General features: G+C 44.5%; 1 protein-coding gene and 1 pseudogene across 18 annotated transcripts; both read right to left on the bottom strand.

Annotated features, from left to right (window-relative positions):
- Positions 1 to 599: 599 nt before the first annotated feature.
- On the bottom strand, positions 600 to 54,746 carry CCDC125 (coiled-coil domain containing 125). 18 transcript variants are annotated; one of them, XR_012413714.1, is made up of 14 exons: positions 54,704 to 54,746; positions 41,701 to 41,817; positions 41,473 to 41,581; positions 35,048 to 35,106; positions 32,183 to 32,269; positions 29,016 to 29,093; positions 27,881 to 27,966; positions 24,344 to 24,426; positions 19,594 to 19,709; positions 15,144 to 15,181; positions 14,952 to 15,059; positions 12,314 to 12,488; positions 4,959 to 5,089; positions 600 to 1,061 (listed from the first exon to the last, which is right to left on the bottom strand). XR_012413714.1 is itself a non-coding variant. In XM_045393810.3 (13 exons), exons 3-13 carry the CDS (start codon positions 41,501 to 41,503, stop codon positions 2,616 to 2,618), a joined length of 1,260 nt encoding a protein of 419 aa, XP_045249745.2. In that variant the 5' UTR covers positions 41,504 to 41,581; positions 41,701 to 41,817; positions 54,704 to 54,746; the 3' UTR covers positions 600 to 2,615. The 18 variants fall into 18 exon arrangements, 15 of the variants coding, with proteins under 15 accessions (XP_045249745.2, XP_045249744.2, XP_073849668.1 ...); XR_012413713.1 differs by having other exon boundaries at positions 41,473 to 41,817; XM_045393810.3 differs by lacking the exon at positions 15,144 to 15,181 and having other exon boundaries at positions 600 to 2,921.
- On the bottom strand, positions 34,296 to 34,963 carry LOC102124464 (cofilin-1 pseudogene; annotated as a pseudogene).
- Positions 54,747 to 68,803: the final 14,057 nt, after the last annotated feature.

The raw sequence follows: 68,803 nt of genomic DNA on the forward strand, positions 1-68,803 counted from the left end.
ATTAGGGAATTACAATCCAAAATGAGACTTGGGTGGGGACACAGCCAAACTATATCAGGTAGTCAAGGAAATGACCATGTTCTCATGACTGTACAGCCAACACAATAAACCTCAGCATTCACATTGTAATTGAACTCATTCAAGCAAGCTATCTTCAGTAGGGACTCTCCCTTCTAGGTAGCATGCACATTTTGATTTTACCTGTCCTCAAACTGATCCTTTTCACATTTATAATAAAAAACACACCTCTAGGTGGAAATTTAAGATGCTAATGAGACATGTGATGTATGAACAAGCGTGAACAGCTACTGCGCCTGTGCAGAGGACTACCCAGGATATGATTACTAGCAACACCTCTTCTCACCTTATGAATAACAATGCAAAACTCCCATAAAGGGAGTTTCTCCAGCAGTAATCAATGCTGTCTCACCCTTATGAGCAGCTGGCCCTGAATTCTCTCTCAGGTGTACTGTCTATTCTGCACCTAACTTTCAAAATATTCCTTTCTCTTGCAATAAATTATGCCACATCTCGTTTGCTGTCTTTTGTTTAAATTGTTTTAAACCAAGAAGACAAGAGAACTGAGGTACCACAACAGCTGTCAACCCATGCATTTTGCTTTATTCATTTGCTGTATCGTATGGATCGCTCCATTTTGTAGAGTATTCCATTGTATGGATGTACAGTAGTTTAGATGAACATTTTTATATTGATGGCCTTTTTTTTTTTTTTTTGGAGATGGGTCTCACTCTGTCACTCAGGCTGGAGTGCAGTGGCACGATCACAGCTCACTGCAGCCTCAAGCTCCTGGGCTCATGCCATCATTCTCCTGCCTCAGCCCCCTGAGTAGCTGGGACAACAGGTGCATGCCACCATGCCTTGCTGAGTTTTTGTATAGATGGGGTTTCACCATGTTGCCCAGGCTGGTCTTGAACTCTGGACTGGTCTGGACTCATGAGATTCAGACCCGATCTGTGAGCCACTGCCTCCAGCCTTGATAGCCATTTGTTTTCATATGCAGAGCAGCAATTAGTAGCCATTTAAGATATCTGTGCACCAGCCTGCAAGAAATACAAATGTACAGGGTAAAATCCTAGCTGGATCAAATACGAGCTTTGTAAATTTTTTAAAACTTTTTTATTGAGTTGTGGTAGTTTATGCCTGTAATCTAATCCTAGCATTTTGAAAGGCTGAGGCAGGAGGATCCCTTGAGGCCAGGAGTTTGGGGCCAGCCTGAGCAACACAGTGGGACCCTGTCTACACACAAACCCCAACTGCACACACCCCAACTCACCACAAACGAAAAAACTCCTAGAAATCACCTTGGCTCAGGCAGCTTAAGATTCCTGTGACCCCATTTTCTGGATCATCACAACCATCTCACAGGATGCAATGAAAAGAGCTGTTAAGTACTTTGTAGACTTGGCTACAAATCTGCAGATTTGGCTGCAAAATGTTACTACCCTGACAAGCCATGAAGGCAGCCGGCAATGACTCAATATACTCTGCCACCATCATAACTGTCTTATTGAAGTTAAGGAAATTGCTATTTCTAAACTTTATATGGTAAATGAAAATTACCGAAAAAGGCAAATAAGATAAATGTATTCCAAAAATTAACATTCAGTCACTCCTAGGTATTGTTACTTCTTAGAGCATTAAGATACATTGTTATATTGTTGATTTAGCCAATCAAGATCCCTATAGTCAATCAAAATACGTAAATAATTTTTTGTTTTTCCCAAAAATCATTTTTTGTTATAGGATGTTGGCAAACACTGTAATTTTTTTTGTTTTCTTTGAGACAGAGTTTCATTCTTGTTGCCCAGGCTGGAGTGCAATGGCGCGATCTCGGCTCACCATACCCTACCACTCCCAGGTTCAAGTGATTATCTTGCCTCAGCCTCCAGAGTAGCTAGGATTACAGGCATGCGCCACTACGCCCAGCTAATTTTTTGTATTTTTAGTAGACATGGGGTTTCTCCATGTTGGTCAGGCTGGTCTCGAACTCCAACCACAGGTGACTCACCTGCCTCAGCCTCCCAAAGTGCTGAGATTACAAGCATGAGCCACCTCACCCGGCCTGTAATGTAATTTGTAAATAAAATAAATACAGTAATGTAATTTATAAATAAAATGTCAACACAGAATACTAATTTCTTGTAGAAAATAGGCTGGGTGCAGTGACTCACGCCTGTAATCTCAGCACTTTGGGAGGCCAAGGCAGGTGGATCACTTGAGGTCAGGAGTTTGAAACCAGTCTGGCCAACATGGTAAAACCCCGTGTCTACTAAAAATACAAAAATTAGCTGGGCGTGGTGGCACATGCCTGTAATCCCAGTTACTCCAGAGGCTAAGGCAGGAGAATTGCTTGAATCGGGATGCAGAAGTTGCAATGAACCGAGTCACGCCACTGCACTCCAGCCTGGGCGACAGAGCGAGACTCCATCTCAAAAGAAGAAAAAGAAAATGTAGAAAATATTTAAGCGACCTCCTAAAATTTAGAAATGCCTAGGAAACATACAACTTCTCAAGATGCAGCAAAATTTACAAAATCATTTTTCAAAGTCTCTTGATATAAACAACTCTCAGTTCCAATTTCAACTGGCTTGTCTTTAAAATATGATATTTGATGGCAAAGAATGGGATCTTTTAAGAGTTCTATAGTTTGGATCTATTTGAGAGTGCTGGATTGAACAAATGCAGCCCACAGAATTTGAAATGTGGACACTTGAATGTACAGGATCACCCAAGACAGAGAATTCTGAAGTCTTATGCCGGGGGTTGTTGAAAGGGAAATTCTCTTTTGTAGGATTTTTTTCTTTATTCTCTTTTGAGGCAGTGTCCTTGTCTTCCAGTGCCCGAGCAAGCATGTAACTAACTTTTCTTTGATGAGCCAAAGCTTCTTCTTTATCATTCAGCTGCATGCACAGAAATTAAACATGTATAAGTTAGTCAATAAATCACAGACTATATTCAGAGAAAGGAGTATTGTACTATCTTATCAAAATGTTCAACCCTAATATTCATATTGATCTGTCCATCAGTATGAATAAATTAGGTATCACCTGATCCCCAAACATTATACTACATGTTATTCACGATTTTTTTTTTTTAAGACAGAGTCTGGCTCTGTTGCCCAGGCTGGATGCAGTGGTGCCATCTTGGCTCACTGCAGCCTCTGCCTCCCAGGCTCAAGTGATTCTTGGACCTCAGCCTCCCGAGTACAGTAGCTGGGACTACAGGCGTGCACCACCACACCTGGCTAATTTTTGTATTTTTAGTAGAGATGGAGTCAGGCTGGTCTTGAACTCCTGGCCTCAAGTGATCCACCCGCCTCGGCCTCCCAAAGTGCTGGGATTACAGATGTGTGCTACCATGCCAGGCCGACGATTTTTTTTTTTTTTTTTTTTTTTTGAGATGGAATCTGACTCTGTCACCCAGGTTGGAGTGCAGTAGCGCGATCTTGGCTCACTGCAAGCTCCGCCCTCCCAGGTTCACACCATTCTCCTGTCTCAGCCTCCCAAGTAGCTGGGACTACAGGTGCCAGCCACCACACCTGGCCAATTTTTTGTATTTTTAATACAGACGGGGTTTCACCGTGTTAGCCAGGATGGTCTCAATCTCCTGACCTCACGATCCACCCGCCTCGGCTTCCCAAAGTGCTGGGATTACAGGCGTGAGCCACCGCGCCCAGTGCCAACGATTATTTTTTAAAAGAACAGAAGACAGCATTGAAAATTTTGCAAGTCATCTGGAAATGAAGGGATAATATAGATCTATATGAAGCATGTACATATAGATAGATATCAACATATAAAAAATATATCAGCGTGTATATTTATAAAAGAATGTTGAAGTTATTTGTATATAAAATTGCTTTCATATATTTGTATGGAAATAAAGAACAGTCTAGAGATAAGTATGTTCATATAACCTGAGTCTCAGTTCTTAGTCGAGTCATCTGTGGAATGTGGGTAGCAGGAATGATTTCAGGACGGATTGTGGTGATGATTAAAGGATATAATGTGTGAGGAAATACCTTGAACACTTTAAAAATACCTCAATAAACAGGCACTCTTGTCACAAACTGTATATATATAAATGCAGACGGCCAAGCTAGCTGGAGTTAACCACAGGAACCCCCTGTTTTCCGAGATGGAGCCTTTAAACCTGCACAGAATATGGATGATGGGAAAAGAGGAGCTGAAGGAGATAAAGATCATGAAGGTGGAGTCTGGTATTCCAACTGGGAAAAGGGCATAGAAGGCAAGTGCAGGTCGAGAGAGAAAGAGTTGAATGAACAGGAAGCAAATAGATTAGCTTAACCCAGGGGTGTCCCATCTTTTGGCTTCCCTGGGCCACACTGGAATAAGATGAATTGTCTTGGGCCACACACAAAATACGCTAACACTGGCCGGGCGCAGCGGGTCACGCCTGTAATCCCAGCACTTTGGCACGCCAACACGGGCAGATCACTTGAGGTCAGGAGTTCAAGACCAGCCTGGCCAACATGGTGAAACTCTGTCTCTACTAAAAAAACACATACAAAATTAACCAGGTATGGTGGTGGGCACCTGCAGTCCCAGATACTCGGGAGGCTGAGGCAGGAAAATCACTTGAACCCAGGAGGTAGAGGTTGCAATGAGCCAAGATTGCGCCACTGCACTCCAGCCTGGGTGACAGAGCGAGACTCTGTCTCAAACAAACAAACAAAAAACAAACATACAAAACAAAACAAAACAAAAAAATACACTAACACTAATGAGAGCTGATGAACTCAAAAAAAAAAAAAAAAAAAAATCTCAAAAAGATCTCATGATGTTTTAAGAAAGTTTACGAATTTGTGTTGAGTCACATTCAAAGCTGTCCTGGGCTGCATGCAGCCCACAGACCGTGGGATGGACAAGCTTGGCTTAATCATAACTTGCAAAATAAAAGCAAGCAAAGACACTAACCAAATCTATGAGCATCTTAAGGACCTCTTGAGGACTGTCCTGGTCTTCCATCCTCGTAGAACTGTTTTCTGAAGGGAGCATACCCAGGAGTCTCTGCCCAAAGGTCTTCTTAATCCTTGGTGATGGAAATCCTAAAATTGAACATGAAAATCCAGCTGAGACATTAAAATATCTTCACTGATATACTTCCAGCAAAAGAGGTAACTTGACCTCCAGGACAAGTGAGTCCAGGAGCACACAGTGGAATGTAGTGGGCAGAGCACGGCCTTCAGAGGCAGGAGCAATGCAGGTGAGAGGCAGCAAGACTGCCGCCCTGCCATGCGGCACAGCCGCCCCTCAGCGCCAGCTGACGCAGAGGCCACACAAGAACGCAGTCCATGTCACTGGATCATCACAGTCTTCAAGAGCAGCCAGAAATGCAGATCTGTCATGACATCTTCCAATTCTAAATGTCAGCCACTAGTCTTACTGTTTGAATACACTAAGCAGACCTAACAAAACATGTCTGCAGGCCACAGGGGTCTCTGAGCCATGCAAACTCTGCTTCTGAACCGCAAAGACCTGGACTTGAATCCTCATTTAGCCACTTACTAACTGTATGACCTGGGGTGAGTTTTCTCAGCTTGATTTCCTCATCTCTAAAATGAGAATAGTATTACTTTCTCCTCAGGGAACTGTGCCATTAAATAATAAATCACAGGGGCTGGGGAAGGGGAAGTGAGGAGTTACCGTTTCATGGGACAGGGTCTCTGTAAAGAAAGATGAAAATGCTCTGGAGCTGGATGGTGATGAAGGTAACATTACAATGTGAATGTACTTAATGCCACTTAAAAACAGTTCAAATAGTAAACTTCAGATATATCTTACCACCACCAAAACAAAACAAAACAAAAATACCACAATTGTCAAAGGCCCTGCCCAGGTATTAGCATAATAGTTAATATTTCACGTGCTGACATCACTGATGTCCTTCTTCATCCATTGAAGGGAAGTAATTTGCAGAAGGCACAAAATCTCAGATTGTACAAGGAAAATTTCAAGAATGTTTTTGGAATATTCTCCAAAAGTGGTTTACTGGGAAACTGAGAGCAGATGAGGGGAGATCCCCTTCCCACCAATCCTGACAGACCACAGTGACGAGGGTGGCCCTGACCCCTTCCATGAGGAGCTGTGGCAAACAGAAGTCAGAGAAACTGACACTTTGGTGAGTGGATGAATCTGTGTCCCTATTTTCAGTCTAAAAAAAGCAATAGCTCAGTGTGATGGCTCAAGCTGGCAGTCTGGAGGACTGCTTAAGCCCAGGAATTTAAGACCAAAAAAAAAAAACCCCAAAAGTGAAAAATGAAGAAAGAAAGAAGTATGCTTATAAACTGCTTCTGAAAACTTGTCTAAACTGCCATATCAAAAAGAAAGTTGATATTAAAAGTGTTACTAAACATAAAAATAATCTGTGTTACCCCGCACCTCTTCAGATTACTGAAATATACCAATAAAATGAATTAAAGTCTTGTCACTGAGAAACTGAGAAGGAACTACCGAAACTTGTATAGATTTATAAAAGCTGTGAGAGATTAATCATTTTTTTTTTTTTTTTTTTTTTTTTTTTGAGATGGAGTTTTGCTCTTGTCGCCCAGGTTGGAGTGCAATGGCGCGATCTTGGCTCACTACAACCTCTGCCTCCTGGGTTCAAACGTTTCTCCTGCCTCAGCCTCCCAAGTAGCTGGGATTACAGGCTTGTGCCACCACATCCAGCTAATTTTGTATTTTAGTAGAGACAGGGTTTCTTCATGTTGGTCAGGCTGGTCTCAAACTCCCGACCTCAGATGATCCGCCCGCCTCGGCCTCCCAAAGTGCTGGGATTACAGGTGTGAGCCACCGCACCCGGCCATCAATTTTTTTTTGAGACAGGGTCTTACTCCATCACCCAGGCTGGACTGCAGTGGTGGGATCATGACTCTGCAGCCTCAGCCTCCCAGGCTCAAGCGGTCCTCCCACTTCAGCCTCCCTAGTAGCTGGGACCATAGGTATATACCACCACGCTTGGCTAATTTTTTTTTTTTTTTTTAAATACAGACAGGGTCTCCCTATGTTGCCCAGGCTGGTCTCAAACTCCTGAGCTCAAGCAATCCTCCTGCCTCAGGCTCCCAAAGCACTGGGATTACAGGCATGAGCCACGATGCCTGGCCTAAATCAATTATTTAAAATTCTGCCTTCAGTCTCTCTCAATGCCTTACTGGAACTCAAATATTGGTAGCAATTCCCCTCTGAATTGTATTTTTTGTGGGAATCTTCCTCAGGTTTGTCAATAGCTAAGTGTGATATTGTAATATAAGAAATATATATTTGGTCTTTGCCCTCAGTTTCTGACATAGAACTCCTAAAATCCTAGTAGATAGGGGTGTTAGGTGAATTTTTTCTCATAGTTGGTCTTTGACCCCAGTTCCTAACACACAATTCCTAAGAGTGTAATTTCCTGAGTGCTAGGAGCATCTGACACGGAGCCCCTAAATCCCTTGGTATTTCCTGGGTAATAGGAGCATCTTTTGTTCTATGAGGCTCTTGGTGGGCTCCTGGATAGCCTCAGGATGGGGGCTGGTTGTCAGGGGAACCAATCTTGTGATTAGAAAGCTGGAACTTTCAGGCCAGACGTGGTGGCTCACGCCTGTAATCCCATCACTTTGGGAGGCCTAGGCGGGTGGATCACAAGGTTAGGAGATCGAGACCATCCTGGCTAACATGGTGAAAACCCGTCTCTACTAAAAATACAAAAAATTAGCTGGGCGTGGTGGCGGGTGCCTGTAGTCCCAGCTATTCAGGAGACTGAGGCAGGAGAACGGCATAAACCCGGGAGGCGGAGCTTGCAGTGAGCCGAGATCGCGCCACTGCACTCCAGCCTGGGCGACAGAGCGAGACTCCATCTCAAAAAAAAAAAAAGAAAAAGAAAGAAAGCTGGAACTTTCAGCCCCAGCCCCCAAACTCCAGGGAAGAGAGAGGGGCTGAAGGTTGAGTCGATCACCAACGGCCAATGATGTACCATGTCCCTGTAATGAAGCCTCCACAGAAACCCAAAAGGGTCTGGGGAGCTTCCAGAGAGCTGAGCATGTGAGGCTCCTGAGGGGTGGTGCGCCAGAGACAGCATCCCTTCCCACGTGCCTTGCCCTGTCCATATCTTCATCCGGCTGTTCATCTTCATCCTTCGTAAGATCATTTATAATAAACTGGTAAACGGAAGTGGTTCCCGGAGCGCTGTGAGGAGTCCTAGCAAATCAGTGGAGCCTGAAGAGGGTGACATGGGAGTCCCAGCGTACATACAGCCAGTCAGTCAGGAGAGGCGGAGACAACCCCGTGCTTTTGACTGGCATTTGGAGTGCAGGCCACCTTGTGGGACTGAGCCTTTAACCTACGGGATCTGACTCTAACTCCAGGTGGACAGTGGGAGAATTGAGGGAAATGATAGGATACCCAACTGGTGTGTGGGGAACCCCCACCCTCAACATCTGGTGTCAGAAGCACTGAGCTGAGTGGTGAGTGCTGTGTGAACAGGAAGACACTTTGGTTTCTCCTGTCTCTTACACTGAGAAAATCAGGAATTATGGAACATCAAAGGAACATATTCTCAAGTGCTGAAATGAGTATGAATCTAGCTCCTGAGAAAAATGCAGCTTTGTCTATGCTGCACTATCCTAATGGCCAAGCTCCATGCAGGGTGGCAGGCCTTGCATGCTGGTGACAGGGCCTGACTGGCTTTCATAAGACTAAGATTACTTTAACCCTGACTTTCCCCTTTGTCTCTTCTTGTTCTTTTTCTTTTTTTTTTTTTTTTTTTGAGAGGGAGTCTCACTCTGTCACCCAGGCTGGAGTGCGGTGGCGCAATCTTGGCTCACTGCAAGCTCCGCCTCCCGGGTTCACACCATTCTCCTGCCTCAGCCTCCTGAGTAACTGGGACTACAGGCGCGCACCACCACAGCCGGCTAATATTTTGTATTATTTAGTAGAGACGGGGCTTCAACGTGTTAGTCAGGATGGTCTCCATCTCCTGACCTCATGATCCGCCCTTCTCGGCCTCCCAAAGTGCTCGGATTACAGGCGTGAGCCACCGCGCCCGGCCTGTCTCTTCTTTTTCCCGTCACTTTTCTTTCCACTTCTATCAAAACAAACAAATATTTACAATCTGACTTTCTAAGAAGATCTGCCCTCAATTAGCACAAAACACCAGGGCTGTCCTCAAAGAGGAGTTTACAATCCACCTGCTCTCAAGGGCTTGAGAGGAGGTGTCTGAGGAAGATCATCTACACATAGATGTGGTCCATATTCTTAGTATTTTCCACTGATTCCTAAAAGGCTAAATACATGGACCATGTTAGCTTTTTCCCTGGCAAAATCACCTACTCTGGGTTGAACATTAAAGTTGCACCATCGAGATTATTATAGAAAATGACCATATTATCTAAATACATTATTTTGTATTTATTATAAGACACTGTTGGGCAGGTGCAATGGATCACATCTATAATCCCAGCATTTTGGGTGGCCGAGGAGGGAGGACCGCTTGAACCCAGGAGTTTGAGACCAGCCTGGGTAACATAGTGAGACCTCATCTCTACAAACAAATACAACATTTAGCCTGGCATGGTGGCACGTGCCTATAGTCCCAGCTGCTAGGGAGGCTGGGGTGGGAGGATTGCTTGAGCCCATGAGGTAGAGGCTGCAGTGAGTCATGATCACACCACTGCACTCCAGCCTGGGCAACAGGGCAATATCCTGTCTAAAACAAAAAAGAAAAAAGCTAAAACATTGTTGACAATTTAGCCATTATATTTTCTCAAAAGTTTCACGTCAGAAAACATTTTTAGAAATTAATTTCAGGATAATATGAATGACTTTCTCAGAATGAGTGTTATAAAACATTATATTCTCCTGTTTTGCCCTGGCTTCCATCTAATGAACACTCCAAACATGTAGCTTCTATGATCTGCTTTTCCCTACTCTGTAGTTCTGATTTACTGCTTCTATTTCTATCATCCCTCTGCATCACTTCTTACCCTTTCCAGCAAAGAAAAGGAGGAAAGCTTAGTTAACGAAACTAAAATTCGTAACAGCTGACTCCTACATGATTAGTAATATATACTGTTTGAAAACAAATATTTCAAACAAAATGGCTATCTACTATAAAGGTTTCATTTTATGATGATGATTATTATTTTTTGAGATACAGTCTCTCGCTCTGTCACCCAGGCTGGAGTACAGTGGGGCGATCTTGGCTCACTGCAACCTCTGTCTCCCAGGTTCAAGTGATTCTCCTGCCTCAGCTTCCCGAGTAGCTGGGATTACAGGTGAGTGCCATCATGCCCAGCTAATTTTTGTATTATTTATTTATTTATTTATTTTGAGACAGAGTCTCACTCTGTCGCCCAGGCTGGAGTGAAGTGGCGTGATCTTGGCTCACTGCAAGCTCTGCCTCCCGGGTTCACACCATTCTCCTGCCTCAGCCTCCCGTGTAGCTGGGGCTAAAGGTGTCTGCCACCATGCCCGGCTAATTTTTTGTACTTTTAGTAGAGACAGAGTTTCACCATGTTAGTCAGGATGGTCTCTATCTCCTGGCCTCGTGATCCACATGCCTCGGCCTCCCAAGTGCTGGGATTACAGGTGTAAGCCACCGTGCCTGGCCTAATGTTTGTATTTTTAGTAGAGATGGGGTTTCTCTATGTTGGCCAGGCTGGTCTCGAACTCCTGACCTCAGGTAATCTGCCCGTCTCAGTCTGCCAAAGTGCTGGGATTACAGGTGTGAGCCACCGTGCATGGCCAGGTTTCTTTTTTTATTTTTTATTTTTTTGAGACAGTTTTGCTCCTTACCCCAGGCTGGAGTGCAATAGTACAATCTTGGCTCACCACAACCTCCACTTGCCAGGTTCAAGCGATTCTCCTGCCTCAGCCTCCCAAGTAGCTGGGACTACAGGCACCTGCCACCACACCCAGCTAATTTTTGTATTTTTAGTAGAGGCAGGGTTTCACCATGTTGGCTGGGCTAGTCTCAAACTCCTGACCTCAAATGATCCACCCACTTCAGCCTCCCAAAGTGCTGGTGTGAGCCACTGCGCCCGGCCAGGTTTCATTTTAAATATTTTCTATGATGGTGTTCCCTTAAGATCATTTTAAATATTACGATATGTGTATTAGTCTTTCTAAATTCATCTGAATATAAGAGATATTAGAATTAGAATTATAGATCTGACAGATAAGAAAATATTTAGAAATACAGTCATCCTAGAAGTTTTCTACAAAACATTTAAAATTCTTATAAACTTCACTTGACTCTTTCTCAACTGATAAATGGTTTCAAATTATAATTTGAATTTTAAATTGAAGCAATATGAATTCTACAGAATACTGATAAATAAAAATTGATATCAACTAAGAGAAACTAAGATTTCTAAAAAATAACAGCTACTTTGTTTATACTGGAAGATCTACTTCATTTCTCTCATGCTATTTTAATATATTTTTTAATACATGGATATAATAATACTCAATTGATCATTAACTTTTTTTTTTGAGATGGAGTCTCATCGTGCCAGTGCAGTGGCACAATCTCAGCTCACTGCAACCTCTGCCTCCTGGGTTCAAGTGATTCTCCTGCCTCAGCCTCCTAAGCAGCTGGCATTATAGGCGTGTGATACCACACCCGGCTAATTTTTGTGTTGTTAGTAGAAATGGAGTTTTGTCATGTTGGCCAGGCTGTTCTTGAACTCCTGACCTCAGGTGATCCACCCTCCTCGGCCTCTCAAAGTGCTGGGATTACAGACGTGAGCTACCGCACCCGGCCTGGCCATAAACTTTTGATGGGCTCATGAACCAAAACCTAAACCTAAATTTCTGCTTCATTTTTTCTAAGAATATTTTACTAATTTGTCCAACCTAAGGTTTTTCCTGTACTCCTCAATTTCCTTCTCAGAAGCATACATTTCAATAAAGTTTAATTAGATAAATCCATTTAATGTCATGTTTCAATGACATTTTTCACATTACTTCCTTCTTGGCAGTCTCCCTTTAATCACCGAGCACTTTTATTTTAAAGTTTTTGCACTAAACATGGTCTTATTTAAATGAAACAGAAGAGTACTAGAAAAGGGATATTCCTGTTATGTTATGGTTTGTGGATTCCAGTAGTTCATCTGCACATGTAATATCCAATGACTCCTTTTTTCCATAGTTGCTAAATATTTAAGTAAACCATAACCATATGTGAAGTTTCAATTATATTTGCCCACACTGGATTAAGTGTGCTTTATCAACTTGTATTATAAACAAAACAACTAAAATTACACCTACTTATTGCCATTATAATTCATAGTTACCATCCTCTTTAAGGTGCTTCCAATTCATCCATTTTGTTGCTTTTTTACACATTTTAGCCATTTGTGTCAATTGTAGTGCCTGGTCATTTTTTCTCATTAATTGTTGCTCAAATGCAATTCTGAAAGAATCTGCCATCATGTAAGCTTCTTCTTTACTCTTCTGCAAAAGTTCCAACTGGTTTTGAAAGAAAGTTTGGGAGGTGTTAGAGGCAAAACCAGAGCAATTCTTGCTGAATCAAATTAACACATGCAATCTCCCCGCCTAGCACTGGTCTATTGCCTGTATTTGATCTAGTTTATCTGCTTACACTAATTAATACTTGCTACTTCTGCAGCAGCAATTTACTCTGATCCAGATTATCAGCAGTTTCCCTTGTGATGCCTGTCAACTGCCTGGTAATCTAACCCCTGGACCTCACTACCCCACGCAGACCCTGTGTGTGTGTCCTGCTCAAGTCCTTGGAGAAAGGGCCCAGCATGAAAGATAGGAGGATGCCAAAGGCTGCATTTCAACTCAGCTTTGGCCATTCCAGACCACACCACTGAAAATAATGATGAATACCACCTTTCAAATACTTCTCATAGATGACCTTGACTTTGATCAATGTAATCCCATGTTTTTCTTTTTCTTTTCTTCTACTTTCTCCTTCTCCTTCTTCTTCTTTTTTTCTTTTTAACGGAGACTTGCTCTGTCACCCAGGCTGGAGTACAGTGTCACGATCTCAGCTCACTGCAACCTCCGCCTCCTGGGTTCAAGCAATTCTCCTGCCTCAGTCTCCCGAGGAGCTGGGACTACAGGCACATGTTGCCATGCCTGGCTAATTTTTTGTATTTTAGTAGAGATGGGGTTTCACTGTGTTGCCCAGGCTGGTCTCGAACTCCTGAGCTCAGGCAATCCGCCTGCCTCAGCCTCCCAAAGTGCTGGGTTTACAGGCATAAGCCACCACGCCCGGCCTTTTTTTGTTTTTGTTTTTGAGACAGGCTCTCTCACTCTGTCACCCAGGCTAGAGTGCACTGGTGTGAACATAGCTCACTGTAACTGTGACGTCTTAGGCTCAAGTGATTCTCCCACCTCGGCCTCCCAAAGTGCTGGGATTACAGGCGTAACCCATTGTCCCCTCATGTTTTTCTTAATGAATGGCTACTGTCCAACTGTTGGCTTTCCTATATACTTTAAAGACTTTATTTTGGCTGGGCACGGTGGCTCATACCTGTAATCCCAGCACTTTGGGAGGCCGAGGCGGGCGGATCATGAGGTCAGGAGTTCAAGACCAGCCTGGCCAACACAGTGAAAGCCCGTCTCTACTAAAAATACAAAAATTAGCCGGGAGTGGTGGCAGGCGCCTGTAATCCCAGCTACTCAGGAGCCTGAGGCAGAGAATCACCTGAACCCAGGAGGCGGAGGTTGCAGTGAGCCGAGATTGCACCACTACATTCCAGCCTGGGCGAGAGAGTGAGACTCCGTCTCAAAAAAAACAAAAAAAACAAAAAAACCACGTTAATTTTTAAAAATTTAATTGTGTCCTATTTTATTCTATTTTAAGTTCTAGGATACAGGTGCAGGATGCAGGTTTGTTACCTAGGTAAACGCGTGCCATGGTGGTTTGCCACGCCTAAGGACTTTAAATTCCATACCTTCAATAAAGGTAAAACATTTTAGAATTATGGTCTATGTACTACTGTATTTATACGTAAAGATCAAATATAATGGCAGCTATCATTTGAATTAATGTCTGGCATGTTCCTGGTGCTGTGCTAAACATGTTATGTCTACTTCCTCACAAAAACCATCCAAGGTAGTTATTACCCTCTACTTAACATAGTAGGAAAACTGAGACCTACCCTGTCCAAAGCCACACAGCTACTAAATGGTGGAGCAAAGATGCAAACCTAGGTCTGGCTGGTACAAAGGTTCCTTTCACTGTGCCTTGCTGCTGCTGTTCAAATACACTCCATGCTTATCTCTCCATTAATCAGTGTTGCTGATCCTAGTGATTTTAAGCATAAATGTACATTTTCCTTCTATTATATAGTAATTTTAGGGCCATGTACAGATGAGAACAATATAAATTTTAGGAATATTAATTATACACTTAGGCAAACGACTTTAGGCTTCAAATATCATGCCAAGTACTTTTTTTTTTTTTTTTTTTGGAGAAGGAGTTTCGCTCTTGTTGCCTAGGCTGGAGTGCAGTGGTGTAATCTCGGCTCACTGCAACCTTTGCCTCCCCAGTTCAAGGGATTCTCCTGCCTCAGACTCCCAAGTAGCTGGGATTACAGGTGCCTGCCAACACACCTGGCTAATTTTTTGTGTTTTTAGTAGAGACATGGTTTCACCATGTTGGCCAGGCTGGTCTTAAACTCCTGACCTCAGGTGATCTGCCTGCCTTAGCCTCCCAAAGTGCTGGGATTACAGGCGTGAGCCCCTGCACCCTGTCCCAAGTACTATTAATATTTGTATTTTGGAACCAGGTAAACAAAATCCAGTTGATAAGCTGATGCTATCACATAAAAACTAAGCATAAGTTCCATAGTCAATAACTACTAAAATGAAGTTAATTATTGCAAACATGTCCATTTATGCTGCTATTAACAGAGAAACAAAACTAAAGCTTTTGCTGTTGCGATAATGCAATACCTCTTGTTTGAGCTGAAGAAGCAGTTTCCGAGTGGACGCTGCCATTCTGGCACAAGAACAGGGGCTCCCTCCGGGCCCATGACAAAGGCAGGCTCCGAGGACTGCAAGCTTTGAATTGAAAAACATTGCTCCTGTTACTAAGTGTTGCACTGTTTTAGCTGCACACAAACACAGGGGCATTTATGCACATACCCATGCACACTACTACTCAGGCATCTGATCCAAAAAAACTGGAAAGAAAAAAAAAATAGAAGAAAGCTGAGACTGGGATCTTAGAATACAAATGGAAATTAACTACAAACAACGAAAAGAATGTCATGATTTAGAACACAGAAGGGAATTTCACTTTCCTTCATCTCACTCTTAAAACCTTTAATCCTGGCACCACTCTCCTATAGGTCTGAGTCCTTGGCAGGAGTTTAGCCTAACAATATGGTTAACACTAACATCCACAGCACACCTTTCCTGTGACAGTGGCCCTGATGCCCGGCATTCACTACTGCCAATTTCCTCTAAGGAGAGTCATTTACTCAGAAATGCCACGGGAATTTAAATATATCAATGAGAAAAACAGTCATCCCTCCACTCCTAAAAAAATTTTTTTAAATATGATTCATTCCCGTGTAAAAGAATAGAACTTTAGCACCATCCAAACTTATGCCAAGGATGAAGTTAAGTCCTGGAGACTGAGTCAGGCAGCATGTTTGAAATTCTGCTTCTAGATTAGAGAGTAACCCTCTTCCTTGTTGCTCTCGTTCTGTAAATGAGGAGGAGAGATCAGAGACCAGACCTTTCTGCTTCCATCACTGACCTCTGTTATAGATTAGCTGTCTTATTTTCCTATACCTAACTCAGACTAGATGACTTCCAAAAGAACCCCAGGGCTGTTACATTTTCAGTGTGGAATGTTAAATATACCTTCCCCAAAAGAAAACAATCACCTCAACTAATAAGATCTCTGTAACTATGCACTAAACCATAGCATCAAAGGATGTTGGAATTCTGTTAAACTTCCCTAAACATTGTCCATATAAGCCAGCCCAAACTTCTACACTTTAGAACACCGGCTGGTTTTTTTTTTTTTTTTTTTTTTTGAGACAGAGTCTCGCTCTGTCACCCAGGCTGGAGTGCAGTGGCACAATCTCAGCTCACTGCAAGCTCCACCTCCCGGGTTCACACCATTGTCCTGCCTCAGCCTCCCGAGTAGCTGGGACTACAGGCGCCCACCACCATGCCCGGCGAATTTTTTTAGTAGAGACGGGGTTTCACCTTGTTAGCCAGGATGGTCTCGATCTCCCAACCTCGTGATCTGCCTACCTTGGCCTCCCAAAGTGCTGGGATTACAGGCGTGAGCCACCACGCCCGGCCTAAAACACTGACTTCTTTGGAATCTGTGCCTCCCTGGGTGATCCATCCTCAACTTTTGTGCTTGAATAAACTCTTTAAACTAGATTCTGGCCAGGCGTGGTGGCTCATGCCTGTAATCCCAGCACTTTGGCAAGCCAAGGCAGGTGGATGACCTGAGGTCAGGAGTTCGACACCAGCCTGACCAACATGGTGAAACCCCATCTCTACTGAAAATATAAAAATTAGCCAGGCGTGGTGGCTCATGCCTGTAATCCCAGCTACTTGGGAGGCTGAGGCAGGAGAATCGCTTGAACTCATGAAGCAGAGGTTGCAGTGAGCTGAAACCGTGCACTGCACTCCACCCTGGGCAACAAGAGTGAAACTCTGTCACAAAAATAAATAAATAATAGATTCTGATCCCTTTGATTATTTTTGGTTGACACTTGGTTGACCACTGTAGTTTGAAGAAAAGTAGTATAATAATTTTACTTTTTAAAACTCCACTTTAAAAGCTAACCACAAGTGGGCCAGGCATGGTGGCTCATGCCTGTAATCCCTGCACTTTGGGAGGCTGAGGCGGGTGTATCACCTGAGTTCAGGAGTTCGAGACCAGCCTGATCAACATGGTGAAACCCCACCTCTACTAAAAAATATAAAAATTAGCTGGGCATGGTGGTGGGTGCCTGTAATCCCAGCTACTTGGAAGGCTGAGGCAGGAGAATCGCTTGAACCCGGGAGGTGGAGGTTGCAGTGAGCTGAGATTGTACCATTGTACTCCAGCCTGGGCAACAGAGCAAGACTCCGTCTCAAACAGAAAGCTAACCACAAATACTTTCCCAACATATTCCAGTATGTACCAATTTCACAGGGGCATCATACAACATAGTGCACCATATATTTTATTTTATTCTTATTTATTTATTTTTGAGACGGAATCTCGCTCTGTCACCTAGGCTGGAGTGCAGTGGTGCAATCTCAGCTCCCTGCACCTTCTGCCTCCCAAGTTCAAGCTGAGATTATAGGCATGTGCCAACATACCCAGCTAATTTTTTTGTTGTTGTTATATTTTTAGTAGAGATGGGGTTTCACCATGGTGGTCAGGCTGGTCTCGAATCCCTGACCTCAAATGATCCACCTGCCTCAGCCTCCCAAAATGCTGGGATTATAGGTATGAGCCACTGCAGCCAGCCTGTGCCACATTTATTTACTTATTTATTTATTTTTTTGAGAGGGAGTTTTGCTCTTGTTGCCCAGGCTGGAGTGCAATGGCGTGATCACGGCTCACCGCAACCTCAGTCTCCCAGGTTCAAGCAATTCTCCTGCCTCAGCCTCCCAAGTAGCTGGGGTTAAAGGCATGCGCCACCACGCCAAGCTAATTTTGTATTTTTAGTGAAGACGGGGTTTCTCCATGTTGGTCAGGCTGGTCTCAAACTCCTGACCTCAGGTGATCTGCCTGCCTCTGCCTCCCAAAGTGCTGGGATTACAGACACGAGCCACCGCGCCCGGCCCATATATTTTAAAGTTTCATATGGGCTAGGTGTGGTGGCTCACACCTGTAATCCCAGCACTTTGGGAGGCAGAGGCAGGCAGATAGCTTGAGCCCAGGAGTTTGAGACCAGCCTGGGCAACATGAGACCTTGTCTCTACAAAAAAAAGGAAAAAAAATTAGCTGGGTGTAATAGTGGTGTGCACCCATAGTCCCAGCTATTTGGGAGGCTGAGGTCAGAGGATCACCTGAGCCCAGGAGGTCTAAGCTGCAGAGAGCCATGATTGTGCCACTGTACTCCAGCCTGAGCTACAGAGTGAGGCCCTGTCTCAAAAACAAAACAAAACCAAAAAAAAAAAAAAATTAAAGTTTTGTGTGGAATTTACTATAAAATTGTTATCTAAGCATCTTCCTGTTGCTGTACATTTCACATGGATGAGCTGACATAAAATATAATCCTATTTTAGAGGCTTTTCAGAGAGTAAAATTCCACTGCCTCCCTTAGTGTAAAGGCCATTTCAGAACATTCTTTCTCACATCAGCGATAACCGTGAGGCACGGGGTGAGCTTTCAGTTGAGCTGAATGTACAAATGGTGGATCTGTGGCAGAAAGGTCTTTTCCCTTTTCATTTTCCTACTCCTGATAACCGCCCATGCCTAAGTTGCCAAAAGCAAGCAAGACCTGGGAAGGGCCAATATAAATCATGACAGGTTTCGGCCAGGACCCCTGACTCCCAGTGCTACTTCTTACCTCAGTGCTCCCTCATCAGCTGGGTCAGGGCCCTTGTTCCTGCCCGGCTGGAGGTAAGGCTGGCCCACAGTCTACTCAAGAGTATCATAAAACACCCTGTCCCTAAACTTTCTTTAAGCTGTTTCTTGTATTTTTTTTTTTTTTTTTCTTTTTGCTATTACACTAGTTTTCCACCCATGGCAGCAGAACAGGGTGTTCAAAAGCGCAGACTCTAAGCTCAGTCTACAGGCTGCAAATCCCAGCTCCACGACACACTAGCTGTGCGGCACCAGGCAAATTACTTAACCCCTCAATGCCTCTGTTACCTCATTTGTGAAGTGGGGATTATAACAGTACCCACTTTATGGGGTAGTTGTGTGGACTAAATATATCAATGTATGTAAAGCACTTAGAACATCATCTAAACTTGTTCAGGACTTTGCAGGTATTTGCTATTACCAATTTTTCCTAAGTTCTACAATAAGTGCATGGCTGCCCCCTCTCACTCTACTGCTCCATTATTTTTGTATGAGTCCCAGGCCCCTTCTGACCTCATTAGCCAAACTCCCACATTGCCAGCCATTGGCATTGCACCAGCAGATTTTTGTTCTGAACCTGGCTTTACCACAGATTGACCTTGCCACCTCAGGAAAGTAACTGAACTAATTTGAGCCTTAGTTTCCTCTTCTCTAAAATGGGGATAACACCTGCTTTGCAGCCCTCACAAGACTCCGATGAAGATCAGATACAACAATGTGTACGAAAGCACTCAAATGGTAAGCCCCGACCCAGGTGTGAGACATTACCAACACAGCTTCTGCTAGGACCGTAAAGATAAGAAATAAATGGGGCAGAAGTGGCCAGCACATGCCCTCATGTCCAAGAATGTCCTGTATGAAGGGCATGGAACCAGCAAGACTGGAAGAGCCGACCTGGGCAAACCCAGGGGCCTCTCTCACTCTCATCCTCAAATTGCTAAGTATGTGCTATCCTAGAACGTGTACACAAAGGCGATGGGGCAAAGAAAAGGGAAGTAGAAAATGTCCCTTGTGTCCAGCTTTTCCACATGCTTTACCTACCTCAAGACCTGAAGCCTCTGCAAAGCCACTTTTATCACAGCACATGTTTTCCTGAGCCATCTTCTGCTGTTTGATATCAAGCATGGCAAGGGCCTCCAAATACTGTTGATTCAAAACTAGGAAGGGCCATATGAGAAAATATTCATTATGAAGCCTAACTCCAGCCTTATCCAATCTAGTTACCCCAACATCACATATTCATTTCGTACAAGCAGTACACTACCCACAAGATCTGGCTCCATTCAGAAAACCTATCTGATAGAATAGTGAGTATCATGTAAGATCATATATATATGTAATACTAGATGAGATGATGTCATTTCCATGTATGGAAAAGCATCTTAACTTTGCAACTGAAGTCGGATTCCTATTTCCTCTTGGAAACTTTGAAGGATTTTCCAAAAGGGAATGTGTAAAAGCAAATTATTCAGAGACTTTATGGTTAGTGAGAAAACTGGATGGTGAGATCTCATATATTGTATTCCTGTCAGACATACCAGCTATCCAAGCTCTATCAGGTTTTTGTTTTAGGAGTTTTCACAAGAAGATCTCAAAGCAAACATTTAGAACAAGAGGGGTCCTGCTGTCTACTGGGGAGCAGAAAACAGTCTTTTCCCCGTCACTGCAGGGTGGAGTGTAGGACAGAAGGGGAGGACTTGTGATTGTGAGCAGCTTCTGTCCTGAACTTATCTAACACAGGAGGCATCCTTATCAGCTGGAGTCCCTGGTGCTGAGAAGCACCAGCTGTGTGTGCAGATTTCAGCTGGAGGCATTTATACGACTCAGCTAAGACACAGCATAAAGTGCTGCTCTCAGCCCCAGGACCTAATTTAGAGCTTTTTTTGTCCTTTTCTTCTTTTTTTCCTTTCTTTTCTTTGTTTAAGAGACAGGGTCTTGCTCTGTCACCCAGGCTGGAGTGCAGTGGTCCAATCATAGCTCACTGCAACTTCAAACTCCTGGGCTCCAGGGATCCTCTCACCTTCACCTCCCAAGTAGCCAGGAAGTTGCAGTGAGGCGAGATTGCACCACTGCACTCCAGCCTGGGCGACAGAGCAAGACTCCCTCTCCAAAAAAAGCCAGGTGCATGCTACCATGCCTGGCTAATTTTTGTTTATTTTTTGTAGAGGAGAAGTCTCGTTATGTTGCCCAAGTTGGTCTAGGACTCCTGGCCTCAAGCAATCCTCTCCCCTTGGCCTCCCATAGCACTGGCATTACAGGCATGAGCAACAGTACCTGGCTTGTGTTTTGTCCTCTTCAAGCCACCTCTTTAATTTCTTTTTTTTTTTTTTTTGTTGAGACAGAGTCTCGCTCTGTCGCCCGGGCTGGAGTGCAGTGGCCGGATCTCAGCTCACTGCAAGCTCCGCCTCCCCGGGTTCACGCCATTCTCCTGCCTCAGCCTCCCGAGTAGCTGGGACTACAGGCGCCCGCCACCTCGCCCGGCTAATTTTCTTGTATTTTTAGTAGAGACGGGGTTTCACCGTGTTAACCAGGATGGTCTCAATCTCCTGACCTCGTGATCCGCCCGTCTCGGCCTCCCAAAGTGCTGGGATTACAGGCTTGAGCCACCGCGCCCGGCCAACCTCTTTAATTTCTGCTAAGAAGAAAGAACTAGCCTCTTCTCTAAGTTTTTAGGGCTGGGTGCAGGGGCTCACATCTGTGATCCCAGCACTTTTGGAGGCAAAGGTGGGAGGATTGCTTGAGCCCAGGAGTTGAGCCCTCACAAAGTGAGGCACCCCCATCTCTACAAAATTTTTTTTTTAATGTTGCACTTTGGGAGGCCGAGGCAGGCGGATCACCTGAGGTCAGGAGTTCAAGACCAGCCTGGTCAACATGGTGAAACCCCGTCTCTACAAAAAGACAAAAATATTAGCTGGGCATGATGGCAGGTGCCTATAATCCCAGCTACGTGGGAGGCCAAGGTGGAAGAATCACTTGAACCCGGGAGGAGGTTGCAGTGAGGTGAGATTGCACCACTGCACTCCAGCCTGGGTGACAAGAGTGCGACTCCATCTAAAAAAAAAAATATATATATATATATAAAATCTGGGCATGGTGGTGGGTGTCTGCAATCCCAGCTACTCAGGAAGTGGAGGCAGGAGAATCACTTGAACCTGGGAGGCGGAGGTCATAGTGAGCTAAGATTGTGCCACTGCACTCCAGTCTGGGTGACAGAGTGAGATTCTGTCTCAAAATAATAATAATAATAATAATATACTTTTTAATTAGCTGGACATGGTGGAACACGCCTGTAGTACCAGCAACTTGGGAGGCTGAGGTGGGAGGATCTCTTGAGCCCAGAAAGTGGAGGTTGCAGTGAACTGAGATTGTGTTACTGTGCTCCAAACTGGGCAACAGAGCAAGACCCTGTGTGAAAATAAATAAATAAATAAATAAATAAATAAATAAAATATGTAAAAAGTTAACATCATGTCAGACACAGTGACTCACGCCTGTAATCCCAGCACTTTGGGAGGCCAAGATGGGTGGATCATTTGAGGTCAGGAGTTTGAGACCAGCCTGGCCAACATGGTGAAACCCTGCCTCTACTAAATATACAAAAATTAGCCAGGCATGGTGGTGGGCACCTGTAGTCGCAGCTACTCGGGAGGCTGAGGCAGGAGGATCGCTTGAACTGGGAGGTGGAGGTTGCAGTAAGCTGAGATGGCACCACTGCACTCCAGCCTGGGCAACAGAGTGAGATTCCGTCTCAAAAAATAAAAGGCTAGGTGCGGTGGCTCACGCCTGTAATCCCAGCACTTTGGGAGGCCGAGGCAGGCAGATCACGAGGTCAGGAAATTGAGACCGTCCTGGCCAAAATGGTGAAACCCCCATCTCTACTAAAAATACAAAAATTAGCTGGGCATGGTGGCGTGCACCTGTAATCCCAGCTATTCAGGAGGCTGAGTCAGAAGAATTGCTTGAACCCAGGAGGCGGAGGTTGCAGTGAGCCAAGATTGAGCCACTGCACTCCAGCCTGGCGACAGAGTGAGACTCCATCTCAAAAAAAAAAAAAAAAAAAAGGTAACATCAACTATCTTAGTATCCTTGCATCACTTTCATCATAAGGTAGACCATTATATAAGAGATATATAACATACAAATTATACACACACACATATATATATATATATCATTTCTACTTAGGTTCTTCAAATATCAGGTGCTCTATCATTTTGCTTCAAGTGAAAACTAAATAAAAAGGAGAAAATGGTGAGAAATTGCTTAATGGGTATGAGATTTTACTTTGGAGTACTGGAACTGTCTGGAACTAGACAGAGGTGGTGGTTAGGCAACTTTGTGAATGCCACTGAATTGCTGATTTATTTTCTCGAGACAGAGTTTCGCTCTGTCACCCAAGCTGCAGTGCAGTGGCACAATCACTGCTCACTGCAGCCTCAACCTCCTGGGCTCCAGCAATCCTCCCACTTCAGCCTCCCAAGTAGCTGGGACTACAGGCCAGTGCCACCACATCTGGCTAATTTTGGTTTTTCTGTTGTTATTTGTTCAGTTTTTTTGTTTGTTTGTTTGTTTTTGAGACGGAGTCTCGCTCTGTCGCCCAGGCTGGAGTGCAGTGGTACAATCTCAGCTCACTGCAAGCTCCGCCTCCCGGGTTCCAGCAATTCTCCTGCCTCAGCCCCCCGAGTAGCTGGGACTACAGGTGCCCGCCACCATGCCCGGCTAATTTTTTATATTTTTAGCAGAGATGGGGTTTCACTGTGTTAGCTAGGATGGTCTCGATCTCCTGACCTCGTGATCCGTCCACCTCAGCCTCCCAAAGTACTGGGATTACAGGTGTGAGCCACGACACCCGGCCTGTTTGTTTAATAGAAACAAGATTTTGCAGGCCGGGCGCGGTGGCTCATGCCTGTAATCCCAACACTTTGGGAGGCTGAGGTGGGCGGATCACGAGGTCAGGAGATCGAGACCATCCTGTCTAACCCGGTGAAACGCCGTCTCTGCTAAAAATATAAAAAATTAGCCAGGCATGGTGGTGGGCGCCTGTAGTCCCAGCTACTTGGGAAGCTGAGGCAGGGGAATGGCGCGAACCTGGGAGGCGGAGGTTGCAGTGAGCCATGATTGCGCCACTGCACTCCAGCCTGGGCGACAGAGTGAGACTCTGTCTCAAAAAAAAAAAAAAAAAAAGAAACAAGGTTTTGCTATGTTGCCCAGGCTGGTCTCAAATTCCTAAGTTCAAGGTATCCTCCTGCCTTGGCCTCACAAAGTTCTGGGATTACAGGCATGAGTCACTGTGCCTGGCAAGAATTGTTCACTTTTTTTTTTTTTTTTTAATAGATGGAGTCTGACTCTGTTGTCCAGGCTGGAGTGCAGAGGCACAATCTTGGGTCACTGCAACCTCCACCTCCAGAGTAAAAACGATTTGCCTGCCTCAGCCTAATGAGTAGTTGGGACTACAGGTGTGCACCACCATGCCTGGCTAATTTTTGTATTTTTGGTAGAAATTGAGTTTCATCATGTTGGCCAGGCTGGTCTTGAACTCCTGACCTCAGATGATCTGCCCGCTTTGGCCTCCCAAAGTGCCAGGATTACAAGTGTGAGCTACTGCACCCAGCCAGGAATTGTTCACTTTTAAATAGTTTTATGTTGTGTGAATTTCACCTTGATAAATGTTCTTAAATTTAAAAAACCTAAATGATACATTTATTCCATTATGCTTAATGTATATTATTTCAAAATACTAGCATGTTATCTTTATTGATACATGTGCTCTTAATACAAAAATCATCATTACCTGCATTGTCAGACTTTAGCATTTTAATTTCTTCTGTTTTCACTTTCAAATTCTCTTTGAGGACTGCATTTTCACAGTTTAGCCTGGAAAAAAGTAGCCTTCAAATAACTAAAACATTAAAACTTCCTTGCTGAGTGAGAATATTTTTATTGCCATAATTGGAACACAAAAATCTAAATATAGTTTTTCCTACTTCAAAATAGTCTGGAATTTACATGTATCACAAAAATAAAAACAATTTAAAGGAATGTGGTTTTTTTTTTTTTTTTTTTGAGATGGAGTCTCACTCGTGTCATCCAGGCCGGAGTGCAGTGGCGCAATCTCAGCTCACTGCAACCTCCACCTCTTGGGTTCAAGTGATTCTCCTGCCTCAGCCTCCCAAATAGATGGGATTATAGGTGTCTGCCACCACACTCAGCTAATTTTTGTATTTTTAGTAGAGACGGGGTTTCACCATGTTGGCCAGGCTGGTCTCAAACTCCTGACTTCAAGTGATCAGCCTGCCTCAGCCTCCCAAAGGGCTGGGATTACAGTTGTGAGCCATAATGCCGAGCCAAGATTTTAAACATACTCCTTTTTTTCTTTTTGAGACAGAGTCTCGCTCTTTTACCTAGGCTGGAGTGCAGTCGTGTGATTTCGGCTCACTGCAACCTCCGCCTCCCAGGTTCAAGTGATTCTCCTGCCTCAGCCTCCTGAGTAACTAGGATTAGAGGCACCTGCCACACCTGGCTAATTTTCATATTTTAGTAGAAAAGTGGTTTCACCACGTTGGCCGGGCTGATCTCAAACTCCTGATTTCAAGTGATCCGCCTGCCTCGGCCTCCCAAAGTGCTGGGATTACAGGCATGAGCCACCGCGCCCAGCCTAAACATACTCTTAACCCTTCTTAGTTGAGACATAATCAGAACCAGAAATATTTCTAAGCCATCCATTTTGCATACTCATTCTCTTTACTTAATAACCATTTGAGTATCAACTATATGCTTAGGTCACCTTCAGAAACGTATATACATAGGTCTTCATGTAAACTATGGACTTCGGGTAATAATGATGTATCAACATTGGTTATAAATAATGTACCATTCTGGTGGGGGATGTTGTTAGTGGGGGAGACTGTGTACATGAGAGATCCCTGTACCTTCTGCTCAATTTTGCTGTGAATCTATAACTGCTCTAAACAACAACAACAACAACAAAGTATTTCATGAGAAAAAAAGATCCATAGATACATAGGGTACACCGATGTTCATAGCAGCATCATGCAAAATAGCCAAAAGGTAGAGTTAACTCAAGTGTCCATCAGGAATGAATGGATAAACAAAATGGCATACACACCTAACATGGAATATTATTCAGTCTTTTTTTTTTGGATACAAGGTCTCGCTCTGTCACCCAGGCTAGAGTGCAGTGGCCCAGCCTCAGGTCCCTGTAGCCTCCACCTCCTGGGTTCAAGCAATTCTCCTGCCTCAGTCTCCTGAGTAGCTGGGATTACAGGTGCGTGCCACCATGCCCAGCTAATTTTTGTATTTTTGGTAGAGACAGGGTTTCACCACATTGGCCAGGTTGGTCTAGAACTCCTGGCCTCCAGTAATCCGCCTGCCTCAGCCTCCCAAAGTGCTGGGATTATATAGAGAGCCAAAAGCCGGAGGATCGTGACAACTAGGCTATATGATCAAACAGCAAACTGTTCATCATGAATGCAGGATGTGGGCAAACTTAAACTGCAACTGTCACCAGAAGGTTTGCTGAGGGCAGTCACTCTCTGGTGCCATGTTCCTTGAGGTTATCTACTGGAACATCTGGAGACTACTGTTCAAAGAATGCAGTTGTGCAAGCCTGCACCGAGTCAAGCAGCTGACTGACAACCACCTCCTCCCTATCTCCTTTTTTTTTTTTTTTTTTTTTTTTGAGACGGAGTCTCACGCTGTTGCCCAGGCTGGAGTGCAGTGGCGCGATCTCGGCTCACTGCAAGCTCCGCCTCCTGGGTTCACGCCATTCTCCTGCCTCAGCCTCCTGAGTAGCTAGGACTACAGGCGCCCGCCACCGCGCCCGGCTAATTTTTTGTATTTTTAGTAGAGACGGGGTTTCACTGTGGTCTCCATCTCCTGACCTTGTGATCCGCCCGCCTCGGCCTCCCAAAGTGCTGGGATTACAGGCTTGAGCCACCGCGCCCGGCCTTTTTTTTTTTTTTTTTTTTGAGACGGAGTCTCGCTCTGTCGCCCGGGCTGGAGTGCAGTGGCGCGATCTCGGCTCACTGCAAGCTCCGCCTCCCGGGTTCCCGCCATTCTCCTGCCTCAGCCTCCCGAGTAGCTGGGACTACAGGCGCCCGCCACCTCGCCCGGCTAATTTTTTTGTATTTTTTTTAGTAGAGACGGGGTTTCACCCTGTTAGCCAGGATGGTCTCGATCTCCTGACCTCGTGATCCACCCGTCTCGGCCTCCCAAAGTGCTGGGATTACAGGCTTGAGCCTATCTCCTTTACTCAATAAATATGAATAGCGCTAAAAGCTCAGGGCCCTTGTTCACTAGAGCAAGGAGCCCCCTGACCCCTTCTTCCAAATATACTCTTTTGTCTTTATTTTTATTCCCACATTCGTCCCCCTTTGTTCAGTCCAACAGGGATTGGGGCCACGATAGGATTACAGTTGTGAGCCAAGACGCCCAACTGAAATGACTGACTTTAGAGTAAGTGTATAATTTAAAGTTATTAAATAAACTCATACAAATAAAAGAGTTTTTCCAAAGAAATTTTTTCTCTCTTTGGAGCTGATTGTCAGAACATAAAAATTTACTATCTTAACCATCTTATTTTTCATCTTTTTTTTTTTTTTTTAACAAGATGAGGATCTTACTGTGTCATCTAGGCTAGTTTTGAACTCCTGAACCAAAGCAGTCCTCCCACTTCATTCTCCCTAAGTGCTGAAATTACAAGTGTGAGCCATCATGCCCAGCCCCTCAAAAGATTTTTTTTGAAAACAACAAATAGTTCCAATTCCAAAATAATTCTTACACTGTATTTTAAGATAGAGTTTATACTATTTTGGTTTTTGTTTTTGTTTTATTTTTGAGACACGGACTCACTCTGTCATCCAGGCTGAAGTGCAGTGGCGCGATCATGGCTCATTGCAGCCTCCGACTCCCAGGCCCAAGTGATCTTCACACCTCAGCTTTCCATGTAGTTGGGGCTACAGGTGCAAGCCACCACACCCAGCTACTTTTTGTATTTTTGTGGAGATAGGGTTTCAACATGTTGCCCAGGCTGGTCTCAAACTCCTGGACTCAAGTGATCCTCCTGCCTCAGATTCCCAAAGTGCTGGGATTATATGTGTGAGCCACTACACCCAGCCTATGCTTTTTTTTTTTTTTTTTTTCTTGAAGGAAAATTAACTCTAACAGAAAAATATGTGACTAGTTAGTGGCTAAGCAATAAAAATTTTACAATCTTTTGCACTCGGCTCAAAGAAGAAAGCATAAATTACTTTTGAATTACATACATTTTAAAGGTTGTCAAAGAAAAATAATGGAGTAATATACAAACCTGTCATATTTGTGGATCCAAGATTCTTCTATATTTTTAAATCTATTATGATCAAATTCTATTTCCCACTGCAACGCATTTATTTCCTATGGAAAGAAAATAGTACCTTCATGGCAAATTACTACAAATAAATCGTTTCAGGACATTGTGAATACCTGAAGTAAATCATATAATCAGTTCTCAGAAATGGTTTAAAGAGAAAAATTAAGTATTGCTCAAAAAGTATCTCTGACATTTGTAAACACATATAACATGCCTCTTTAGCACTCAAAACAACTCTGCCAAAACTCACTTAATATAGAAAAAATTTCAAATTGTTTGGCTTCAAAATTTGCTGGACTGCTACACCTAGATTTCTCAGTGCCCACCTCCGCTGCATGTAGAGACCTCAAGCAAAATCCACTTCTGGAAATCTTAGGTCAATGGCCCCATCAAAGGAGAACACACCAAGCACAGGAGACATGACCATCTAGGATGATTTCTAACTATCTTTATAGTGAAGATGAGATGGTCAGAAAGACGTATGTTCTGCCAGGCAAGGATAAGGATTAAAAAAAAAATTTTTTAAGAAGAAAAATGGGCCGGGCGTGGTGGCTCACGCCTGTAATCCCAGCACTTTGGGAGGCCGAGGCGGGCGGATCACGAGGTCAGATCGAGACCATTCCGGCTAACGTGGTGAAATCCCGTCTCTACTAAAAACACAAAAAATTAGCTGGGTGTGGTGGTGGGCGCCTGTATTCCCAGCTACTCCAGAGGCTGAGGCAAGAGAATGGCATGAACCTGGGAGGCAGAGCTTGCAGCGAGTAGAGATCGCACCACTGCACTCCAGCCTGGGCGACAGAGTGAGACTCCATCTCAAAAAAAAAAAAAAAAAAAAGCAGAAGAAGAAAAATGAGAAGTACCTATTTGGCAGGCCTCCTACTACCTTAACATAGGGAAATAAAAATAACCTGAATTCATTGTGCACATGACAGTCTGTTTTAGATTGCAAACTCCAAAAGGGAAGACCATCAGAACTGAAGCACACCTAGCAGAGGGTATGCACAAATGACAGATCCATTAGTATGGTGAGTTTAGGAAAACTATATTTAAAGTTTATTGAATTCAATAAGTCTACACTAAAAGCACCAAATACCTTCTTCAAGGATCTGTTTTGTTCCATAGTTTTTTGAAGCACTGCCTGCGTATGACTTGTGGCTTTGCCAAGTATTGCCTAAGAAAAATAAAACTAGCATCAGTATAAATTAAATTTGTAATTACTCCTCTGTACATCATGAAGTTCTCTTTTATTTTAAGGCAATGGAAAATTAAGATGAATTGAGATAAGAATTTCACAGTGACCACCTTTTATGGAGAGTCTGATAGTTCAAAAGTCGGGAGATCTTGGTTTGGCTCTTTTCCAATGAATGTGGGAATGAATGAATGAATTCCACACAAAGAAAGTGTTCAGAATAGTACTATTCATCAGTCATAAAGTGGAAACCACCTGATATGGTTTGGCTCTGTGTCCCCACTCAAATCTCATCTTGAATTGTACTCCAATAATGCCCACATACTGTGGGAGGGACCCAGTGGGAGATAATTTGAATCAAGGGGGCAGTTTTACCCATACTGTTCTCATGGTAGTGAATAAGTCTCATCAGATCTGATGATTTTCTCAGGGGTTCCACTTTTGCATCTCTCTCATTTTCTCTTGCTGCTGCCAAGTATGAAGTGCCTTTCGCCTCCCGCCATGATTCTGAGGCCTCCCCAGCCATGTGGAACTGTAAGTCCAATTAAACCTCTTTTTCTTCCCAGTCTTGGGTATGTCTTTATCAGGAGCATAAAAATGGACTAATACAGTAATTTGGCACCAGTAGAGTGGGGCATTGCTGAAAAGATACCCAAAAACGTGGAAGCTACTTTGGAACTGGGTAACAGGCAGAGATTGGGACAGTTTGGAGGGCTCAGAAGAAGACAGGAAAATGTGGGAAAGATTGGAAGTTTCTAGATATTTGTTGAGTGTCTTTGACAAAAACACTGATAATGATATGGACAATGAAATCCAGGCTGAGGTGGTCTCAGATGGAGATGAAGAACTTGTTGAGAACTGGAGCAAAGGTGACTCTTGTTATGTTTTAGCAAAGAGATTTGTGGCATTTTGCCCCTGCCCTAGAGATTTGTGGAACTTGAGAGAGATGATTTAGAGTATCTGGTGGAAGAAATTTCTAAGCAGCAAAGCATTCAAGAGGTGGCTTGGGTACTGTTAAAGGTATTACGTTTTAAAAGGGAAGCAGAGCATAAAAGTTTGGAAAATTTGCAGCCTGACAATGCAATAGAAAAGAAAATCCCATTTTCTAAGGATAAATTTAAGCTAGCTGCAAATATTTGCATAAGTAATAAGGAGCCAAATGTTAATCCCCAAGATAATGGGGAAAATGTCTCCAGGGCATGTCAGAGACCTTTGCAGCAGCCTCTCCCATCACAGAGCCAGAAGTCTTGGAGGAAAAAATGATTTCATGGGCAGGGCCCAGGGTCCCCGTGCTGTGTGCAGTCTAAGGACTTGGTACCCTATGTCCCAGCCACTCCAGCGGTGGCTGAAAGCAGCCAACGTACAGCACAGTCTGTGAATATAGGGGGTGCAAGCCGCAAGCCTTGGCAGCTTCCACGTGATGTTGAGCCTGTGGGTACACAGAAGTAAAGAATCGGGGCTTGGGAACCTCCACTACATTTCAGAAGATGTATGGAAATGCCTGGATGTCCAGGCAGAAGTTTCCTGCAGGGATGGGGCTCTCATGGAGAACCTCTGCTAGGGTACTGCAGAAGGGAAATGTGGGGTTGGAGCCCCCACACCGAGGCCCTATTGCAGCACTGCCTAGTGGAGCTATGAGAAGAGGGCCACCGTCCTCCAGACCCCAGAATGGTAGATCCACCCATGGCTTACACTGTGCACCTGGAAAAGCCACAGACACTCAATGCCAGCCCGTGAAAGCAGCCAGGAGGGAGGCTGTACCCTGCTAAGCCACAGGGGTGGAGCTGCCCAAGGCCATGGGAACCCACCTGTTGAATCAATGTGACCTGGATGTGAGGCCTAGAGTCAAAGGAGATCATTTTGGAGCTTTAAAATTTGACTGCCTCACTGGATTTTGGACTTGCATGGGCCCTGTAACCCCTTTGTTTTGGCCAATTTCTCCCATTTGGAATGGCTATATACCTACATCCCCATTGTATCTAGGAAGTAAATAGCTTGCTTTTGATTTTACCAGCTCATAGGCAGAAGGGACTTGCATTGTCTCAGATGAGACTTTGGACTGTGGACTTTTGGGTTAATGCTGAAATGATTTAAGACTTTGGGGGACTGTTGGGAAGGCATCATTGGTTTTGAAATGTGAGGACATGAGACTTGGAGGAGCCAGAGTAGAATTATATGGTTTGGCTCTGTGTCCTTACCCAAATCTCATCTTGAATTATACTCCCATAATTCCCACGTGTTGTGGGAAGGACCCAGTGGGAGATAATTTGGATCATGGGGGTGGTTTCCCCCATACTGTTCTCATGGTAGTAAATAAGTTTCATGAGATCTGATGGTTTTATCAGGGGTTTCCACTTTTGCATCTTCCTCATTTTCTTTTGCCACTGCCACGTAGGAAGTGCCTTTCACCTCCCGTCACGATTCTGAGGCCTTCACAGCCATGCGGAACTGTAAGTCCAATTAAACCTTTTTTCCCCCCAGTCTTGGGTATGTCTTTATCAGCAGCATGAAAATGGACTAATACACCACCCAAATGTCCATCAACTGGTGAATGCATAAGCAAAACATGGTGCATCTACACAATGGAGTATTACTTGGCAATAAAAAGGAAGAAAGTACTGATACATGCTACAACATGTATGAACCTCTAAAACATGCTAACTAAAAGAATCCCAGTGCAAAAGAATCCAGTCACATATCTTATGATTCTATTTATATTAAATAGAAAAGGCAAATGTACAAACAGAAAGTAGATTACTGGGGATAGGGGTGGGAATGAGGAATGACTGCTGATGGGCACCAAGTCCCTTTTTTGGTGTTGGAAATACTCTAAAATTAGATTATAGTGATGGTGGTACAACTCTTATATCTTATATCTAGTAAAAATGAATTGTAGTGTATATTTACATGTGAATTTCGTGATATATAAATTATAAAGTTCTTAAAAATATACATACCTAAAAAAACCTTCAACTATATCAAGTCCTTCTGTTTTGGTTTTAAAACTTAAAACCATATCAACATTATTATTGGAATGTGTAAGTGGTGAAAGTTTAAAAACAACTTCTTACCATGCTTTGAAGAATTTTCAATGCTTCCTCTTTACCTCTGAGTTGTCTTTGAGATGCCTCAAGTTCAGTTTTTAAAATTTCTACCTCCTGAGGACAGAAAGAAAATTAGTCTTCCTATCTGCAAGATATGCAAACCTAAAATTATCAGTTTGGCTAGTCTACATTTACCCTTGGCTCAAAGCACTTACAAATGAGGCTGAAAATTCTTCTAGACTTAGTGAGTGAACCAGACATACTAAAATTGAAAGCCTCGGCCAGGTGAGGTGGCTCACACCTGTAATCCCTGCATTTTGGGAGTCCAAGGTGGGTGGATCACCTCAGGTCAGGAGTTCATGGCCAGCCTGGCTAACATGGTGAAACCCCATCTCTACTAAACATACAAAAAATTTGCCGGGCATGGTGGCGCACGCCTGTAATTCCAGCTACTCTGGAGGCTCAGACAGGAGAATCGCTTGAACCCAGGAGGCGGAGGTTGCAGTGAGCCAAGACTAAGTCACTGCACTCCAGTCTGAGTGACAGAGTGAGACTCTGTCTCAATTTAAAAAAAAAATAGTTGGGCATGGTGGCTCACACCTGTAAACCCAGCTACTCCAGAGGCTCAGGAATGAGAACTGCTTGAACCAGGGAGGTTTTTGAGACAGAGTCTCACTCGGTTGCCCAGGCTGGAGCGCAGTGGCATGATCTCGACTCACTGCAACCTCCACCTCCCAGGCTCAAGTGATTCTCCTGCCTCAGCCTCCCAAGTAGCTGGGATTGCAGGCATGCACCACTACTGCCTGGATAATTTTTGTATTTTTAGTAGAGACAGGGGTTTCACTATATTGGCCAGGCTGGTCTCGAACTCCTGACCTCAAATGATCCACTGGCCTTGGCCTCCCAAAGTGCTGGGATTACAGGCGTGAGACACTGCCCCCAGCCCCAGTTGGCTTTCATGTTGTTTACATACTGAGGCTGCAGTTCCTTATGTAGGGACTCAAGGTAAGGAGGCAGCTGCCGGCCCCAATCCAATGACTAGTGTCCTTATAAATTGAGGGAAATTTGGACCCAGATTCATAGGGAGAAGTCCATGTGACAGGCAGAGGCTGGATTTCTGCAGCTACCAGCCAAGGAACACCAACGACTGCAGCAAGCATCGGAAGCTAGGAAGAGGCAAAGGACTCTCCTCTAAAGCCTTCAGAGGGAGAACGGCCTGCTGAAACTTTGGTTTCAAACTTCAGCCTCCAGAACTGAGAGCAAATAGATTTCTGTTGTTTTAAGCCACCGGTCTGTGGTACTTTGTCTCGGCAGCCGAATACAGTAGCTTTCACAGGAAGAGTCCCAAACACACACTAAGGTGGGCTTCCTATTTCCCAAAGGACAGGCACCCCTCGCAGAAACTGCAATTCCCACCAAGGCAGTGGGCTCCTCAGGCCGCTGGAGACTCTGGGCTTCTGACTTTAATGAGGTGAAATTAAGTCAGATTGTTTGAAGCCACACATACGGGGAAAGCAGGTGGAAGGAAGTGATCTTACTTTCTCAAGGAGGAGATAAGAGAAGTGGGGTGGAAAGGAGAACTGGTGGTCATGTTTACATAAGTAGCTTCTTTAAGAGATGAGGTGGATAAGAAACAGAGGAGGCCAGTTGAAAAGGATGAGCTCTCGAGTGTGGTTCAGCAAGAATATCTGGAAAGCCAAAATTTGCCTTCCCCACAGATTTAGTACCATTTAAACAAAGTATCTATCAATGGACTTTATTCACTTGAGAATTTTTTTTTTTTTTAATCAAAAGTCTCTTACTGGTCCTGCTTGCATGAGTAGCAGTGAGCAGGGGAAAAGGGAGAGGAACCAGCCAGCACAGGGAGGGGTCATCTCCACAACATTCCATTTATACACAGAACTAAACAGACAAGCACAGAGTCATTATTGCGGTTACGAGTCAGCAGCAAGGGAAGTGGGAGGAACAGGTGGGGAGTGGGGGTGTTGTTAAAAAAAATACAGGCCCCCCCCAACAACTGGGGTGCCTGGAGGGAACTTGGTCTGCTTCAACCCAAGAGGAATCAGAAGCTCAAAAGCAGTTTGGGAAGGCCAGAACCATCAGGGATGCAGGGAGAAGGAAAATCCAGGCAGTGGGGGGTCTGTTTGGCAACTGGGGTGAAGGGACTGCCCTTCCCCTGCTGGGATGCCCCCAGCCCCTCCTATCTGGCAGGAAGGGGGCAGCCTGCAACCCCCGAGGACAGGTGTGGGGCTGCCAGATGCTCCAGGCAGGGGGCCAGAAAGGGCTCACAAAGGCTTGCCTTCCAGGCAGATGACCACACTGCCCCCAGCTTCTCTGCCAGGGTGCAGTGGTCCTTGACCTCCTCATAGTATTTTGCTTGTAATTCTTGCTTGATCCCTGTCAGCTTCTTGTTGATGGCGTCCTTGGAGCTGGTATTGATCATTTTGCTCTTAAGGGGCACAGGCTCAGGGGCCCAGAAGATAAACACCAGGTCCTCCTTCTTGCTCTCCTTGGTCCCAGAGGTTGCGTCACAGAGGGCGTAGCAGCAATCCATCCTTATCTGGCAGCATCTTGACAAAGGTGGCATAAGGGTCGTCGACAGTCTGGCCCACATCGCCCACCAGGATCTCCTTGCCCTCCTCCAGGATGATGTTCTTCTTGTCCTCACTCAGGCCGAAGAGCACCGCCTTCTTACGCTTCTTCACCTCCTCTGGCATTGAAGACTTACACACCTTCATGTCGTTGAACACCTTGATGACACTATCAGAGACAGCCACACCAGAGGCCATGTTTCCGGAAGCGAAAAGGAGAGGGCACACAGAGCCGCAGAAGACGAGAGCACTGCAGCCACTGCTGGGACCCAACTAAACCGAGAATTTTTGTAGTACCTACCTCTAAAGTTTCATGAAGACATTGCCTTAATTCTTCATTTGACAATTCTGAATTCGAATCTATTTGCGGGGGAGAAAAGAATCTATTAGGGGGAAATTTTTGAATTTTTTAACTAATTAAACATAGGACATTTGTTTACAAATTACCCAATACAGGCATCCCCTAAATTGCAAAGAGAAGAAAATTATAATAGACCACCAGGTGCGGTGGCTCACGCCTGAAATCCCAGCAATTTGGGAGGCCTAGGCGGGCAGATCACTTGATGTCATGAGTTCAAGGCCAGCTTGGTCAACATAGTGAAACCCCATCTGTACTAAAAATACAAAAATTAGCTTGGCATGGTGGTGCCTGCCTGTAGTCCCAGCTACTTGAGAGGCTGAGACAGGAGAATCGCTTGAACCCAGGAGGCGGAGGTTGCAGTGAGCGGAGATTGTGACACTGTATTCCAGCCTGGGCAACACAGTGACTCTGTTTCAAAAAAAATTTTTTAACAGACCATACTATGGTAAAAATATGAGTGTAAAGCATTTCACAAATGAAAAGACACATACTGTACTTTGGAATACAAAAAATTTTTACATAGATCCTAAGGATCGCTTGAGGCCAGGAGTTAGAAACAAGCCTAGGCAACAAGACCTCCATCTCTACGAAATGTAAAATAAAAAATTAGCTAGACATGGTGATGTGCTGGTAGTCCCAGCTACGTGGGAAACTGAGGTGGGAGGATCACTTGAGTCCAGGAGTTCGAGGCTGCAGTGAGCTATGACTGTACCACTATCCTCCAGCTTGAGCAACAGAGCAAGACCATCTAAAAAAACAAACCGGGACTCTCAAATAAAGCAGATGTTAATGTGTTGGTTAATTACTACATTCAAATAAAAATATAGAAAAACATGAATATTGGTGAGTAAAATAAATAGATTTTGTTGTTTAGGCTTAAGCTTGAATGATGTAGTGGTATAAATATATAAGAAATAACTTTGGCTGGGCGCAGTGGCTCACGCCTATAATCCCAGCACTTTGGGAGGCCGAGGCGGGTGGATCACTTGAGGTAAGGAGTTCAAGACCAGCCTGGCCAATATGGTGAAACCCCATCTCTATTAAAAATATAAAAATTAGCTGGGCGTGGTGGTGCCTGCCTGTAGTCCCAGCTACTCAAGAGAGCAAGGCAGAAGAATTGCTTGAACCCGGGAGGCAGAGGTTGCAGTGAGCCGAGTTCTCACCATTAGACTCCACCTGAGCGACAGGAGAAAAAAAATTTTTATTTTTTTTCTCAAAAAAATAAAAATAATAAAAATAATAACCTGAAGGCTGGGCACGGTGGCTCACACCTGTAATCCCAGCACTTTGGGAGGCTGAGGCAGGCAGATCACCTGAGGTCAGGACTTCAAGACTAGCCTGTCTATGTGGTGAAACCCTGTCTCTACTAAAAATACAAAGTTAGTCAGGCATGGTGGTGCACACCTGTAGTCCCAGCTATTTGGGAGGCTGAAGCAGGAGAATCCTGCTTGAACCCGGGAGAGGGGGGTTACAGTGTGCCGTGATTGCGCCACTGTACTCCAACCTAGGCAACAGAGCAAGATTCTGTCTCAAAAACAAAACAAAAGGCCGGGTGCGGTGGCTCACACCTGTAATCCTAGCACTTTGGGAGGCTGAGAAGGGTGGATCATCTGAGGTCAGGAGTTCAAGACCAGCCTGGCCTACATGGTGAAACCCCATCTCTACTAACAAATATAAAAATTAGCTGGGAATGGTGGCAGGCGCTTCTAATCCCAGCTACTCAGGAAGCTGAGGCATGAGAATCGCTTGAACCCGGGAGTCAGAGGTTGCAGTGCACTGAGATCGCACCATTGCACTCCAGCCTGGGCAACAAGAGCAAAACTCCGTCTCAAAAAAAAAAAGAAACCTAGATTTTATTTCTTTCCAAAAAGAATGACTAGAAGAGTCCTGTAACTTCAATTATTTCCTCCTTAATGTGATCAATTGAGAAGTTAAACTGAGCTTCCTAAGAGCTTCATTTTCCTTTCTGCCTCAATGGCAGTAAAAAAAAAAAAAAAAAAAAAAAAAAAAAAAAAAAAAAAAAAAATTAAAGTGGTAAATTATAAGCAAGAGAGTATAGGAAGTAAAAAAAAATTTTTTGAGAAGAATGTTTACTTTGAAAAAATATTTCTCAAAACAACTTTCTTTGCTATTGTGAAATTTCATTAACATGACAGTATCTAAGGCAAAACCTAAATCATGTTTGTACTGTGATGGATGATACAGGCTTCCAAGGAGGGACAGAATGACGCTGGGTTGGCAGTGACAAGTTCTGTTCTATTAATACTTGTGGTAGGCAGAATATTATGTCCACATGCCAATTCCCAGAAGCTGTGAACACATGGCAAAAGGAATTTGCAGATGTGATGAGATTAAGGATTTTGAGACAGGAGAGTACTCTGGATTATCCAAGTGGGTCCAGTGTACTCATAAGAGTCCTTATAAATGAAAGCGGGAGACGAGAAGGTCAATGTCAGAGTGATATGATGTGAGAAAGACTCAGCCATTGTTGACTTTGAAGATGGGGAGGGGGCCATGAGCCAAGGAATGCAGTAGCCTCTGGAGCTAGAAAAGGCAAGGGAGTAGAGTCTCCCCACCGAATCTCCAGAAGGAACACACCCTGCCAACACCCTGGCTTTAGCCCAGTGAAGTTTATTTGGGACTTTTTTTTCCACAGAGAGAGGGTCTTGCTTTATTGCTTAGGCTGCAGTGCTCCTGCATCAGCTTCTCAGGTAGCTGGGACTACAGGTGCACACTACTACACCTGGCTAATTTTTAAACATTTTTTCTGTGGAGTTGCGGTCTTTCTGTGTTGACCAGGCTGGTCTCGAGCTCCTGGCCTCAAGCAATTCTCCCACCTCAGCCTCCCAAAATGCTGGGATTATAGGCATCAGCTACCACACATAGCCTCTTTGGCACTTCTGACCTGCAGAACTGTAAAATAATAAATTTGTGTTGTTTTAAGCCATTAAATTTGTGGTATTTGGGAAATTATCTATTAGTGATAGGACCAACTTTGATACAAAGAAAAGTTCATAACCCAACAAAATGGGAACTCATACTATTACTATTTAAATCTTATTTATACCCCAGTGTTTCTTCATGTTTTTTGTTTGTTTGTTTGTTGGTTTGAGATGGAGTCTTGCTCTGTCGCCCAGGCTAGAGTGCAGTGGTGTGATCTTGGCTCAATGCAACCCCCGCCTCCCAGGTTCAAGTGATTCTCCTGCCTCAGCCTCCCAAGTAGCTGGGATTACAGGCTCCTGCCACCACGCTCAGCTAATTTTTTTGTATTTTTAGTAGAGACGGGGTTTCACCATCTTGGCCAGGCTGGTCTCAAACTCCTGACCTCGTGATCCACCCACCCCGGCCCCCCAAAGTGTTGGGATTGCAGGCGTGAGCTACCATACCTGGCCTCTGCATGTTTTTATAAAGGCATCTTAGCATCATGCTCAGTTTTCAACATTTTGCTTGCAAAACAGTATCCATTCTCTATACACAATAAGGAATTGGAAGAAAAATATAAAAATAACCCCATTCTAATTTCAAGAGGGATTTTGAAGGATGGGGATGAACCCTGAGCTACCACGTATTTTTGTAAATCTGAAACCATGTTTCTTAAATCACTCTTACGTTGTTCTAATTTGTGTTTGTTCAACTTTGTGGGGAAGTTTCAGAAGAGGAAGTTTTGCAACATTGATTACATAAGATTTAGCCAGATAACAGCTGGTGCCATGGTACAGGCATGGGCTTATCCACAGATTCCTGATCATTTTGGAGTTGTAACATTATATCACAATATGTTAAATTTTATTATTTCCATAAGGTAAGGTATAATTTCTTTTTGGTTATGATAAGTTAAGACAAACGGTTTTGACAATTTTTGAGAGTTTCATGACATCCCTAAAATAACCAGAAGCATCTCTGTTCTTCCTGGAACACTCCTTTCCCAAAGATCCACTGCTTTACTCACCAATTCCAGTGCTCAGGCCAAGGTGGGAGGACTGCTTAAGGTCAGGAGTTTGAGACCAGTCTCGGTAATACAGTGAGACCTTGTCTCTAGAATTTTTTTTTTTTTTTTTTTTTTTGAGATGGAGTCTTGCTCTGTCACCAGGCTGGAGTGCAGTGCATGATCTCAGCTCACTGCAACCTCCGCCTCCCAGGTTCACACGATTCTCCTGCCTCAGCCTCCTGAGTAGCTGGGATTACAGGTGCATGCTACCATGCCTGGCTAATTTTTGTATTTTTAGCAGAGATGGGGTTTCACCATGTTGGTCAGGCTGGTCTCGAACTCCTGACCTCATGATTTGCCCACCTCAGCCTCCCAAAGTGCTGGGATTACAGGCATGAGCCACGGTGCCTGGCCGAAAAAATTTCTTTTAAATTAGCCGGGTATGGTGGAACATACCTGTAGTCTCAGCTATTCAGGAGGCTGAGGCAAGAGGATTGCTTAAGCCCAGGACTTTGAGGTTGCAGTGAGCTGTGATCACCCTGCTGCACTCCACCTTGGTGACACAGTGAGACCTTCTCTTTTTATTTATTTATTTATTTTTATTTTATTTTATTTTTTGGAGACGGAGTCTCACTCTGTTGCCCAGGCTGGAGTGCAGTGGCGCGATCTGGGCTCACTGCAAGCTCCACCTCCCAGGCCCACGCCATTCTCCTGCCTCAGCCTCCCGAGTAGCTGGGACCACAGGTGCCTGCCACCGCACCCGGCTAATTTTTTGTATTTTTAGTAGAGATGGGGTTTCACCGTGTTAGCCAGGATGGTCTCGATCTCCTGACCTCGTGATCCGCCCGCCTCGGCCTCCCAAAGTGCTGGGATTACAGGCGTGAGCCACCGCGCCCGGCCGACCCTCTCTTTTTAAAAAAGAAAAAGGCCAGGCGTGGCGGCTCACGCCTGTAATCCCAGCATTTTGGGAGGCCAAGGTAGGCGTATCACTTGAGGTCAGGAGTTTGAAACCAACCTGGCCAATGTGGTAAAACCCCATTTCTACTAAAAATTAAAAAATTAGCTTGGTGTGGTGGCACGTGCTTGTAGTCCCAGCTACTTGGGAGGCCGAGGCACAAGAATTGCTTGAATCCGGGAGGCGGAGGTTGCGGTGAGCCAAAATTGTACCACTGCACTCCAGCCTGGGCGGCAAGAGTGAGACTCCACCTCAAAAATAATAAATAAATAATAAATATAAATATAAATAAAGAAAAGAAAAGAAAAAAGAAAAAAAAAGTCATCTCCTTACAGAAGCCTTCCTAACCCTGGCCTGAAATACTAGCGGCCCATTTCCCATAACCACTCACTATCCCTTCACTTACCACTGCCCAATGTTACACATCTGTTGATGTGCAGGGTTTTGGTTTTTTTTCTTTTCTTTTCTTTTCTTTTAGAGACAAACTCTTTCTCTGTTGCCCAGGCTGGAGTGCAGTGGTACAATTTTGGCTCACCACAACCTCCGCCTCCTGAGTTCAAGCAATTCTTGGGCCTCGTCCTCCCGAGTAGCTGGGACTACAAGCACATGCCACCACACCCGGCTAATTCTTATATTTTTAGTAGAGATGGGATTTACCATGTTGACCAGGCTGGTCTCAAGCTCCTGACCTCAAGTGATCCACCCGCCTTGGCCTCCCAAAGTGCTGGGATTACAGGCGTGAGCCACTGCGCCTGGCCCACAGGTTTATTTTCTATCTCCTCTATTAGAATGTGAAATCCATGACATTAGGGCCTTTGTCTATTTTGTTTACTGATATTATTCTCAGAAATTAGACCTGTGCCTGACACCTAATGATGCCCAATAAATACTTATTGACTACAAAAAAAAGTACATCACAAAAAAAAGCAAGGTTGGTAATCATTTACAGATATCATTAACAAATATATTAGATGTATAAAACTACTGTACTTCAAAGTTGTACAATATTTAGAAATATAAACATCAACTACTTTTGTACTACCACCAATACCAAGAGATGAATAAAGATAAATTTCTAAAGACTGGGTGCGGTGGCTCGCGCCTGTAATCCCAGCACTTTGGGAGGCCAAGGCGGGCAAATCGCTTGAGGTCAGGAGTTTGAGACCAGCCTGGCCAAGATGGTGAAACCTTGCCTCTACTAAAAACAAAAATTAGCCAGGTGTAGTGGTGCGTGCCTGTAATCCCAGCTACTCCAGTGGCTGAGGCAGGAGAATTGTTTGAACCCAGGGGGCAGAGGTTGCAGTGAGCCGAGATCGTGTGCCACTGCACTCCAGCCTGGGTGACAGAGCAAGACTCCGTCTAGAAAAAAAAAAAGAAAAAAATCTAAAATCCAATATGGTTATTTATTTTAGATTTTGGAAGGGTTATACCTTTGATACTATTCACAGGAGAAAGAAAGGAGAGGAAATTCAGCATTCTTACCAGTGCTACTTTGTCGTCTGTAATTGGACATTCTGGACACTTGAGGGAATGTATCTTGCAGGCTCTTATGCTTGGAATACTGAAAACTCGCTTCACTTCTTTCTTCTCCCTTTCTCGGAAATGGAGGAGGGCTAAAGTTCCTTCCATCTGATCTTTTTCTAGACCTATGTGAAACTTCTACTTCATAAATCCCACCAGGTTTCCTTCCGAGGCCATACCCTAAATCACCTTCTGTCATGTCATCCTCTTCTGTTTCCCAGAGCTGCACGTCCGACTCACTTGATGACCTCGCCACCTTGCTCATGAGCCAAATGCCGTCTTTATCATAAGAAAAAAACGGGTTGTCTGTAGTTAAGAAGAAGAGTAGTTAGGAAACCGTCAGTAGATCCAGCAATCCCACTTCTGGGTATTTACCCAAAACTGATTTGAAATCAGTATGTCAAAGAGACGTCCGCATTCCCATGTTCACCGTAGCACTGTTTACAATAGCCAAAATATGGAACCAACCTAAGTGTCCATCAAAGAGGAATAGGTGAAGAAAATAGGTGTGGGGTGTGTGTGTGTGTGTGTGTGTGTGTGTGTATACAATGGAATACTAGTCAGCCTTGACAAAGAAGGAAATCCAGTCATTTGGGACACCATGGATGGAACTGGAAAACATTATGCAAGGTGTAACATGCCAGGCACAGAAAGACAAATACCACATGTTCTCCCTTATGTATAAAATAAAAAACAATCAGCCAGGCGTGGTGGCTCACGCCTGTAATCCCAGCACTTTGGGAGGCCAAGGTGGGCGGATCCTGAGGGCAGAAGATCGAGACCATCATGGCTAACATGGTGAAACCCCGCCTCTACTAAAATACAAAAAAATTAGCCAGGCATGGTGGCGGGTGCCTTTAGTCCCAGGTACTCAGGAGGCTGAGGCAGAAGAATGGCGTGAACCCAGGGGGCGGAGCTGGCAGTGAGCCAAGATTGCACCACTGCACTCCAGTCTGGGCGAGAGCGACACTCCATCTCAAAATAATAATAATAATAATAAAATAAAATAAAAAACAAACTCAAAGGAGAAGAAAAATGGTGGTTACCAGAGGCTGGGGGATGGGAGGAATGGGGAGATGATGGTCAAAGGGCACAAAGTCCTAGTTAGACAGAAAGAATAAGGTTTTTTCCTTTGCAATACATTTCACAGCACGGTGAATATAACAAAAATGTATTGTACATTTCAAAATTGCTCATAGAATAAATTTCAAATATTCTCACCACAAAAATGATTAAGTATTTGAGATGACGGATATGTTAATCAACTTGATTTAATTATTCCACATTGATTCATAATCATAACATCACTTTGTACCCCATAAATATAGACAGCTATAATCTGTCAATTTACAATTAAAAAAACAAAAAACCTAACAAAATGAAAAAAACCCATCAGTAAAGTCATGTGTCACTTAATGATGGGAATACATTCTGAGAAATGTGTTGTTAGGCAATTTTGTCATTGTGTGAACATCATAGCGCATACATATACAAACCTAGATAGTACAGCCTACTATACCCCTGGGCTACATGGCTTAGCCTATAGTTCCTAGTCTACAAACATGTATAGCATGTTATAGCACTGAATAGGAAATGTTGTATAGCATGTTATAGCACTGTAGGAAATCGTTACACATGGGTCAATATTTGTGTATGTAAACATACCTAAACATAGAAAAGGAACAGTAAAAATACAATAGTATCTTATGGGACTACCACTCTCTATGTGGTCTGTCACTGACTGAAACATAATTTGGTGCATAACTGTATAATAAAGCTGAATTTTTCAGGGAAAAAAGTTTCTTCCTGTATTATACAGGCATGAATATCCCAGGAATGCACTCATACATAAATGACCTTGCAATCTAATTATAAATATTTAATATTTCAGAACTCTTTTCTTTTTTAGACGGAGCTTCGCTCTTGTTGCCCAGGCTGGAGTGCAGCGGTGCAATCTTGACTCACCACAACCTCCGCCTCCCGGGTTCAAGTGATTATCCTGCCTCAACCTCCCAAGTATCTCGAATTACAGCCATGCGCCACCATGCCCGGCTAATTTTCTATTTTTTTTTTAGTAGAGATGGGGTTTCTTCATGTTGGTCAGGCTGGTCTTGAACTCCTGACCTCAGGTGATCCACCTGCCTCGGCCTCCCAAAGTGCTGGGATTACAGGCACTCCACCGCGCCCAGCCAGGTTTTGTTTTTTCATTTGTTTGTTTGAGAGACGGGGTCTAGCCATGTTGCCCAGGCTGGTCTCCAACTCGTGGGCTCAAGTGATTCTCCCAACTCGGCCTCCGGAGTAGCTGGGATGACAGGAGTGAGGTACCACGTGGGGGTGGGGAGCAGATATACTCCATACTCAATAAATACTTGTTTAGTAACCGAATAAAGGAAGAGAGGAATAAAGAAACAAACTGAAATACAATCATCCCAAGGAATCCAAGGGGAACTGGTTCCAGGACCCCTGTGTATTTCCTTGGATCTTCAAATTCTTAGCCAGGCATGGTGGCTCACACTTGTAATATCAAGGCTTTGGGAGGCTGAGGCTAGAAGATTGCTTGAGCTGAGGACTTTGAGACCAGCCTGGGCAACACAGTGAGAACCTGTCTCTACAAAAAAAAAAAAAAACTTTTTTTTTTTTTTTTTTTTTTGAGACAGAGTCTTGCTCTGTCACCCAGGCTGGAGTGCTGTGGTGCAATCTCGGCTCACTGCAACCTCCACCTCCTGGATTCAAGCAATTCTCCTGGCTCAACCTCCTGAGTAGCTGGGATTACAGGCGCGTGCCACCACACCCAGTTAATTTTTGTATTTTTAGTAGAGAGGGGGTTTCACCATGTTAGTCAGGCTGGTCTCAAACTCCTGACATCATGATACACCTGCCTCGGCCTCCCAAAGTGCTGGGATTACAGGCGTGAGCCACAGCACCCGGCCCAAAATTTTTTTTAAAAATTAGCTGGTGGCACATGCCTACTCAGGAGGCTGAGGTGGGAGAATTGCTTGGGTCTGGGAGGTGAAGGCTGCAGTGAGCCATAACTGTGCCTCTACACTCCAGCTTGAGCTACAGAGCAACACTGTACCGCAAAAACTTTTTGTTAATTTGTTAATAAAAATGTATCATATTTACATATTATCTAGGCACATCCTCCTGGGTACTTTATATATATTTTCAATTGTCTCTAAATTACTTATAATATCTAATACAATGCCTATACATCACTTCATTCCCGTGGATTTAACCTCGTATTCTGAGTGCTGCAAATTCATCTTTGTTTTTGGAGCACTGTGGATTTTTTTTTCCAAATATTTTCAATCCTGGTTGCTTGAATCAACCAATGTGGAACCCACGGAGCTCCTATCCTACCTCGGGCCACCCAGACCAGGTTTGGTTAGATTGTACTTGCTTTTAGGGCAGAAAAACAAAACTGGCACGCTAGCAGGACTCCACAGCAGACACAGAGGACTTATGCCTGCTTTCTTCCCTGCAGAAAACTTCTCCTGGCAAAAATGCCTACAGATCAACTAGTATCACTCAACCCTCCCCACATGGAGACCACCCCAGTCACCCACCTGGTGACAGTGAAGCAGTTGGGAGAAGCAGAAATGCTCAACCTTGTGCCTCCAGTACAGAGTGCAGTTATGAGGGACTTTCACCACCAGGCATTTCAAAACAGCTGCTTTGCTATAGCTATTTAGAAATATTTCATCCTTCTCTCAAGGCTCATTAAAAAAAAAGTGGGGTGTGGGGGTATAAATACATCTAACATTTTTCTCTAAATATCCTGCTGTTTAAGTAGCTGCTTGCCAAAACTTCCAAAGACATTTAATCTCAGTCTTCCATTTGTTGTGGAGATCTCTATTCTTCCACTATTAAAACCTTATATAGATACCAAACAAATCTGACCATGTATTAAGGAATTTCAGTTATTTTTAGGGTCAAAATGCCATACATTTTCAATGTTAAAAACAAAGACCCTTAAAATATTTGAACAGATATGTCATAAAAGAAGATATACGGAGGGAAAGATGCTCAGCATCATTAGTCATCAGGCAATTATAACTTAAACCACAGTGAGATCCTACCTCACAGCACTGACAATTCCAAGTGCTGCTGAGGATGTGGAGTAACTGAAACTCTCATACATTGGTGATGTGAGTAAAACATGGTACAACCACTGTGGAAAACAATTTGACAGCTTCTTATAAACATGTGACCTGGCAACTGCATTCTTCAGGATTTACTCAAGAGAAATAGAACCCTGTATCCATACTAAGATGTGTGCAGGAATATTCATACATCACTCAATTTGTCAAAAACTGGAAATAACTCAAGTGTCCATCTGCAGTAAAACAAAGAAACTGTGGTCTGTCCATACAACAGAATATATTTGTCAGTAAAGAACAATGGGCCAGGCGCGGTGGCTCAAGCCTGTAATCCCAGCACTTTGGGAGGCCGAGACGGGCGGATCATGAGGTCAGGAGATCGAGACCATCCTGGCTAACACGGTGAAATCCCGTCTCTACTAAAAAATACAAAAAACTAGCCGGGTGAGGTGGCAGTGCCTGTAGTCCCAGCTACTCGGGAGGCTGAGGCAGGAGAATGGCGGGAACCTGGGAGGCTGAGCTTGCAGTGAGCTGAGATCCGGCCACTGCACTCCAGCCTGGGTGACAGATCGAGACTCCGTCTCCAAAAAAAAAAAAAGAACAATGCATTTCCGATATATGCAATGACTTTCCCAGACATTATGCTAACAAAAAAAGCACATACTAGGCCAGATGTAGTGGCTCCCACCTGTAATCCCAGCATTTCAGGAGGCTGAGGTAAGGATCACTTGAGGCCAGGAGTTGGAAACCAGCCTGGGCAACATAGCGAGATCCCCATCACTATTTAAAACAATAAATAAATAAACAACAGCACATACTGTATGAAATACTGGCAAAACTAACGTACAATGATGGTAAACAAATTAATGGTTGCTTGGCATGGGAGAAATGACCACAAAGGGCATGAGGGAAGTTTTCTGAGGTAATGGAAAACTTCTATATCTTCACTAGAGTGGCCACTTATTAAAACTCATTAGGCTGGGTGTGGTGGTTCACGCCTGCAATCTCAGCAGTTTGGGAGGCCAAGGTGGGCAGATCACCTGAGGTCAGGAGTTCAAGACCTGCTGGTCAACATGGTGAAACCCCATCTCTACTAAAAAATACAAAAAATTAGCCAGGTGTGGTGGTGCACGCCTGTAGTCCCAGCTATTTGGGAGGCTGAGGCAGGCGAATGGCTTGAACCCAGCAAGCGGGGTTGCAGTGAGTCAAGATTATGCCACTGCACTCCAGCCTAGGCAACAGAGTGAGACCCTGCCTCAAAAAAAAAAAAAAAAAAAAAAAAAAGATGTAATAATACCTAGTACTTGTTGCCTGCTTTCCATGTGCTGGACAGTTTTAAGTGCCTTAGATTATTACATTTATTCTTTACAAACACTCTGCAAGACGATACCATTATTAAGTATGAAAACTAAACTGAAGCAGACAGAGACTAACACAGCCAACCAGAAGTGGAGATGGATTTTTTTTTTAAGAGACAGGGTCTCAGGCTGGGCACGGTGGCTCACGTCTGTAATTCCAGCACTTTTGGAAGGTCGAGGTGGGTGGATCACAAGGTCAAGAGTTCAAGACCAGCCTGACCAATGTAGTGAAACATCGTCTCTACTAAAAAGACAAAAATTAGTCGGGTGTGGTGGTGGGCGCCTGTAATCCCAGCTACTCAGGAGGCTGAGGCAGGAGAATCACTTGAAACCAGAAGGCGGAGGTTGCGGTAAGCCAAGATTGTGCCACTGCAATCCAACCTGGGTGAAAAAGCAAAACTCTGTCTCAAAAAAAAAAAAAAAAAAAAAGGGACAGCATCTCACTCTGTTGCTTGTTGCTTAGGCTGAAGTGCAGTAATGCATCCACAGCTCACTGTAGCCTCGACCTCTTAGGCTCAAGTGATTCTCCCACCTCAGTCTCCAAAGTAGCTGGGACAACAGATGTGTACCACCTTGCCAGGCTAATTTTTAATTCTTTTTGTAGAAACAGGGTCTCGGGCCAGCCGGTCTTGAACTTCTGACCTCAAGGGATCCTTCCACCTCAGCCTCCCTAAATCCTGGGATTACAGGCATGAGCTACCACCCCTGGCCCAGAGACAGATTTTTAATCCAGATGTCTGATGTCAGAGCCAACACTTTTAGCCACTGTTTTCTATTACTTGGAGAATTTCAACGAAATTAACACCAGAGTATACCAAGTTTTTATTATTTATGACTTCAAATAGAACTTAAAGTAAAAGTCTAAAATACCTAGTTTGAGCAACATCTAACAGACATTCTGGAGCCATTTTTTTCAAGATTTTTATAAAATCATCTTGGTTCTTTTACAAGATTATTTCCTTAAAAAGGAGATTTATCTATTTTGTCAAGGTAGATAAGAAGATGTTTATTGAATCAAAGAATAATCCCTTGGGAGGCTGTGTTTTACCTCTAGTGCAGTAGACTCCTGCTTATTAAGGGCAACCTCTGGCCTGCGTTAAGAAGGGTGTGGTTCAGGATTAGGCAGGCAGCAGAGAAGAAAATGAAATTGGTTAACACAAGGGGAAAAAGCTGTAAAAGGAAAGAGTAAGCAATTGTAGAGTTAGCTAAGAACATTTTTCAATCCACCACATAAGCTCAGGCATCATGGGTACATCTTCCTGCTATTCAGAGTTAAACATAATGAGGTTTTGTTGTTGTTGTTGTTGTTTTGTTTGTTTTTTATCCCTGCCCACTGTTTCTTAAACTTAACTTCAGGCTGGGAATGGTGGCTTATGCCTGTAATCCCTGCACTTTGTGAGGCCAAAGCAGGAGGACTGCTTGAGCCTAGTAGTTCAGACCAGCCTGGGCAACACAGTGAGACCTCATCTCTACAAAAAAAGGAAAAAAAAAGAAAATTGCTAGGCATGGTGGTGCACACCTGTAGTCCCAAGCTACACTGGAGCCTGAGGTGGGAAGTCAAGCCTGCAGTGAGCTGTGATCATGCCACTGCACTCTAGTCTGGTCAACAGAGCAAGACCCTATATCTAAAAACAAATAAAATAAAATGTAACTTCAGGGACTGCTGACTGTATATTCTCCCACTTTTTTTTTTTTCTTTTCCTTTTTCTTTTTTAGATGGAGTCTTGCTCTGTCGCCCAGGCTGGAGTGCAGTGGTGCCATCTCGGCTCAATGCAAGCTCCGCCTCCCGGGTTCACGCCATTCTCCTGCCTCAGCCTCCTGAGTAGCTGGGACTACAGGTGCCTGCCACCACGCCCGGCTAATTTTTTGTATTTTTAGTAGAGATGGGGTTTCACCGTATTAGCCAGGATGGTCTCGATCTCCTGACCTCGTGATCTGCCCGCCTTGGTCTCCCAAAGTGCTGGGATTACAGGCGTGAGCCACTGCGCCTGGCCTATTCTCCCACTGTTTATATGCTAATAGTAAGATAACATGAAATACCATACAAATTAAACTTCACTTTTGAAACACATTACTTCCACAAAAGTGAAAATATTTGAAGTTACTATTCAACCAGTTTAATGTATTCGGGGTTGATGACCAGGGAAGCAGCAGGATGTATTAATAGAGAAGAGGTCTGGGTTCAAATCTCACTTCACCACTTGCCGTTTTTTGATCTTGGGTAAGTCATTTAACTTCTTAGAGCCTGTTTTATTTCTTAACGGGGTTTAAGCATAACGGGGTTTATGGGGACACTTTTGGGTACCACTGATACATTTGAAATCAACTATGGTAGCCAGATCAATGTTTATTGAATTTGAATATTATTTTCTTCAACTGTCAATTTAGGGGACTAGATTTTTGGTTCTTCAGAGCTCTAAAATTGTTTCTGTATCAGTATTTTTCTTTTTTTTTCTTTTTTTTTTTTTTTTTTGAGACGGAGTCTCGCTCTGTCGCCCAGGCTGGAGTGCAGTGGCCGGATCTCAGCTCACTGCAAGCTCCGCCTCCCGGGTTCGGGCCATTCTCCTGTCTCAGCCTCCTGAGTAGCTGGGACTACAGGCGCCCGCCACCTCGCCCGGCTAGTTTTTTGTATTTTTTAGTAGAGACGGGGTTTCACCGTGTTAGCCAGGATGGTCTCGATCTCCTGACCTAGTGATCCGCCCGTCTCGGCCTCCCAAAGTGCTGGGATTACAGGCTTGAGCCACCGTGCCCGGCCTGTATCAGTATTTTTCAAAGTGTGCTCCATGACACATGTTCTCCAGACTATTAGGTTTTGCTAGGAATAAAAGGGTCCTTTTGGTTTTATTGAGGGCTTTTTTTTTTTGAGATGGAGTCTCACTGTATCACCCAGGCTGGAGTGCAATGGTGCAATCTCAGTTCACTGCAACCTCTGCCTCCCAGGTTGTAGCAATTCTCATGCCTCAGCCTCCCAGGTAACGGGGGATTATAGGCACCTACCACCATGCTCAGCTAATTTTTGTATTTTAGTAGAGACACGGTTTCACCACGTTAGCCAGGTTAGTCTTGAACTCGTGACCTCAGGCAATCCACTCACCTCTGCCTGCCAAAGTGCTGGGATTACAGGTGTGAGCCACCACGCCCAGACTTTTTTTGTTTTAATTTTTTAAATTAAAATGAGTCTGTATTTATGCCTGTTTTATGTTCAATCCATTCAGCGATTTACTCTATCATTTAATTTCTAATTGGACAAAATTAGAAAGTAATAAAATATGTTGAACAATAAAGAAATAGTTAAATCTTGGTTTAACAACTTTATAAAATACTATGTAATTAAACAAAATTAACTAAATAAGTATTAGAGTTATAGTATATTTAACATAGTTTAAGAATAATCTCCAGCCTGGGCCACGAGAGTGAAACTCCATCTCAAAAAATAAAAATAAAAAAATAAAATAAGAATAAAAATACTATGTAGTATAGACTATGCAGCAACATGATAAATGCTCACATATACAAGTGTAAAACATAAAAAGCAGAATTCAAAGTTGTCTGTACTAGGGACAAAGATTAGAAGAAAAACAAAAGATGAAAATAAATTAGTAGGATTAGAGTGTTTTTCCATATAACATTTTTACAATATTGTATTTCTTTAACAGTACCACGAAATCTAAGAATATCTACAGCTGATTCTGTACTGTACGGTAATCTTGAATAGATAAACACGGAGATTCCTTCATACTTTATACCTTTGACTTTTTTTTTTTTTTTGAGAGGGAGTCTCACTCTGTTGCCCAGGCTGGAGTGCAGTGGCGCCATCTTGGCTCACTGCCAGCTCCGCCTCCCGGGTTCACGCCATTCTCCTGCCTTAGCCTCCTGAATAGCTGGGACTACAGGTGCCCGCCACCTCACCCAGCTAATTTTTTGTATTTTTTAGCAGAGATGGGGTTTCACCGTGTTAGCCAGGATGGTCTTGATCTGACCTCATGATCCGTCCACCTCGGCCTCCCAAAGTGCTGGGATTACAGATGTGAGCCACCGTGCCCGGCCTACCTTTGACTTTTAAAAGACAACTTGAACCAATATATGCTGTCTAAAATAGACGCGTCAGCTTTTAGGATTAAAGTCTTTATTTTTATATGGACAGAGTCTCAGTCTGATGACCAGGCTAGAGTGCAGTGGCACAATCACAGCTCACTGCAGCCTCAACCCCTGGGCTCAAGTGATCCTCCCATCTCAGCCTCCCAAGTAGCTGGGATTATAGGCCTGTGCCACCACACCTGACTAATTTTTTTGTTCTTGCAGAGGCTAATTTTTGTATGTTTTGTAGAGACGAGGTCTCCTTATATTGCCCAGGCTGGTCTCGAACTCCTGGGCTCAAGTAATCCTTCTGCCTCAGCCTCCCAAAGTGCTGAGATTACAGGTGTGAGCCCCAATGCCCAGCCAGGATTAACGTCTTTTTTTTTTTTTTTTTGAGACTCAGTTTTGCTCTTATCACCCAGGATGGAGTGCAATGGCGTGATCACGGCTCACTGCAACCTCTGCCTCCTGGGTTCAAGCGATTCTCCCGCCTCAGCCTCCCGAGTAGCTGGGATTACAGGTACCTACCACCACACCCAGCTAATTTTCGTATTTTTAGTACAGATGGGATTTCACCATGTTGGCCAGGCTGGTCTCAAATTCCTGACCTCAGATGATCCACCTGCCTCGGCCTCCCAAAGTGCTGGGATTACAGGCGTGAGTCACCGAGCCCAGCTCAGATGTATTTTTTTCTATTCCAGTCCAGGCATACATGACTTGCCCCAAATACAATGGTAGTTAGCAGCACAGCCGGGACTAGAAACAGTATTTCTGGCTCTTTGTCCAGTCCTCTGACCACTTGGGAAAGGCTGTAGGATGAATAGATTACAGTCTGTTAACAGTCATCTCACTTTTCCACTAAAACAACTCTTTAAAAGATGACCAGTGACTTCCTCATAGATAAATCCAAGATCAAGTCTCATTCTTCAGCCTCCTCCACCTTTGCAGGAGCTATGACACTACTGACTCACTAAGTCCAGGTCCACCTGACTCCTGAAGCCCCAAGAAATAGAGATCTGATCCTCTTCCTTCCCTGACTGCCTCATATCTGTCCCCTCAGGCTCTTTTTCTTTCTTGTGTCCCTTTTGTAAATGAGCTTCCTTCTTTTGTAAAAGAGCTTCCTCTCTTACTACTGTTAAATACACATCTCCAACTGGATATCCCGCCAGCAATCTAAGAACATCTTGTTCAAAAACAAATTCATGGCCGGGCACCGTGGCTCACGCCTATAATCCCAGCACATTGGAGGCCGAGGCGGGCGGATCATGAGGTCAGGAGTTCGAGACCAGCCTGGCCAACATAGTGAAACCCCGTCTCTACTAAAAATACAAAAATTAGCCAGGCACGGTGGTGCGTACCTGTAGTCCCAGCTACTCGGGAGGCTGAGGCAGGAGAATCGCTTGAACCAAGAAGGCAGAGGTTGCAGTGAGCCAAGATCACACCACTGCACTCCAGCCTGGGCGACAGAGCAAGACTCCATCTAAAAACAAAATTCACTATCCTCTCAGCCCCCAATCCAGGTCTCCCTCTGAGTCCTCTATTTCTGCAAATGCCTCAACCATGCTCCAAAACACTCAGGAGCAAAACTTTGGAATTGTTTTTCCTCTTTGTTCTTCACATGCCTTCAGTTGCTAGGTCTTCTACACCCACAAAAACCTCCCCAAACCATGTCATTCTTCGCACATTAATTTCACTGCCCTGGTGGAACTTGTCTTTAATTCCCCAAGGCTAGCCTGATAATTCCCTAATTGGTCTACTTCAAGCCAACCTACATACTGCTGCCAAGTCAATAATATCCAAGCACAAACCGAATGACATCTCTCTCTTGTTGTAAAACGTTCCATGGCTCCCATGGCACGTATAATTAGAGTCAATGTCACCCTGTTTTCCTTTTTTAAAGAAATTTAGGCTGGGCACAGTGGCTCACGCCTGTCATTCGAGCACTTTGGGAGGCTGAGGAGGGCAGATCACCTGAGGTCAGGAGTTCGTGACCAGCCTGGCCAACATGGTAAAACCTCATCTCTACTAAAAATACAAAAATTAGCCAGGTATGGCGGCGGGTGCCTTTAATCCCAGCTACTTGGAAGGCTGAGGCAGGAGAATCGCTTGAACCTGGGAGGTTGAGGTTCAACGGTGACATTGGTGCTGAGATAGCACCATTGTCTGTCGCCCACACTGGAGTTCAATGGTGCAATCTCGGCTCGCTGCAACCTCCACCTCCCGGGTTCAAGCGATTCTCCCACCTCAGCCTCCTCAGTAGCTGAGATAACAGGCGCCCACCACCACGCCCGGCTAAATTTTGTATTTTTGTAGACACAGGTTTTCACCATGTTGGCCAGGCTGATTTTCAACTCCAGACCTCAGGAGATCTGCTGACTGGTCTCCCAAAGTGCTGGGATTACAGGCGTGAGCCACTGTGTCCAGTTGAAACTCCGTTTCAAAAACATAAAAATGAAAATAATGTATCCAACTGAAGTGTCACCCTGCGTTCTACAACAAAGCTCCAGTTTCATCTGGCAGTACTCCCTGGATGTACCCTGTGCCTCCACATAAGAGGAACTGCACTTGCTCCCAGGGCTCCTCCCTCAGCTCAGCTTGGTCACCTGCAAGCCTCTGTTGGTGCCATTCTTCACCCCAGAAATGCTGCCTCCTCTCAGACCCACCTCAGTTCAGGACAGCACTCCCTCCAGTAGCCTTCCTGACTCCTTTGGACCAGATGTGATTTCTTCCACATCTGAGTCGTCCCAGTTCTGGGAGGTTTTACTGAATCTTTTTAATAGTGCTTACTTCCTACCTGACCTAGACTGACTGTATATTCTCTCGTGCAGAGACTTTTTGTGTCTCGTTTGCTTATGCACAACAGGTGTTCCAAAGATATCTTATAGAATCGAAAGAGAAAACCGATTCCTGCCCAGAAACCTTTGGACAGAAGAATCTACACTCAGTAGCCTGACAACTCTGCCTTAGCAAACAAGTTGGTCAAACATGCCTAACTCCCTGACAAAGAGGAACTAACTTGAGCCCTCCCTGGTGAACAATGGCCTGCTGCACTTTGCTTTAGGATTTTGTTTCTTAACTTTTCATTTCAGAATAATTTTAGATGTACAGTAAGTTGCAAAGATAGTACTAAGAATTCCTGTACACCTTTTATCCAAATTCCTCTAATGTTAACATTTGTGTACAATTTGTCAAAATTAAGAAATTAACATGGGTACATGCTATTAACTAAACCACAGCCTTTATTATTTTTTCCACTAATGTTCTTTTTCTAAGTTGCAGGATCCAAACCAGGATACTGACGCTACAGTTTTATAAGGCTCAAAATTAACAGAAAAGAAAAAAAATAAAGGAGGTCGGGAGGGAGAGAGAGAGAAATAGGGTCTCTGAAATCTATTTCTTATTTTTTTCTTATCAGACGAGGCCACTAAATTGGCATTCGGGGAAAAGGAGCCAGTTGGGGCAGTTTGTCCACAACCTGCAGCGTTTCCACGAATATGCGCATCCCGCCCCCGCCCTGGATCCTCCCCACTCCCGGTTCCCACCTGCCAGGTCTGACCCCGGGTACCCTCTCAAAGTCCGTGGCGAGGACCGGAGCCCGACTCCGGCTCAGCGAGCAGCGCCCTCCTACCGCCCCGGCGCCCCCGTCTGCTAGCTCACCTGGCAAGGAGCCTCCTCTCTGTGCGCGCGCGCCGCTGCCGCCGCGCGCCCTCCGGGCCACGTGACCGCGTGGGCGCAGTCCCAGACAGGAAACGCAAGTGAGGTCGCCCCGGGCCATCGAGGCAGCTCGCGCTACTTTTTCTTGACCTCACTCGGTTCCTATGTGCAACCTGATGTTAGCTCTGTCCACCCTCAGCTCCAAAGTCAACTATGGGTAACCAATATACAAACGATGACATGAGATTTAGAAAAACAAGACGGGGCGTGTGTCAATACATGTAAAATTTGATGGTTCAAACATTGAGGCTCATACTGGCGCCGTGGTTCACACCTGTAATCCCAGCTTTTGGGAGGCCAAGGCAGGAGGATCGCTTGAGGCCAGGAATTCGAGACCAGCATGGCCAACATGATGACACCCCACTCTACCAAAAATTTAAAAAGTAGGGCAGGGCGCGGTGGCTTGCGCCTGTAATCCCAGCACTTTAGGAGGCCGAGGCGGGCGGTTCACGAGATCAGGAGATCGAGACCATCCTGGCTAACACAGTGAAACCCCATCTCTACTGAAAATACAAAAAATTAGCTGGGCATGGTGGAGGGCGCCTATAGTCCCAGCTACTCGGGAAGCTGAGGCAGGAGAATGGCGTGAACCCGGGAGGCGGAGCTTGCCGTGAGTCGAGATCTCGCCACTGCACTCCAGCCTGGGCAACAGAGCAGTCTCCATCTCAAAAAAAAAAAAAAAAAAAAAAAAAATTAAAAAGTAGCGGATGTGGTGCGTGCCTGTACTCCCAGCTACTGGGGAGGCCGGGAGGCCGTCAGGTGGGAGGATCCCGTGAGCCTGGGAGATCGAAGCTACAGTAACCACTGCACTCCAGCCTGGGCAACGGAGCGGAGACCGTCTCAAAAAAAAAAATAATAATAATAATAATAATAATAATATTAAGTCTCTAGGAATCCTGTCAGAGAAAGGTAGATCGGGCCGGGCGCGGTGGCTCACGCCTGTTAACCCAGCACTTTGGGAGGCCGAGGTGGGTGAATCACCTGAGGTCAGGAGTTTGAGACCAGCCTGGCCAACATGGTGAAACCCATCTCCACTAAAAATGCAAAAATTAGCCGGCCGTGATGGCAGGTGCCTGTATTCCCAGCTGCTCGGGTGGCTGAGGCAGGAGAATCGCTTGAACCCGGGAAGTGGAGTTCCCCGTGAGCCGAGATCGCGCCACGGCACTCCAGCCTGGGTGACAGTGAGACTTTGTCTTAAAAAAAAAAAAAAAAAAAAGAGGTGGGGGGGTAGAGAAAGGTGGATCTAAGCTGAGGTTCAGAGGTAGAGCCTGTCATTGAAAAACAGACTTTGGGGGGCGGGCGGCGTCCACTGCAAAGATGCGGCTGTCTGGCTCCCTCTGGAAGTGGGAGCCCGAAGGAGCCACCACGGAGCCATTGAGCCTGTGGATGGTGGCCTCCGTAGCCAGCAGGCCATGCTGGAGTATCTGCCAACCTGATGAAGACAAAGATGTCCCACAAGTTCTGGACAGACGTGGTCGCAAATCAATGAAGAAAGAAAAGGAGTTTTTGTTTTGTTTTGTTTGAGACAGTTTTGCTCTTGTTGCCCAGGCTGCAGTGCAATGGCAGGATCTCAGCTCACTGCAACCTCTGCCTCCCGGGTTCAAGTGATTCTCCTGCCTCACCACGCTCAGTTAAGTTTGTATTTTTAGTAGAAAGGGGGTTTCTCCATGTTGGTCAGGCTGGTCTGAAACTCCTGACCTCAGATGATTCACCCGCCTTGGCCTCCCAAAATGCTGGGATTACAGGCATGAGCCACTGTGCCCAACCAAAGGTGTCTTAAGCTTAGAAAAATGATAAAAGACATAAAAGCTGCCTAGGAGTGAGACTACTGGGTCATATGAGGCTCCTTCAGGGTGAGCAAAGGCCTGGAAATCAGCATGCAGATAAGGAAAGAAAGAGACCGTCAGTTCATGCAGTTGTCAGCTGGCTGGGGGCTGCGGAGAGTCACTTGTGGAGGCACCTGGTCTTTGTTCCCCAAGTCCCAGACAAGCCAGTATCTCACCTTCAGAACTAAGATGCTTGGGAAACCAAGACCAGGAACTGTGTAATGCAAACAGCATTACTCTAGAGAAGAGGTGGCAGGAGATGACCTACAAAAAAATGGAGCAATAGCCTAGAGCAAGAAACACAGAACAAAAGAGAACTGAGATGTTACACCACCTCCTGGAAGGTCACTGGGACAAGCACATATTCAGGGGCCTCCTAACAGACTAGACTTCCAGCATCCTCAGATGGGGCTAGACACTTTTTACACAGACATTCAAGACTAGAGAAGTCAGGGACATCTAATTTATACCAAGAAATACATACACACGGACGTATGCCTGTGGAGCAGAATTCTGGAAAAGCTCACAGCCCAGAATATAATGTAGACACCCCCAGCCACAGCACCTTCCAATCCTGAGAACAGTGCTGATTCTCCATCTGAGCACCCATTCTCCTGCAACATCAGGGGAGAGGAGTTCGCCTAAGGATCAGACCAGTGCTTCCAAACCCAGCTCCCCACCTCTGCCTGTTGATGGCACTTGTGGGTGAAGGGGAGATGGTATGAAAAGACTCACAAGAGGAGTCACCTGAACAGGGTGGGGCTTGGTGGAAACTGACATTTGTTCCAGTTGGAAGCAAATGTGGAATTTGGCATCTTGCCCTAGCATCAGACACATGAAACTCTCCAGTGTCAGGACTTTTGACAGTGACTTCAAAGCAAAGCTGGGAGACCTATGTGGCCCAGGCTCTACACAGGCAGGAGCTCAACTTCGCTCACAGCAGGATTCCTAGTGCCAAGAATACCATGGGTGCATAGCAGGTGATCAAAATATTTGTACATGGCTGAATCAGTAAGAGGTAAAAGGAGTTGAGGCCAGGCACGGTGGCTCATGACTGTAATCCCAGCACTTTGGGAGGCCGAGGCGGGCAAATCACCAGGTCAGGAGATGGAGACAATCCTGGCTAACACGGTGAAACCCCGTCTCTACTAAAAACACAAAACATTAGTCGGGCACCGTGGCATGTGCCTGTAATCCCAGCTACTTGGGAGGCTGAGGCAAGAGAATCGCTGGAACTTGCATGACGGAGGTTGCAGTGAGCTGAGATCGCACCACTGCACTCCAGCCTGGGCAACAGTGGGAGACTCCGTCTCAAAAAAAAAAAAAAGTACAAAAAGAGAGAGGACTTGATCCTCGCTGCAAACTAAGAGACCTCATTAAAACCTAACATGTGAGTCCCGGCACGGTGGCTCAGACTTGTAATCCCAGCACTTTGGGAGGCTGAGGCTGGAAGATTGCTTGAGCCCATGAGTTCAACACCAGCCTGGGCAACATAGTGAGACCCTGTCTCTTAAAAAGAAAATTAGCTGGGCATAGTTATAGTCCTAGCTGCTTGGGAGGCTAAGGCAGGAGGACTGCTGGACCCCAGGAGTTTGAGGTTAGAGTGAGCTATGATTGCACCACTGCAATCCAGCCTGGGCAATGGAGTGAGCCCTGTCTCTCTCTACAAAAATCATATCTATATATATATATGTTTTAGTGTGTGTGTGTGTATGTGTGTGTGATATCAGAAAAAAAAAACACTGTTCATCGTGAAGTAAAAAAGAGCCTGACTTTGGAGGTATATAAGCACGACATGGGGTTCAAATCAAGCTCTGACCATTACCAAACTCAGCCTCAGCGTCTCTAGCTGTGAAATGGGCTTGATTCAGTACCTACCACACAGGGCTGCTGTATGAATTAATGTTTGTGAAATATTTAGCATGATGCCTGACACATGGTTCACAGTAAGAAAGAACTATTGCTATTATTATTATTATTATTTTTTTTTTTTTTGAGACGGAGTCTCACGCTGTTGCCCAGGCTGGAGTGCAGTGGCCCGATCTCGGCTCACTGCAAGCTCCGCCTCCCAGGTTCCCGCCATTCTCCTGCCTCAGCCTCCTGAGTAGCTGGGACTACAGGCGCCCGCCACCGCGCCCGGCTAATTTTTTGTATTTTTAGTAGAGACGGGGTTTCACTGTGGTCTCGATCTCCTGACCTTGTGATCTGCCCGCCTCGGCCTCCCAAAGTGCTGGGATTACAGGCTTGAGCCACCGCGCCCGGCCTATTGCTATTATTAAGTGCTTTGCTCTTTGGTTTTCACAGAGCTAATGGTTTTCACAGAGCTAACAATTTTTACTGTCTAGCTTTGTGTCTTTGAAAGATTTTTGAGGTCTAAGAATGCCCTTTTAAAACCTCAACACTCTTGGAAGAGGTCACACTTTGAGCTTCAATAACTGCCTTTTTTTTTTTTTTTTTTTTTTTTCTCTGAGACAGAGTTTCGCTCTTTTGCCCAAGCTGGAGTGAAGTGGCGCGATCTCGGCTCACTGATTCCTCGGCTCACTGATTCCTCAGCGCCCTGGGTTCAAGCAATTCTCCTGCCTCAGCCTTCCAAGTAGCTGGGGTTATAGGCACCCGCCACCACGCCTGGCTAATTTTTGTATTTTCAGTAGAAACAGTGTTTCACCATGTTGGCCAGACTGGTCTCAAACTCCTGACCTCAGGTGATCTGCCCGCCTCAGCCTCTCAAATTGGTAGGATTACAGGCGTGAGCCACCGTGCCCAGCCAATAGCTGGCATTTTTGTCAATTAGTTAACAGTGTGCTGAGAGCAAGTCCCTGTAGTGAGTGTCCATGGGCATGAGCCACAGGGAATACAGTGCAAGACCTGTGGAGGTAGGAGCTGAGGATGTCAACAGGGAAAACACAGAGTACCAAAGACAAAAGTCACCCAGGATAGTTCTTTGTTAGCTACCTGGTGGCAGCCTGGACACCTAAAGATAAGAGTTGAAGACACCTCTAATGCAAGAGGTGGATGCCCTGGAGACGTGGCTGATTCCTCCAGCCCTGCCATCGTGCAGCTTTGTGACTTCCTGGAGAGCCTTACATGCAAGCAGAAAAGTCCCAGGATAAAGCAATATGGATACTCCACACTTTTTTTTTTTTTTTTTTTTTTTTTTTTTTTTTGAGACGGAGTCTCGCTCTGTCGCCCCGGCTGGAGCGCAGTGGCCGCACCTCAGCTCACTGCAAGCTCCGCCTCCCAGGTTTACGCCATTCTCCTGCCTCTGCCTCCCGTGTAGCTGGGACTACAGGCGCCCGCCAGCTCGCCCAGCTAGTTTTTTTGTAGTTTTTAGTAGAGACGGTGTTTCACCGTGTTAGCCAGGTCGATCTCCTGACCTCGTGATCCGCCCGTCTCGGCCTCCCAAAGTGCTGGGATTACCGGCTTGAGCCATCGCGCCCGGCCCCACTCCACATATTTTTAAAAGAACTGGAGGCGTGAAGAGGACCAGCTGTCCGTACTGGGCCAGGACTGCCCTGGTTTTAACACTAAATGTCCCACATCCTGATAACCCTTAGTCCCAGGCAAATCAAACCAGTTGATCATCTACTTGGAGTTTATCAAAGGAGGTGGGTTTTAGCAACCGCTTCCCTTTCCTGTTACATTGAGACCATGGGGTGCTATTAACTTGATTTGGTTTCTTCAAAAATGCCAGAAATTGAGCTAGTAGGTTTTCCTTATATTTGTTAATTGAATTAGGCTACAGTCTGCATGTTTACCTTATTTTCCATCATATAATGGCACAAAATATCACAATAATTTTTTTTTTTTTTTTTTTTTTTGAGACAGAGTCTCGCTCTGCCGCCCAGGCTGGAGTGCAGTGGCCGGATCTCAGCTCACTGCAAGCTCCGCCTCCCGGGTTTACGCCATTCTCCTGCCTCAGCCTTCCGAGTAGCTGGGACTACAGGCGCCCGCCACCTCGCCCGGCTAGTTTTTTGTATTTTTAGTAGAGACGGGGTTTCACCATGTTAGCCAGGATGGCCTCGATCTCCTGACCTCGTGATCCGCCCGCCTCGGCCTCCCAAAGTGCTGGGATTACAGGCTTGAGCCACTGCACCCGGCCATAATTTTTTAAAAATTAATGTCTTTAGTAGTGGATTACTAGGTGTTGAAATGCTTTAACATATTTATGAAAACATTTGTACAAATAATTTTATCCTCCACATGACATTTAGAAAAGTTTAGTCTGGATGAGCATGGTGGCTCACTCATGTAATCCCAGAACCGTGGGAGGCCAAGGTGAGTTGATCACCTGAGGTTAGGAGTTTGAGACCAGCCTGGCCAACATGGTGAAATCCCGTCTCTACTAAAAATACAAAAATTAGCTGGGCATTGTGGCACGCACCTGTAGTCCCAGCTACTCGGAAGGCTGAGGCAGGAGAATCGCTTGAATCACTCCGGGAGTTGGAGGTTGCAGTGAGCCAAGATTGCACCACTGCACTCCAGCCTGGGCGACAGAGTGAGACTGTTTCCCCCCCCAAAAAAGAAAGAAAGAAAGAAAGAAAGACAGAAAAGAGAAGGGAAGAGAAAATAAGAAAAGGAAAGGTTTAGTCTGAAATTCCATTACTGAAAGTTCTCAGGGTTGGGGGAGGTAGGAGGCAGTATCTTTTTGCTGTTATATTTCTTATACTGGAATTCAGTGAAACTACTTCATCCTTTGTAAAATCAATAAAATCCCTGACAATTAAAAAAAAAAAAAAAGAACAAAAGAAAAGCAGGCCTTCAGTACTGAGAAATCAAGCAGGCATTGTAGGCCAACGGAATTCCTGGAGCGAAGGCATGGAAGTGGAAAACAACAAGAGGGAATGGCCCTGTGGGCTTAGAAAGCTACTACTGGGGACTGTTACCTACTCCTGGTGGTTTTCTGAGATGCGTGCTACCTACCTATAACCCCATGAAAACGTGCTTCATCGTAACTTCATTACCTTGGTGAAATAATTTTGGTTTTATTTCCTAATATCCCACAACCTTAGAATAACTGAAGGGACGTGGTAGTGGTCAAAAATCTGCTGGGTCTAAAGACCACTCTGCATTAAGGACAAAGACAAGTAATCAACACTTTCCTCGAAGTGGCAAACTTCTTTATTCTTTCTCTTCTCCAGATTCACTTATACCTTAACCACTTATGCTTTACCCACTTATACCCCAAAAGTAAACATATCTAGATATGCTGGGAAATATACGAAACTTAAAATTGAGGCTCTAAAATTTCCCCTGATTATAAATAAGATCAATGCTATGTGCACATTAGATACTCAAGGATTTAAGATTATTTTAAAAGATTAATACATAGACTGCACGCAGTGGCTCACGCTTGTAATCCCAGCACTTTGGGAGGCCAAGGCAGGTGGATCACAAAGTCAGGAGTTCAAGACCAGCCTAGCCAACACAGTGAAACCCCGTCTTTACTAAAAATACAAAAATTAGCTGGGCGTGGTGGCAGGTGCCTGTAATCGCAGCTACTCAGGAGGCTGAACCCGGGAGGCGGAGGTTGCAGTAAGCCAAGATCGCACCACTGCACTCCAGTCTGGGTGACAGAGCTAGACTCTGTCTCAGGAAAAAAAAAAAAAAAGAAGATTGATACATTTGTAACTTTAAAGTCAGTTTGCCTAATATCTATTATGTTAGAGTAGGCACATTAAATAGCTTTTGCAAACCAAAAATAATTTTTCTTCACTTGGCCGGGCACGGTGGCTCAAGCCTGTAATCCTAGCACTTTGGGAGGCCGAGACGGGCGGATCACGAGGTCAGGAGATCGAGACCATCCTGGCTAACACGGTGAAACCCCGTCTCTACTAAAAATACAAGAAAATTAGCCGGGCGAGGTGGCAGGCGCCTGTAGTCCCAGCTACTCGGGAGGCTGAGGCGGGAGAATGGCGTGAACCCGGGGGGGCGGAACTTGCAGTGAGCCGAGATCGCGCCACTGCACTCCAGCCTGGGGCACAGAGCAAGACTCCGTCTAAAAAAAAAAAAAAAATTTTCTTCACTTAAACTCTGACAAGTATTTAAAACAGCACTCTTTACCCTAAAAATATTTCAATGCTTATTCCCACCTGTCCCCCCTAAAAAAAACTTTAAGATAACCCTATTTTCTTTGTCAGAATTTTTCCAAAATGTAGAACTGCGAAGGCATGGATATAAAATGTATTTTTGGGCCGGGTGTGGTGCTCACGCATGTAATCCCAGCACTTTGGGAGGCTGAGGTGGATGGATCACCTGAGGTCAGGAGTTCAAGACCAGTCTGACCAACATGGTGAAACCCTGTCTCTACTAAAAATACAAAATTAGCCAGGCATGGTGGTAGGTGCCTGTAATCCTAGCTACTTGGGAGGCTGAGGCAGGAGAATTTGAACTTGGGAGGTGGAAGTTGCAGTGAGCTAAGATCACGCCATTGCACTCCAGCCTGGGTAACAGACCGAAACTCTGTCTCAAAAAAAATTAGAATAAAATAAAATTTATTTTTAAAAAACATGTGCGCAGGTAACAAAAAAAAATACATGTACAGTGCTGCTAAACTATTACTTAACAAATATATACTGAAAGTCTTTAAAAGCTGTATGTACAATTTGAGTACGTTTCAAACCTGGTATGTTTTTAACAGCTTAATCAAGATACCATCCACATAGCACACAATTTAAAGTATGTTTTTTAGTATAATCACAGAGCTGTGCAACCATCACACTAGCAATTTTAGAACGTTTTCATCCTCCCAAAAAGCAACCCCCTATCCATTAGCAGCCATAATTGTTTCCCCTCAACTGCCCCAACCCAAGATGAGTCGTTACTGTCATCTGTGTATATTTATATATATTTGAAATTTCATACAAATCAAGGGTCCCCAGTCCCAGGGTCACAGACCGGTACCAGTCCATGGCCTGTTAAGAATTGGGCCGCACAGCAGGAGGTGAGCAACTGGTGAGTGAGCATTACTGCCTGAGCTCTGCCTCCTGTCAGATCAGCGGCAGCGTCAGATTCTCATAGGAGCAAACCCTATTGTGAACTGCACATGTGAGAGATCTAGGTTACACACTCCTTATGAGAATCTAATGCCTGATGATCTGAGGTGGAACAGTTTCATCCTGAAACCATCTCCCCGCCAAACCTCCATCCTGTCTGTGGAACAATTGTCTTCCACAAATCAGGCCCCTAGTGTCAAAAAGGTTGGGGACCACTGATATAAGTAGAATTGTACAATATATGGTCTTTCGTGACTGGCTTATTTTACTTAGTATAATGTTTTCAAGGGTTATCTATGTTGTAGCATATATCAGTACTGCATTCTTTTTTCTTTTTTCTTTCTTTCTTTCTTTTTTTTTTAGACAAGAGTTTTGCTCTTGTTGCCTAGGCTGGAGTGCAGTGGCACAATCTTGGCTCACCGCAACCTCTGCCTCCCAGGTTCAAGCAATTCTCCTGCCTCAGCCTCCTGAGTAGCTGGGATTACAGGCATGTGTCACCACGTCTGGCTAATTTTGTATTTTTAGTAGAGATGGGTTTCTCCATGTTGGTCAGGCTGGTCTCAAACTCCTGACCTCAGGTGATCCGCCCACCCTGGCCTCCCAAAGTGCTGGGATTACAGGTGTGAGCCACAGCACCCAGTCAATACTGTATTATTTTTATGGCCAAATAATATTTAATTTTATGGACATACCACAATTAACTTACACCATTCAGGCCGGCTGCGGTGGCTCACGCCTGTAATCCCAGCACTTTGGGAGGCCAAGACAGGCAGATCACGAGGTCAGGAGTTTGAGACCATCTTGGCTAACACGGTGAAACCCCCGTCTCCACTAAAAGTACAAAAATTAGCTGGGTGTGGACGAGTGCCTGTAGTCCCAGCTACTCAGGAGACTGTGGTGGAAGAATCACTTGAACCCAGGAGGTGGAGCTTGCAGTGAGCTGAGATCACGCCACTGCACTCCAGCCTGGGCGACAGAGCGAGACTCCATCTCAAAAAAAAAAAAAGAATTGTACCATTCATCAGTTGATGAACATTTGAATTGTTTCCAATTTGGGGCAATTACGAATAATGCTATAAACAGTCATGGACAAGTTTTTGTATGGGTGTATGTTTTCATTTCTCATGGGTATAGAACTAGGAGTGAAATTGCTGGGCCACATAGTACTCTATATTTAACAATATGAGGAACTGCCAAGTGGTTTTTCAAAGTGGCTGCACCATTGCATATTAACACTAGTTATGTATAAGGGTTCCAGTTTATCCACATCTTCACCAACACCTGTTATTGTTTGTCTTTTTGCTTTTAGTCATTCTAGTGGGTATGAAACAATCTCTCATGATGGTTTTAATTTGCATTTCCCTAATTACTAATGATGTTGAGCATTTTTTATGTGCTTATTGGCAATTTGCATATCTTCTTTGAAGAAATGTCCATTACATTTCATTGTCCATTTTTCTGTAAGGTTATTTATCTTTTTATGATTGAGTTGTAAGAGTTCTTACTACTAGTAGATTCTAATCAGATACAATTTGCAAATATTTTCTACCATTCTGTAGGTTGTCTCATCACAGTCTTAATGGTGTCTGTTGAAGCACAAAAGTTTTTAAATTTTGATGAAGTCTGATTTGTCTGTTTTTTTCGTTAGTTGCTTATGCTTTTGGTGTCATACCTAAGAAGGCTTTGCCTCACAAAGGGTGATGAAGGTTTACTCCTATGTGTTCTTCTAAGAGTTTATTGTTTTAGCTGTTACATTTAGATCTGTGATCCTTTAGAGTTACTTTTTCTGTATGTGTGAGGACAGGAATCTTTTTTTCTTTTTTTTTTTTTTTTTTTTTGAGAGTTTTGGTCTGGTTGCCCAGGCTGGAGTGCAGTGGTGCACTCTCGGCTCACCACAACCTCCGCCCCCCGGGTTCAAGCCATTCTCCTGCCTCAGCCTCACGAGTAGCTGGAATTACAGGTATGTGTCACCATGCCCAGCTAATTTTGTATTTTTAGTAGAGACAGAGTTTCTCCATGTTGGTCAGGCTAGTCTTGAACTCCCGACCTCGGGTGATCCGCCTGCTTCAGCCTCCTAAAGTGCTGGGATTATAGGCGTGAGCCACCGCACCCCGCGTCATCTTTATTCTTTTGTGTGTAGTTATCCAATTGTTTCAGCACTATTTGTTTAAAAGATTGTTCTTTCATAGCATTAGGAAAAATACCTAATGTAGATGATGGGTTGATGGGTGCAGCAAACCACCATGGCACATATATGCCTATGTAACAAACCTGCACGTTCTGCACATGTATCCTGAAACTTAAAGTATAATTAAAAAAAAAAAAAGACATACAAAAAACAAAAACAAAACAAAACAAATGAACAAAAAATATTGCTCTTTCTACATTCCGTTGTTTTGACAATCTTATGATTTTTTTTTTTTTTTTTTTTTTGAGACAGAGTCTCACTCTGTCACCCAGGCTGGAGTGCAGTGGCGTGATCTCAGCTCACTGCAAGCTCTGCCTCCCAGATTCACGCCATTGTCCTGCCTCAGCCTCCCGAGCGGCTGGGACTACAGGTGCCTGCCACCATGCCCGGCTAGTGTTTTTTTTTTTTTTTTTTTTTAGTAGAGATGGGGTTTCACCATGTGAGCCAGGATGGTCTCCATCTCCTGACCTCGTGATCCGCCCACTTCGGCCTCCCAAAGTGCTGGGATTACAGGCGTGAGCCACCGTACCCAGCCTGGCTTATGAAAATTAATTGGCCATAAATATAAGGGCTTATATTTGGTCTCTTAATCATATTCCATTCATCTATATGTCTATTCTTATGCCAGTACTACCTTGTCTTAATGGGGCGTTAGTAGTAAGTTTGAAAATCAAGTAATGTGAGTCCTGCAACTTTGTTTTGGCAGTTCTGAGTCCCTTGAATTTCCATATGTATTTTAGGATTAGCTTGTCAGTTTCTACAAGGAAGCCAGCTGGGAATTATGATATGGATTGTGCTAATACTATACATCAATTGGCAAGTATTGCCATTTTAGCAATATTAAGTTTTCTGATCCATGAAGATGGGATAGCTTTCTTTTTTGTGTGTGAGATGGATTCTTGCTCTGTTGCCCATGCTGGAGTGCAGTGGTGAAATCTTGGCTCAGTGCAACCTCTGCCTCCTGGGTTCAAGCAATTCTCCTGCCTCAGCCTCCTGAGTAGGTGGGATTACAGGCATGCACCACCACGTTCAGCTAATTTCTTTTCTTTTATTTTGAGACAGAGTCTCACTGTGTTGCCCAGACTGGAGTGTAGTGGCGCGATCTCGGCTCACTGCAACCTCCACCTCTCAGGTTCAAGCAATACTCCTGCCTCAGCCTCCTGAGTAGCTGGGATTACAGGCATGCGCCACCACACCCAGCTAATTTTTGTATTTTTAGTACAGACGGGGTTTCACCATGTTGGTCAGGCTGGTCTTGAACTCCTAACCTCGTGATCCACCCACCTCAGCCAGCCTCCCAAAGTGCTGGGATTAAAGGTGTGAGCCACTGCGCCGGCTGGGTCTTTTTTTTTTTTTTAAGACCTAGTGTCATTCTGTCACCTGGCTGGAGTGCAATGGGGGCAATCTCGGCTCACTGCAACATCCACCTCCTGGATTGAAGCAATTCTCCTGGATCAGCCTCCTAACTAGCTGGGATTACAAGCTCCCACCACCATACCCAGGTAATTTTTGTATTTTTAGTAGAGATGGGGTTTTGCCACATTGGCCAGGCTGGTCTCAAACTCCTAACCTCAGGTGATCTGCCCACCTCAGCCTCCCAAAGTGCTGGGATTCCAGGCATGAGCCACCGCACCCAGCCTTATTTATTTATTTATTTTTCAACCTAACAGCAATTCATCCTTTTTTTTTTTTGAGATGGAGTCTTGCTCTGTCGCCCAGGCTAGAGTGCAGTGGCACGATCTCAGCTCACTGCAAACTCCACCTCCCGGGTTCAAGCAATTCTCCTGCCTCAGACTCCAGAGTAGCTGAGATTACAGGCACCCGCCACCATGCCTGGCTGATTTTTGTACTTTTAGTGGAGACAGGGTTTCACCATGTTGGCCAGGCTGGTCTCGAACTCCTGACCTCAGGTTATCTGCCCGCCTTGGCCTCCCAAAGTGCTGGGATTACAGGCATGAGGCACCGCACCCGGCCAACAGCAATTCATCCTTAATGGGAACTTTTCAATACGTGTTGGGAATTATTCCCTCATCTTCTATGTGTTGGGAGAAATTTAAAAATAATTGGTATTGGCTCTTTTTTAAACGTTTAATAAAATTTGCTAGTGGCTCTTTTTCCTGCTCTAGGCATGTAAGATGTGCCTGCTTCTCCTTGGCCTTCTACCATGATTATAAGTTCCCTCAGGCCTCCCCAGCCTTGCTTCCTATATAACCTGTGGAACCATGAGCCAATCAAACCTCTTTTCTTTATAAATTAAAAAAAAATCGCCAGGAGTGGTGGCTCACACCTGTAATCCCAGCACTTTGGGAGGCCAAGGTGGGTGGATCACCTGAGGTCGGGAGTTCAAGATCAGCCTGGCCAACATGGTAAAACCCTATCTCTACTAAAAATAGAAAAAATTAGCTGTGTGTGGTGGCGAGAGCCTGTACCCAGCTACTCGGGAGTCTGAGGCAGGAGAATTGCTTGAACCTGGGAGGCAGAGGTTGCAGTGAGCTGAGATGGTGCCATTGCACTCCAGCCTGGGCAACAAGAGCGAAACTCCATCTAAAATAATAATAATAATAATTAATTAATTAATTTAAGAAAATCACTAGTAAAGCCATCTGTGTCTGGACTTTTCTGTGTAGGAAGTTTTAAAATTACTAATTTATTATCTTTTCTTGTTATAGGTCTATTCATAATTTGTATTTTTTCTTGAATCAGTTTCAGAGGTTTGTGAATTTCTAGGAATGTGTCCATTTAATATAAATTATCTAATTTGTTGGCATACAGTTCATAGTTTTCCTTTATAATCCATTTGATTTCCGTAGTCAGTAGGCAAAGCCCCTCTCTTCTCTTTTTCGTTAATCTAGATTAAGGTTTGCCAATGTTGTTGATTTTTAAAAATCAAGTTGTTTTCTTATTATTTTGATAATTCTGTACATATTCTAGATACATACCTGATATCAGATATTCATTTTGCATTTTCTCCTATCTGTGGTTTGTGCTTTCATTTTCTTTCTCTTTTTGAAAATTTGTAGAGATGGAGTCTTGCTAT

The sequence above is a fragment of the Macaca fascicularis genome, chromosome 6, assembly GCF_037993035.2.
Source record: "Macaca fascicularis isolate 582-1 chromosome 6, T2T-MFA8v1.1".
NCBI classification, from domain to species: domain Eukaryota; kingdom Metazoa; phylum Chordata; class Mammalia; order Primates; family Cercopithecidae; genus Macaca; species Macaca fascicularis.

Excerpts from the sequence above, each read along its gene's own strand:
- CCDC125 (XM_045393803.3), bottom strand. The coding sequence starts at position 41,776 with ATGAGCAAGGTGGCGAGGTCATCAAGTGAGTCGGACGTGCAGCTCTGG. Across the intron at positions 19,710-24,343 it reads GCTAAAGTCTGACAATGCAG|TTTTGAATCAACAGTATTTG; the intron begins GTAATGATGATT and ends GGCCCTTCCTAG. Across the intron at positions 5,090-12,313 it reads GAAGCACCTTAAAGAGGATG|GATTTCCATCACCAAGGATT; the intron begins GTAACTATGAAT and ends GTTCAATTTTAG.